The 67,566-nt window shown below is 39.2% G+C and overlaps 2 protein-coding genes across 7 annotated transcripts in view; both read left to right on the top strand.

Moving 5' to 3' along the window:
* Positions 1-16,323: 16,323 nt before the first annotated feature.
* On the top strand, positions 16,324-56,224 carry Lrrcc1 (leucine rich repeat and coiled-coil centrosomal protein 1). Of its 5 annotated transcripts, none has more exons than XM_052180818.1 (19): positions 16,324-16,535; positions 18,689-18,894; positions 19,159-19,224; positions 20,046-20,213; positions 21,962-22,137; positions 22,233-22,436; positions 24,641-24,837; positions 26,392-26,539; positions 27,268-27,416; positions 31,458-31,662; positions 32,598-32,737; positions 40,476-40,677; positions 43,071-43,256; positions 44,313-44,487; positions 45,284-45,447; positions 45,923-46,131; positions 46,223-46,360; positions 46,757-46,892; positions 55,990-56,224. In XM_052180818.1, the coding sequence occupies exons 1-19, from the start codon at positions 16,447-16,449 to the stop codon at positions 56,011-56,013; spliced, it is 2,982 nt and encodes a 993-aa protein (XP_052036778.1). In that variant the 5' UTR covers positions 16,324-16,446; the 3' UTR covers positions 56,014-56,224. The 5 variants fall into 5 exon arrangements, with proteins under 5 accessions (XP_052036778.1, XP_052036777.1, XP_052036776.1 ...); XM_052180817.1 differs by lacking the exon at positions 55,990-56,224 and adding an exon at positions 49,520-49,836 and having other exon boundaries at positions 22,233-22,388; XM_052180816.1 differs by lacking the exon at positions 55,990-56,224 and adding an exon at positions 49,520-49,836 and having other exon boundaries at positions 45,302-45,447.
* Positions 56,225-62,147: 5,923 nt separating this feature from the next.
* E2f5 (E2F transcription factor 5) overlaps positions 62,148-67,566 on the top strand; it is a 20,263-nt gene continuing 14,844 nt past the window's right edge. For both annotated transcript variants that reach the window (XM_052180813.1, XM_052180812.1), the window contains exon 1: positions 62,148-62,534. In XM_052180813.1, the coding sequence (XP_052036773.1) occupies positions 62,331-62,534 (204 nt within the window). In that variant the 5' untranslated portion in view covers positions 62,148-62,330. The remainder of the gene's footprint in view (positions 62,535-67,566) is intronic.

The raw sequence follows: 67,566 nt of genomic DNA, 5'->3' as shown, positions 1-67,566 counted from the left end.
TGATACAAAGTTCCCAATAAAATAGTAAAAAAGCCAAGGTGAAGGGAAGGGGATCCTACTACTCTTACTGAACCATACTGGGAGGCAGTAATTTATGTAGGAAATAAGTTTTGTTCAAGTCAGGTTTGGTGAAATGCATTACAGTCTACAAGCCTCAGAGTAAAGTATTTCCAATTTTTGTGGTTCCCACTACTCCCACAATTTTCTAGACAGATACCAAATACCAAAGTTAAATTAGAATCAGATAAACCATCTAAACAGTCCCATAACCCACCCTAGAAGTAGTCATTAAATGTCTCCCAACCTTAAAGAAACCCACCCTAGAAGGAGTCATTAAATGTCTCCCAACCAAAAAAGGACCAGGACCAGATGAGTTTGGTGCAGAATTCTATCAGACCGTTAAAGAAGACCTAATAACAATACTCTTCAAACTATTCCACGAAATAGAAACAGAAGGAACACTACCCAATTTATTCTATGAAGCCACAATTACACTTATGCAAAACCACACAAAGACCCTACAAAGAAAAAGGACTTCAGACCAATTTTCCGTATGAATGTCGATGCAAATATACTCAATAAAATTCTTGCAAACCTAACAAAAGGACACATCAAAAGGACACATCAAAATGATCATTCATCAGGATCAAGTAGGCTCCATCCCAGGGATGCAGAGATCACTCAATATATGGAAATCCACCAAAGTAACTCACTATATAAATAAACTTAAAACACACACACACACACACACACACACACACACACACACACGATCATCTCACTAAATAATGAGAAAGCATTTGACAAAATTCAACACCCCTTCATGGTAAAATCTTGGATAGATCAGGAATTCAAGAGTCATACCTAACCATAGCAAAAGCAATATACAGCAAACCAGTAGCCAACATCAAACTAAATGAAAAGAAACAAGAAACAAAGCAATCCCACTAAAATCAGAGACTAGAGAATATTGCCCACTCTCTCCCTACATATTCTATGTAGTATTCAAAGTCCTAGCCAGAGCAATTAGACAACAAAAGGATGTTAAAGGGATACAAATTGAAAAGGAAGAAGTCAAAATGTCACTATTCGCAGATGATAAGAGAACATACTTAAGTGACCCCAAAAATTCCACCAAAGAACTCCTAAACCTGGTAAACAACTTCAGCAAAGTGGCTGGATATAAAATTAAATAAATGAGTAGCTTTTGCATACTCTAAGGATAAACAGGCTTAGAAAGAAATAAGGGAAACAACACCCTTCACAATAGTCACAAATAATATAAAATAATTTGGTGTGACACTAACTGAGTATGTGAAAGATTTTACATGACAAGAACTTCAAGTATCAGAAGAGAGTAATTGAAGAAGATCTCATAAGATGGAAAGATCTCCCATGCTCATGGATTGGTAGGATTAATATAGTAAAAACAGTTATCTTGCTGCAAACAATCTACAGATCAAATGCAATCCTCATCAAAATTCCCATTCAGTGCTTCATAGAGTTAGAAAGAGCAATTTGCAAATTCATTTGTAATAACAAAAAAACCCAATAGGTCAAAAATTAGTCTCAACAACAAAAGAACTTCTGGGGAAATCAACATCCCTGATCTCAAGCTATATTACAGAGCAATAGTGATTTAAAAAAACAAGCAAAAATAAAAACAAACAAACAAAAAAACAGCAGGTATTGGTATAGCAGCAGGGCACATAGATCAATGATAATAGAATTAAAGGTCCAGAAATGAACTCACATTCATCTTTGGTCTTTGACAAAGGAGCTAAAATCATCCAGTGGAAAAAAAACAGCAATTTTAACAAATGGTGCTGGTTCAATGCAAATTGATACATTCTTATCTCTTTGTACAAAGCTCAAGTCATAGTGAATCAAGGACTTCCACTTAAAACCAGATACACTGGCACTAATAGAAGAGAAAGTGGGGAAGAGCCTTAAACACCTGGGTACAGGGGAAATTTTCCTGAACAAAACACTAATGGTTTATGCTCTAAGATCAACAATCAACAAATGGGACCTCATAAAATTGCAAAGCTCCTGTAAAGCAAAGGACACTGTCAATAGGACAAAATGGCAATCAACAGATTGGAAAAAGATCTTTACCAATCTTATATCCGTTAGAGGGTTAATATCCAGTATATAAAAAGAACTCAAGAGGTTAGACTCCAGAGAATCAAAGAACCCTATTAAATTGGGGTATAGTTGGGCAGTGGTGGCACATGTCTTTAATGCCAGCTCTTGGGAGGCAGAGGCAGGCAGATTTCTGAGTTCAAGGCCAGCTTGGTCTAAAGAGTGAGTTCCAGGACAACCAGGGCTATATAGAGAAACGCTGCCTTTAAAAAAAAGGGGGGGGAGGGCCGGGTAACAGACCTAAACAAAGAATTCTCAACTGAGGAATATTGAATGGCTGAGAAGCACCTAAAGAAATGTTCAACATCCTTAGTCACCAGGGAAATGCAAATCAAAACACTGAGATTCTGCCTCACACAAGTTAGAATGGCTAAGATCAAAAACCCAGGTGACAGCAGATGCTGGAGATGATGTGGAGAAAGACGAACAGTCCTCTCTTGTTCATGAGATTACAAGTGGATACAACCACTGTGGAAATCAGTCTGGTGGTTCCTCAGAAAATTGGACATAGTACCACTGAGGATCCAGCTATACCACTCCTGAGCATATACCCAAAAGATGCTCCAACATTATAACAAGGATACATGTTCCACTATGTTCATAGCAGCCTTTATTATAATAGCCAGAACCAGAAAAGAACCCAGATGTCCTTCAACTGAGGAATAGATACAGAAAATGTGGTACATTTATTTACACAGTGGAATACTGCTCAGCTACTAAAAACAATGAATTCATAAAACTCTTAGGCAAAAGGATGGAATTGAAAATATTATCCTTAGTGAGGTAACCTATCTACAAAAGAGCACACATGGTATGCACTCACTGTTAAGTAGATATTAGCCGAAAAGTTCTGAGTACCTGAGATAAAAGTCACAGACCATATGAAGCTCAAGAAGAAGAAAGACCAAAATGTGGGTGCTTCAGTTTTTCTTAAAAGGGGGAGCAAAATATTCACAATAGGTAGAGGTAGGGAAGGACTTGATAGGAGGAGAGGAGGGGGAGGGGGAAACAGGCAGGGTAGGATCAGAGATGGGGGTGGTACACAGAGGCTGAGACATTTGAACAGAGCTGTGTAGCAATGGCGGATGGGAAACTGGGGGTAGCCACCAGCAAATCCCAGATGCCAGGCAAACAGGAGGCTCCCAGGACCCAACAGGAATGAGGTTAGCTGAAATGGCCAATAAAGGGAAGGGAGAACCTGTTGAGACCTTCCTTACCCAGAGATTAAGCAATTCCCTGTATAGGGGATGAGGCAACCTCTCATCTCCAAATTCTTAACCCAGAATAGCTCCTGTCTACATGAAATACCAAGTGTGAAGCAGAGACTGAAGGAAAAGCCAATTGGAGACTGCCCCACCTGGAGATTCATCCCATATACAGACACAAAACCCAGACTCTATTGAGGATGCCAAGACTTGTGTGCTAACAGGAACCTGTTATATCTGTCTCCTGAGAGGCTCTGCGAGACCCTGACAAATACAGAGGTGATACTCACAGCCAGACATTGGACTGAGCATAAGGACCCAGATGGAGGAGTTAGGGAAAGGACTGAAGGAGCTGAAGGGGTTGCAACCCCATAGGAAGTATAACAATATCAACCAACCAGACTCCCCAGAGCTCCCAGGGATTCAATCACCAACCAAAGAGTACACACGGAGGGACCCATGGCTCCAGCTACATATGTAGCAGAGAGTAGCATTGTCTAGCATCAATAGAAGAAAAAGCCCTTGGTCCTGTGAAGGCTCGATTCCCCAATGTATGGGGATTCCAGGAAGGTGGAAGGGGGAGCACCCTCATAGACACAGGAGGTACGGGGGCTGGGGGGGGGGGGGGGTCCGGAGAGGAAACTGGGAAAGGGGATAACATTTGAAATGTATATGCATAAAATATCCAATAAAAAATTTTAACTTAATTTAAAAAAAGGTTATATTTTTGCTTACAGTTTAAAAGTACATAGTATATCATGTCAGGCAGTTTTCTGAAAAAAATTATGAGGTGTTTAATCACATAACATCGGTAGGCAGAAAGCCAACAGAAAATGGAAATGAAACGTAAAACCTTTGAATGAGATCCAAACTTTATATATAAATATTGATTTCATTTATATACATATATATAGTTAAAATTTATTGTTACAGTTATATTTATGTGTCATAATATTTTTGCATTACTGTTCAAATATTTTAATACTATTTCCATCACAAGTATTTATATATCTAGAAATTTATTCTGTATTTGAAAATTAAAAGTGTTAAGCTGTGCTTCTGTAGGTCATCTTAAATCTGAATATCAAAAACTTATTCAGAGATATCACTGCTTTCTAATTTTGAGTACAGTCTTGCTGTTATATTTAAAGATGTTACATTATTTTCAAGCTCTCCAGGATGAGATGGACATGTACTTGCATTCAGGAGGTAAGGAAGGTAAAATCAATCCAACTTGACTACAGTACAACCCTGTGAGACTGAGGGCTTCCAGGCGTCATGCTGGAGGCAGAAGTGTCTGCTCCACAAAGGGCCTGGAACATCCTCAGAGCCTGATATGCTTGTGTGCAAGAGAATTAAAAATTAATTACAGGCAAGAAGATGTGGATGTTTATGATCCTTTGTACCCAGACACACCTGATGCAATGATTTCCTGAAGTGTCAAAACTGCCAGGTAGGATATATTAAACAATAACTAAAACACAGCTGCAATACACAGATGAGAAATGAAAGATTTGAAAATTGTTTCAAGACCTTTTATTTCTCTTGCAAAAGACAAGTAAACTTATCAAAATTGAAATATTGGAAAATCTGTACTGCTCTTCTAGGAAAATAGAATTAAATAGTTTTCAGATGCTACACTTTTTTCACTTTCTTAAATTTATTCTGCTCTCTGGGAACACAAATTATGCTTGAGTACTGAATGATTTTCTATCATTCTATATGAATAAACCTAGATAACGTTTCAATATTTTCATATGCTAATTGTATCATGGAAGAAGACACATTTGATCATATAACCAAGGATTAGCCAGTACTGCAGTTAAGAGACTCTTCCCAATTCTAGAGATCTCTCTGAATATTGTATTTCTGTGATTTAGATGGATGCACTCAGGGCTCAGATCCTTCTGTCAGGCAAGAGTCTAAAATATACAGAGTGGTTCTTGGGAGTCTGTGATGTCTCTTCAGAACAATTTAGATATATGCAATCCGTTTTGTTCACAGATATCCAACCAAAAAAAATGTGAAGGCAAAATCTGAAGGATTAATTTCTCTCTATTCAGGGTCACCATAGTTAGTTGCAATGTCGAAATTTTGTATGGTTCATGGAGAATGCTGTAAGTAGCATTAATATGGTACTAATCCTGACAGCCAGATCCATTCTGTGTGATATCCTGGAGCATTATTACATGGGTTTTCTCCTCTTCTTTTCCCTTCCATTAATACACCATCAAGAGTGGCCTTCTCACGTGGCACCAGTCCTTACTTCTGTAACCCAAACCTAGCCATGCTGAGGACAGAATAGAGGTCTGCTTTCCCAGCCCTCACCACAGAATTCACCACCCACAGAACTATGCATGCTTTGCCCACACTTCTAAATATCTATAGTGAGAACCAGCCACATGACTGGAAGGTTTGTTCCTACGTTTAGAAACTTCACTTAGACCAAGAATAAATAGAAGACTCCTGGAACCTCATTATCATTTGAACCTGTGTTTATCAGGGACATAAGTCTGTAATTTTATTGTGTTTCCTTTTTATCTGGTTTTTCTATCAAGGTAAGAGTAGCTTCGTGAAGACTATGCAGGAGCTTTCCTTCCATTTCAATTTAACTCAGTAATTAGACAAGTATTGCTGTTAATGATTGCTTCAAGTTCTGGTAGAATTCCAAAATCAGTCCATCTTGTCCTTTGATTTTCTTTCCTTGGAGACTTTTTAATTAATGATTCATTCTCACTGTTTTTTAGGGATCTATTTAAATTCTTTATCTAATCTTGTTTATTTTAATATGTTGTCTGCATCTTGGAATTCATTCATTCCTTTAGGCTTGCCAGTTGCATGGAATATAGGTTTTAAAGGATGTCTTTATGGTTTTCAGAATTTCATTAGAATCTATTAGAATCTCCTTTTTTCTAATCATCTTAATTTATGTATTCTAGTTCTAAAGTTGGCTAACTTTGATAGATTTATTTCAAAGTACCAATTCTTCATTTGATGTTTGTAATTTTTGCTTTTATATATATATGGCTTTCAACATTAATTTGAGGGTTCAGGTTATACTAAGTTTGCCAAGTCCCTCAAAAGCATTAAGTTATTAATACAGGAACTCTCAAATTTTCTGAAGTAGGCACTTAGTGCTAGGGGCTTTCATTTTAAGGCTGCCTTCATTGTACACTACAGATTTTAAGATGTTTTATTTTAATTTTCAATCAATACTAGGAGTCTCATTATTTCCTTCTTTTTTTCTTTTTTTTATTACATATATTCTGTATTTACATTTCAAATGATTTCCCCTTTCCTGGTTGCCCCTTTCCTGGTTGCCCCCTCCCTGAAAGTCCCATAAGCCCTCTTCCTTCCCCCTGTTCCCCAATCAACCCCTTCCTGCTTCCCTGTCCTGGTATTTACCTACATTGCTGCATCAAGCCTTTCCAGAACCAGGGACCTCTCCTTCCTTCTTTCTGGGCACCATTTGAAATGTGAATTCTGTCCTGGTTATTCTGAGCTTCTGGGCTAATATCCACTTATCAGTGAGTGCATACCATGAGTGTTCTTTTGTGATTGGGTTACCTTATTTAGGATGATATTTTCCAGTTCCACCCATTTGCCTAAGAATTTCGTGAATTCATTGGTTTTTTGTTTGTTTGTTTTGTTTTGTTTTTTGTTTTTTGTTTGTTGTTGTTGTTGTTGTTGTTGTTTGGCTATTTCGAGACAGGGTTTCTCTGTATAGCCCTGGCTGTCCTGGAACTCACTCTGTAGACCAGGCTGGCCCCCAACTCAGAAATCCACCTGCCTCTGCCTCCCAAGTGCTGGGATGAAAGGTGTGCACCACCACCGCCCCCGGCGAATTCATTGTTTTTAATAGCTGAATAGTATTCCATATTGTATATATATCACTTTTTTTTTTTAATCCATTCCTCTGTTGAGGGACATCTGGGTTCTTTTCAGCTTCTGGCTACAATAAATAGGGCTGCTATGAACATAGTGGAACATGTGTCCTTATTACATGCTGGGAAATTCTCTGGGTATATGCCCAGGAGTGGTATAACAGGGTCTTCTGGTAGCATGATGCCCAATTTTCTGAGGAACCGCCAGATTGATTTCCAGAGTGGTTGTACCAGCTTGCAATCCCACCAGCAGTGGAGGAGTGTTCCTCTTTCTCCACATCCTTGCCAGTACCTGCTGTCTCCTGAGGCTTTGATCTTAGCTATTCTGACTGGTGTGAAGTGAAATCTCAGGGTTGTTCTGATTTGCATTTCCCTGATGACTAAGAATGTTGAATATTTCTTTAGGTGCTTCTTAGCCATTCAATATTCCTCAGCTGAAAATTCTTTGTTTAGTTCTGGAAGCCATTTTTACTTGGTTATTTGGCTCTCTCGAGTCTAACTTCTTGAGTTCTTTGTTTTTTGTTTTTATTTATTTATTTCTTATTCGATATATTTGTTATTTACATTTCAAATGATTTCCCCTTTCCTGGCTCCTCACTCCCCAAAAGTCCCATAAGCCCTCTTCCCTCCCCCTGTTCCCCCATCCCTTCCCACTTCTCTGTTCTGGTATTGCCCTATACTGCTGTACTGAGCCTTTCCAGAACCAGGGGCCACTCCTCCGTTCTTCTTGGACATCATTTGATATGTGGATTATGACTTGGGTATTCCAATTTTCTAGGCTAATATACACTTATTAGTGAGTACATACCATGACTGATCTTTTGAGACTGGGTTACCTCACTTAGTATGATGTTCTCCAGCTCCATCCATTTGTCTAAGACTTTCATGAATTCATTTTTTCTAATGACTGAATAGTACTCCATTGTGTATATATACAACATTTTTTGTATTCATTCGTCCATTGAGGGACACCTGGGTTCTTTCCAGCTTCTCGCTATTATAAATAGGGCTGCTATGCACATAGTGGAGCATGTATCCTTATTACATGCTGGGGAATCCTCTGGGTATATGCCCAGGAGTGGTATGGCAGGATCCTAAGGAAGTGATGTGCCCAGTTTTCTGAGGAACCGCCAGACTGATTTCCAGAGTGGTTGTACCAATTTGCAACCCCACCAGCAGTGAAGGAGTGTTCCTCTTTCTCCACATCCTTGCCAGCACCTGTTTTCTCCTGAGTTTTTGATCTTGGCCATTCTGACTGGTGTAAGGTGTTTTGCACTGGTGTAAGGTGGTCTCAGGTTGTTTTGCATTTCCGTAATGACTAATGATGCTGAACATTTTTTAAGATGCTTCTCAGCCATCCGAAGTTCTTCAGGTGAAAATTTTTTGTTTAGCTCTGTACCCCATTTTTAATAGGGTTTTTTGGATTTCTGGGGTCTAACTTCTTGAGTTCTTTGTGTATATTGGATATTAGCCTCTGTTGGATGTAGGGTTGGTAAAGATCTTTTCCAAATTTTTTTGGTTGCTGTTTTGACCTATTGACAGTGTCCTTTACCTTACAGAAACATTGTAATTTTTTGAGGTCCCATTTGACAATTCTTGATCTTAGAGCATAAGCTATTGGTGTTCTGTTCAGGAAAATTTCCCCTGTGTCCGTGTGCTCAAGGCTTGTCCCCAGTTTATTGTCTATTAGTTTCAGTGTGTCTGGTTTTATGTGGAGGTCCTTGATCCACTTGGACTTGAGCTTAGTACAAGGAGATAAGGTCGATTTGCATTCTTCTACATGCTAGCTGCCATTTGAGCTAGCACCACTTTTTGAAAAGGCTATCTTTTTTTTCCACTGGATGGTTTTATCTCCTTTGTCAAAGATCAAGTGACCTTAGGTGTCTGGGTTCATTTCTGGGTCTTCAACCCTATTCCATTGGTCCACTTGCCTGTCATTGTACCAGTACCATGCAGTTTTTAACACTGTTGTTCTGTATTACTGCTTGAGGTCCGGGATACTGATTACCCCAGAAGTTCTTTTACTGTTGAGAATAGTTTTAGCTAGCCTGGGTTTTTTGTTATTCTAGATGAATTTGAGAATTGCTCTCTCTAACTCTATGAAGAATTGAGTTGGGATTTTGATGGGAATTTCATTGAATCTGTATATTGCTTTTGGCAAGATATCCATTTTAACTTTATTAATCCTGTCAATCCACGAGCATGGAAGATCTTTCCATCTTCTGAGGTCTTCTTCAATTTCTTTCTTCAGAGACTTGAAGTTCTTGTCATATAGATCTTTCACTTGTTTGGTTAGAGTCACACCAAGATACTTTATATTGTTTGTGGCTATTGTGAAGGGTATCATTTCCCTTATTTCTTTCTCAGCCTGTTTTTCCTTTGAGTATAGGAAGTCTACTGATTTGCTTTAGTTAGTTTTATGTTGGGATACTTTGCTGAAGTTTATCAGCTGTAGAAGTTCCCTGGTGGAGTTTTTTGGGTCACTTAAGTATACTATCGTATCATCTGCAAATAGTGATAATTTAACTTCTTTCTTTCCAATTTGTATCCCTTTGACCTCCTTTTGTTGTCTAATTGCTCTAGCTAGAATTTCAGGTACTATATTGAATAAATACGGAGAGAGATAGCAGCTTTGTCTAGACTCTGATTTTAGAAGGATTGCTTCAAGTTTCTCTCCATTTAGTTTGATGTTGGCTACTGCTTTGCTGTATATTGTCTTAACTATGTTTAGGTATGGGCCTTGAATTCCCAGACTTTTAACATGAAAGGATGCTGAATTTTGTCAAATGCTTTTTCAGCATCTAATGAAATGACCGTGTGGGTTTTTTATCTTTGAGTTTGTTTATGTAGTGGACTGCATTGATGGATTTTTATACAGGGATGGTATATTGAACCATCTGCACTAAAATTCTGCACTAAAACCATCTGGTCTTGCTGGTCTTGTGCTTTTTTTTGGGGGGGGGGGTTGAGAGACTGTCAATGACCACTTCTGTTTCTTTAGGGGTTTGTTATGGGACCTTTTAGGTAGTCTGTCTGATCCTGATTTGGTATCTGTTTAGGAAGTTGTCCATTTCATCCAGATTTTTAGGCTCTTGTAGTAGGATCTGATGATTTTTTTTAATTGCCTCAGTTTCTGTTGTTCTATCTCACTTTTCATTTCTGATTTTGTTAATTTGGATACTCTCTCTACACCCTCTGGTTAGTCTGGCTAAAGGATTTTCTATCTTGCTGACTTTCTCAAAGATCCAGCTCCTGGTTTTATTGTTACTATAAATGGATATTAGCCATAAAGTACAGGATAATCATGCTACAATTCACAGACCCAGAGAAGCTAAATAACAAAGATGACCCAAGAGAGGATGCTTGAATATCACTTAAAAGTGGAAATAAGAGAGACCGTGGAAGTGGAGGGAACTGATGGAAAGAAGAGTGGGGAGGGGAATCTGAGTGGGGATCAGGTATGGGAAGGGTAGGGGTAGAGGGGACTGGGAGAGAGATTTGAAATCTGTGGAGGGAGCATCTCTGCCACAAGTTGAGGACATGGAATGGAGAGGGTGCTTCCTGGAAGTCTATGGTGGTGACCCCAGCTAAAATTCCTAATATCAGGGTATATGAACCTTGAAGTGACCACCTCCTGTAACTAGGTAGGACTTCAAGTAGAAAGAGGGAGACCCCAACCCACCCACAAAACCTTCAACCCAAAACTTGTCCTGCCTACAAGATGAGCTGGGATAAATACAGAGCATCAATTGTGGGAATGGCCAACAAATGACTGGTCCAACTTGAAACCCACAACATGGGAGAAAGCAAACCCCTGACACTATTAATGATACTATACAATGCTTACAACCCAGAGCCTAGCATTACTATCTTCTAAGTGGCTTCCTCCAGCAGCTAATGGAAACAGAAGCAGAGACCCATAGCCAAATATTAGATGGTGCTTGGAGAGATTTGTGGAAAAGTGTGGAGAAGGATTGGAAGAGCCTGAGGGTTCAAAGATACCACAAGACGGCCTACAGAGTCAACTAATCTGAACCCATGGGGCTCACAGAGTTTAAACTACTAACCAAAGAACACGCATGGGCTGCACCTAACTCCCCTACACAATAGTGGTAATGTACAGCTTAGTTTCCCGTGGATCCTATAATAATTAGAATGAGGGCTATCTCTGACTCTGTTTGCTGACTTTGAATCTATTTCTTCAAGCTGGGCTACCTTGTCTGCCTCAGTAGGAGAGGATGTACTTAGGCCCACTGTGACTTGATGTGCTAGGGTGCATTGGTACCCATGGGGGTAGGAGGCTTCCTTTTTCTGGGGAGAAAAGATGTCTCTGGGGAGATGGTATGAGGTTGGGACTGGGATGAAGGAAATCTGTGATCAGGATGTAAAGTGAATAAATATGAAAAAGAAACTTGTTCTGTGTCCTAATAAACAGTCACTTTAGGATAAAGTTTATAGGATTTGGACAAAAAAATGTTAATTCTTTTCAGTTTAGATACAGTTTTCTACAGATGAATCTTAGGTGCATTTTGCTGTCAGTTAACTTTGTAAATGAGTGTTTAATATTTGATCACATGACTGGCCCAATGGTGATAGTAGGGTAGATTGGCAGTCACTTACCCTCACTCTGTTGGGATTTTCACTCTGAAAAATCACTAATCTGTGATTTTTTTCCATGCAGTATTATTTTTTAAGTGATTTTTATTTGATACATATATGTGAGAAACATAATAGCCTGTTGGTGTATTGTTCCTTGTTTAAATGATAAATGATATCCCTAATCTCTTTTTACATTTTTGAAGTCTGTTTTGTCAGATGTTAGAATAGATATGCTCACTTGTTCTCTACATTTATCTCCTTAACACATCTTTTCTCGCCCATTAACCCTAGGAATCAATGAAGTCAGGAATGCCTGCTGGTCTTTGGGCCTGGAATAGCATGAGTAGGGAGAAAGTTTGTAGGGACAGTCTAAGTGATCTGCCGGAGACAGGAACAGGGAGAAGGAGGAGGCCACATCTGATTTATGGGTGAGATGCAGGGGGGTTGGGAAAGAGTAAGGAACAGTGACAAACTGCAATTAGGCTACCTGCTTACCTGTTGGGGTGTCCTGTGGGTCCCAGGGAATGCCTGCTGGAGCTGATGACTCACATAAAGCTAGGAGTAGATGGAAGCAAATTTGGAAGGGAAGATCTGTGTGTTTCACTGAATCTGTGTGAGGAATGGGAAATAAGGAAATATTAAAAACAACCTGCCAACTCCCATGCCCTGCTGGGCCACAGTCCCTCCCTAGTACTGACACTGGTGGGCCACAACACTGCGTCCCAGCAGGCAGGGTCTGGCTCATGTGACCCCAGCTCTCAGGCTGCCCTGCCAGCCTGCCAACTCTCTAGCCCCTGCTGGCCATCTCCCAGGCGGGGGTCCTGAATACCTCTTGATTCCACACAATGCCCTACACACCATGATCTGCCACCTCAACACCAAGTTACCTGGAAGAATCAACACTCTTAAGGCTTAATTAACCAATCAGATTTGTGTATCAATAAAATCACAATTTATTTTTTTATTTTTATTTTTTAATATTTTTATTTTCTATATTCTTTGTTTACTTTCCAAATGATTTCCCCTTTCCCGGATCCCCCCTCCCCATATGTCCCATAAACCTTCTTCTCTCCATCCATTCTCCAATCACCTCCCTCCTTTTTTTTCTCTGTCCTTATATTCTGCTCCAATGCTAGATCAATCCTTTCCAGGATCAGGAACTTCTCCATACTTCTTCATGGGAGTCATTTGTTATGTGATTTGTGCCTTGGGTATTCAGGGCTTCTGGGCTAATTAATATCCACTTAGCAGAGATTGCATTCCATGTGTATTCTTTTGTGACTGGGTTACCTCACTTAGGATGATATTTTCCAGATCAAACCATTTGCCTTAAAATTTTGTGAATTCATTGTTTCTAATTGCTGAATAGTATTCCATTGTGTAAATATACCACATTTTCTGTATCCATTCCTCCTTTGAGGGGCATCTGGGTTCTGTCCAGCTTCTGGCTATTATAAATAAGGCTACTATAAACATAATGGAGCATGTGTCTCAAACTTACAAAGTTTCTGTAAGGCAAAGGACACTGTTAAAAGGACAAAATGGCAACCATCAAATTGGGAAAGGATATTCACCAACCCTACATCCGATAGAAGGCTAATATCCAATATATACAAAGAACTCAAGAAGTTAGACCCCAGGGAACCAAATAACCCTATTAAAAATGGGGTACAGATCTAAACAAAGAATTTTCTTCTGAAGAAATTCGGATGGCCGAGAGGCACCTTAAGAAGTGCTCAACATCATTAGTCATTAGGGAAATGCAGATCAAAACAACCCTGAGATTTCACCTCACACCAGTCAGAATGGCTAAGGTCAAAAACTCAGGAGACAGCAGGTGTTGGCGAGGATGTGGAGAAAGAGGAACACTCCTCCACTGCTAGTGGGGCTGTGAGATGGTACAACCACTTTGGAAATCAGTCTGGCGGTTCCTCAGAAAACTGGACATGACACTTCCGGAGGACCCTGCTATACCTCTCCTGGGCATATACCCAAAGGATTCCCCGGCATGCAATAAAACCACAGTTTATAAGATGCCAATACAGTAATTTAAGAGCCCATTGATAATGATAAAAGCTTTATCCCAACATTTCTAACCTTGTGAAAACTTGTGTATTTGTGGCTGGTAAATGCCATGCAGGTACACACCTGAAGCCGGCTTGGCTCTTCCTTCTTACCCTCTGGCACACCCCCTCACTCTGCCACTCTTAGCTTCACCCTCCTTTTCCATGTCCAATCACAGACCTCCTTTGCGCTAATATAATTGGACAGGGAAAATCCTACAGCAGGGTTCAGAGCTGGGAATGAGACTGGGAAGGGAAATAGGGGTGAAGCTCTGCTGTTAGCCTATCTGCTTCCCCAGCCACACGAGGTCATTGCCATTTCAAATGTATCACTGGCCCTTTCAGTTATGTAAGCGGGGCTGAGTGAGGCAAAGTCTTACAAGCAGCTGAAGTAGTGTTCTTTCCTGCTCGTCACAGTCTGCCAATCTTCTGCAGAACTTTACCTCAGCTGTCAATATAAAGCCTTACTAAAAGTTTCTTTCTCTGTGTGTCCGTATGCGTGTTTATACAAATATGAGCTTGATGCATGTGTGTGGTATATGCATAGCCATATGTAGATATGTTCACAAGTATGATCCTGAGATCAGAGGAGGACTTTGGGTGTCCCACTCCACCACTGTTTGAACCGTGTCCTTGAGAAAGTATCTCTCCCTCGAGCTGGGTTAGTAGTCATCATTTTCCTAGAGACTCCTCTGTCTCAGATAGTGCTGCGGTTACAGCCATGCCTAACCATGACTCAATTTTTATGTGTTCTGGGTTCTTAATTCGGATTCAATTGCTTCCATGGTAAATATTCTCAACCACTTTGCCATCTCCATAGCATCAAAACTTGTTTTAAAACTAACAAAATATTTTAAGGAATAATCTGCCATGAGATCAATCACAGGAACTTAAACAGTCTCAAAAGGAGCTGTTGTCTGGGTCTAGCCTCAACACAGGATCAGAAGTTCTCAGCTGAAGCAGGGACATCTGGAAGGCGCATAATAAACAGACTCTGACTACTTTTTGGGTACAAATTGACAGGCAAATTTTCAAGGCTCAAAATTACCCTTCTCTCTCTCTCTTGCTCTCTCTCTCTCTCTCTTGCTCTCTCTCTCTCTCTCTCTCTCTCTTCTCTTCTCTTTTTCACTCCAGAAACTACTCTTAAATGTAGTGTAAAACATATTTCATAACTTCAATAGTTTTTTTTTTCCTTTCTTGCAGTCCCAATATTGGTTCTAATTCATTTTCTAATAATTTCTTCACTTTCTTTGCAAGTTAAGCATTAATCTAGAAATACCACTATGCACTTATTGCATTGTTTCTAAGATGAGAACATATAGCATGCAGCTGTATCCTGCCCCTATGCGTCAATTATTAATTGTTTAAGAACCAAGGAACATTTAATTTCACAGAATTCACCAGAGCAGAAAGAGAAAGAAGTAGGAAAGTCAGAAATAATAGAATAATTATGTGCATCAAGGCCAACTGAGAAGCAGTCACACACAAATGAAATCTATACAGCCATTGTTTAGGGCTAAGGTTAGGAGAAATGGGAACAACTGGTTTTTTTTTTTTTTACAAAGAGCTGCAGAGGGCTACTGAAATGTCTCCCTTCTGGCCTACTGCTAGCAACCCCTGTCATGGTATGCTGTCCCCAACAAGTTATGTGTATGTGGTAGCCGGGAAGGCTGCCTTTTGTTGGCTGTCTCCTTATCTTTGCAATGCCTTTGTGTGGCTACACATCCTTGAGGCTGGAAATAGGTTGTCCCCACTGTATAAAAAATCTAAAGCATCAGGAAATTTTCCTACACGTGTGCACTAACAAAGGTATACAGACGCTTTGGCTTCATTAGAGTATCTTTTCAACATAGTCTAAACATCTCCTACCATGTTGTGAGGTTTTTCTGAAGAAATGTGGAAATAAGGTGATCAGTCCATGAGTTGGGAGGGAAAGGGGTTCAATTTATTTCATGACTGTCATCACCTACTAATTTTTTTTTTTTTTTTTAATCCTCAATGGAAAAAATCATTGAATTGCCAACTCTATCTTGGAACAGCCCGGTGAAGTATCTTTGGAGTGTCCGCTTTTGCAGAGGCACGGAGTGTCTCTTGAGCGAACTCAGTAAAAAGCTGAACATTTTTTTGTCCTCACAGGGAGACCATCATACATAAAGGCACTGCACAAATACTTAATGGCCTAACAGGAGTTCAGTGACCAAAAGGGAACCGAGATCAAGTCAGGAAGTACAAAACCAACCAAACTATCTGGGAAAACGCCTTCATATGGCAGTAGGCTATAAATAACGTCCATATGCACGGACCTAGGGTAGGCCCAGTCCAGACAGACAGACCGACAGACAGACCTGCTTTAAAGGCGGGTGCAGTAAAAGCCCAGCCCGCTGGAGGGCGGCCGTCCTGCTTTGCGGCCGCGCAGGGCGGGAAAGTGCGGCGGGCGGTTAGAGTCCTCGCCCCGCCCCTTGCTCACGCCCCGCTCCCGCACTTGGAGGCGTGAGCAAGCTGGACCCAGCGCTGGGCGCCGGTTAACACCCACTCCCCGTCGCGGGTACCATGGAGGCGGCGGTGTGTACCGAAATCGAACCGGAGGATGGCGACAGCAGCTGCGGCGATGTGTGTTTCATGGACAAAGGCCTGCACAGGTAGCTGCCGCCGCCCGCTTGGACCTCGGGTTGGCTGGCTTCGGGAGGAGCTGGGGGAGCGGGGTCCTCCCTCTGCACCCAGCACGGCCCGGGGCTCCTCCCGGTCCCCCAGCTTGGCCCGGGATTCCTCTCCGTCCTCCCAGTACGGCCCGGGGCTCCTCTCTGTCCCCCAGCTTGGCCCGGGATTCCTCTCCGTCCTCCCAGCAAGGCTCGGAGCTCCTCCCTGTCCCCCAGCTTAGCCCGGGATTCCTCTCCGTCCTCCCAGCACGGCCCGGGGCTCCTCCCTGTCCCCCAGCTTGGCCCGGGATTCCTCTCCGTCCTCCCAGCTTGGCCCGGGATTCCTCCCTGTCCTCCCAGCACGGCTCGTAGTTCCTCCACGCGGTCCTCCCAGCACGGCCCGGGGCTCCTCTTCCTCCTCCCTGCACTGTCCTGGCTTCGTCCCTGCCAAGCCTCGAATCCCACCAGGCCCCTCTCCGCAGACCCTGGGGTTCCCTTCTCTCCCCACACAGCGCAGCCCGCCCTTCTTTCCTACCCGCCTGCCACGCCCAGGCTTCGCCCCTCCCCTCTTCTCAGCCCCACTTTCGCTGTTGCTCTCCCTGGCCTCTTTTCCTGAGCCTGAGAAGTGGCCCTAGGGCTCGCATCACATCCCGGGCCCCGCAGTACACCAAGCCTTCTCTAGTCCCTGCTTACACCTCCTGCCTCAGTTCTCATCCTGTTTTTAAGTTCTGTTGCATAAGACACAATCTGAAACATCTCCATAAACATGTTGAAGGTACCAGATGTAACTCTTACTCACCCTGTTTTGTGTTGCCCAGACCCTTCAGTGTTTGTTTTTTCTGGCCCCTCGATTTTCCCTACCCTGTGAGCCTGGTTTACCAGTTCAACCGCAACCCTTTCTTGAGTTTCACTGGGCAGCTAGCTATTTCGGAGATCCAGGCATTTCCATTACAACAGTCTCTGTGTCTTTGCTGATGTGTCTGCACTACTCCATCCGAACCATGGTATTTATAATAGAAGAAAAACAGCTTTGTCTTGATCTAAGGTTTGCCAACGAAGAGACTTTTCAAAAGAATGCTTACATTTATATTTAATAATAGCTATCACTCTGAGGATGGTGTCTATGTGAATGTTATATGCGTTATTACTAATCACAGCAATTATGCAAGGTCGTTTTGTTTTAGTAAGCAATGAATCTGAGAATTTATATTTAAGGTACATTATATAATTTGACAGTGCAACTAGTGAGCAATTAAATTCAACAGTATTGATTTCTCATATGTCAGAAAACATATTGCTACTAAGAGTATTCAGTAATAGCACAAAATCTGTCCCTAAATATTTCTGTAAATGATAGAAGCTAGATAACCGGCAAATACTTCAGACACCTTTAGAAATTGGTGTTTTGAGGTTTGCAGATGTATCCTTGCTGGCAGCTAGTAGGTTTCCTGAAACTTTATACTAGCCAGCACAGAAATCTACCGCAGATGCCCTTGACGTTGTGCGTGGAAATAACATTCTACTCGGCAAGTTCAATTTATAAGTGCTAATTGAGAGGGTAAAGGGATGATTTCTATTTAGAGGAAATGCATTCCAACTTGCAGTTAGAGAAGACCTGAGCTTTTCCACTGGGAAGAGCCATCATTAGTAGGCTTTTTTTTTTTTTTTTTTTTTTTTTTTTTTAAGAAACCACATTTTGGACTAACTAGTTACCATCGACAGTAAAGAAAATAAAGTTTTAAACTCATGCATAAGATCTGGATTCATGTGAGGTCACTCTTGGTCTCTTTAATTGTTATAACCATACACCAACTGCTTAAGAGTTTGAAAATTAAGAAAATAGCTTTAAAGCTTGCAGTTGCTCATTTTTAGCTACCAGGAGAGGGTCAGTTTTCTCTAAGAATGTTCCCCTCGATAAGTCTACCATACTCTTGTAGAAGGCTGCACTTCCAAGGATTTTTGGGCAGCACTCATTGGTCTTGATTATGAAAACAATCCAACCAAAGAGGACACAAGTCCGGAAGGAAAGGAAGAGGGTCTAGGACAGATTATTTTTTTCTAGAGTAGAACAAATATTCATTATAGTCATTTTACTTCATTAATTGTAACTGTTTGCTTATGCTTTTTAAATATGTTTTTGCAACATTTTCTTATAGTATATCGGAGTTATCTTTAGATTCATCCCTTCATGCCATCAATTTGCATTGTAATAACATCTCCAAGATCTCATCCATTGACCACATTTGGAACCTACGACATTTAGATCTGTCGTCTAATCAAATAAGTCAAATTGAAGGCCTGAACACACTGACAAAGCTATGCACGTTAAACTTGTCCTGCAATTTGATCACAAGAGTGGAAGGTTTGTAAACAATTACATGTAGTATTTTCTTAGAAAAAAATGAAAAATAAAATTATGTCTGTATTTTCTTTCAATGAGTAGAATTAATAGAATCATGAACTTTTGAAAATTGACGCTAAAACTATGTAGTTTTTTTCCATAAAAATATTTTTCAAATAGTCAAATAACTCCAAAAATTGCAGTTGATTCACTATCAGTGTGAAGCAATGCTGTTTGTTTATTTAAACCTTATAAAGACTGTGTTACTCCCCTCCCTCCTTTTAGGACTTGAAGCACTGGTTAATCTGACAAGACTGAATTTGTCTTATAATCATATAAGTGATCTTAGTGGTAAGTAGATTCGTTTGTATTTCTGTAATGCGGAAGCTTTGCAGGCTATGAGGATTTAGTTCACTGTTGGAAAACTTCAAAGAATAATGATGTTTTGACCAATGTTTTTTATCTAAGTGATATACTTCTATTAAAACTTTTGTTGGGTGGTGGTGGTGGTGGTGGTGGTGGTGGTGGTGGTGCACGCCTTTAATCCCAGCACTTGGGAGGCAGAGACGGGCGGATTTCTAAGTTCGAGGCCAGCCTGGTATACAAAGTGAGTTCCAGGACAGCCAGGGCTACACAGAGAAACCCTGTATCGGGAAAAAAAAAAAATTCCAAAACAAAACTTTTGTTGCTGCCAAAATAATACCTAAGTAAAACATATAAATGAAGACAAGTATGATCATTAACAGAAAACCTACTTTAGGAGGGCTCTGCTTAATCTTCAGTGATTACACACTGTACTCACATAGAAAGGGGCAGCTCCAGTAAAATGTCAGATGTGATGGAAACCAGTAGCCAGATGTGACTATTGACTTAAAGTTGATGTGGTACTAGATATTTAATTAAATATTAATTTAAATATAAATGCCAACTAGTGACTAATACATTGTACAGTATAGATATGAATAATTCCAGGGACTTGTATCTTAAAAGTTAACATTAGTTTTTCATGTGTTCTACATGTCTAAGAAGATTTTGAAATTATTACCTGTTTTTTTATTAAAGTAATATAACGGATTTACAATTTTTAGAATTACTTGTTAGAAGTAACAAAATTTCATTAATTACCCTCATATGCTGTTTCTTTGCCTTAAAACATTTTTTTCTTGTTGCAGGGTTGATGCCCCTTCATGGACTAAAATATAAACTTAGATATATTGATCTACATAGTAATTATATAGATAGCATCCATCACTTACTTCAGTGTACAGTAGGATTGCACTTCCTAACCAATCTTATTTTAGAGAAAGATGGAGAAGGTAATCCTGTCTGTCTTATACCAGGTATGAAACTGTTAAATACATTTCTAATACTTAAATGTGGAAACATTTATTTCCTGAAGTTATGACCCCTTCATTTTACTCTAGCTTTCCATGTATATACACATACATACATGTGTGTGTGTATGTGTTTAGGAAAACATAATTATAAAGAATTTATCAAAAAACACTAAATTGCTTCTATGTTTAAAGTATATAGGATTCCCTCCCGCTTCCTTCCTTTCTTCCTTCCTCCTTCCTTCCTTCCTTCCCTCCTTCCCTCCTTCCTTCCTTCCCTCCTTCCCTGAGACAGTATCGCTTATGGCCTAGGTTGGGTTCAGATTTGATGTATAGTACAGGATAAGCATGAACCTCCCTCGTCTCGAGTGCTGGGATCATAGTCGTGTGCCTCTATGCCCAATTAAGTAGTGCTCTGAATTGAACCCAAGGTACCATGGGAATTGAAGCTAGGTATCATGCACCAGGGCAAACATTCTACTATGTGAGCTGCATCCGCAGCAGGGTAAATAGATCGGTGGTGTTACTTAGATAGTTTATATATTTGATAGTGAATATTTCAAATTTTTATGACTATGGTTTTGTCTTGCTTGGGGTTTTACTGCTGTGAAGAGATACCATGACCATGGCAACATTTCTTTGCTTCCCTTTCTCTTCATATAGCCAAGGATCAAGGGACTGCATTTAGCTGGGGCTGGCTCACAGTTCAGAGGTTCAGTCCATTATACTCATAGCAGAAAGAATGGTGGCTCACAGGCAGACATGGTGCAGGAGAAGTAGCTGAGAGTTCCACATCTGGATCCACAGCAGCAGGAAGAGACTGAGCCACACAGGGTAGAGCCCAGCTCCTAGTGACACACTTCTTCCAACAAAGCCCACAGACCACACCTCTTAACAATGCCAATCCCTATGAACATGTATGTGGTGGCTCGTGGGAATTTTATCTTTATCCAAATCACCACAGTTATATTCTAGTACTGTAATTTTATGTCACCATGAAAAGAGAAAGAGTATTTCTATCCACTAATGGCCCTTTATCCCCAGCTATACTAAGAGAAACAAAAGCAAGTATTATTTATGTAAAAAGTGACACCACCCATTATATTTCATATATTTGTAAATATAGTATTCCTATATATTCATATATATGACATCTAGAAGATCACACAGTAACTCCTGATAACAAGACTTCACACACATTAAAAATGGAAGGAATTGGTTGAGGGGTTAGTGAGTACATCTTCCAAAGAGTCTGGATCTTTGATTGCGTACCATTGTAATATTAACTTGACAGATTTCTCATTTAATTGTTCTTAAGAAAAGAGAATATATTTTCTTCAATACATGATATATTGCATATCCTAATATTGGTGGTGTGTAAATAAGAAAAAGTGAGATATTTCATTAATGTCTCACTATGGGGAATTCTGCCACTCTAATTAAAATTTTAATTCATTTTATAATTGTCATATTAAACTAAGCAAAAGCCCTGTTTATACTTCCTTCTTAGAGTAGAATGCGTTTATAATGTTGAGGCAATTTTTCACACTGTATGGTTCAGTGACCTGACTAAGGAAAGGTGCTTGGGATGGGGCAGGGTTGCTTGGCCTCGAATGGACTTAGTGACTGAATGTTGAAGGTGTTGAGTTCATAATGCTTACTCCTATTCAGGCAGTATACCTAGTAGCTTGGTTGTCTTTAGACATAATCTCTTAAAGTATTTATGCTTTGATTTTGACTTCTTTGTTTCCAAGGGTACCGAGCAATCATTCTCCAGACTTTACCACAACTGAGAATCTTAGATTGCAAGAATATATTTGGTGAGCCAGTAAGTTTAGAAGAAATAAACTCATCACACCTACAATGCTTAGAAGGTCTTTTGGATAACTTAGTTTCTTCTGATTCCCCACTGAATATAAGTGAAGATGAGGTAAAGTATTGATGCTTTTTCTAAGAGAAATAATAAGCATCAAGAGTTAATGTATCAGAATATGAACTTTAAAGGACTTTGTTTCTGTGTAATAGGTCATTGATAATATGTCAGCACCACCAATGGATGTGTTGCCTCCTTTGAAGGAATTTCCAAGTACACCAGAAGAAACAGTTTTGGCCTCACTTTTATCTGTGTGTCCATCTTCTGAACCAGAAAAAATTAATCATGAAAACGATTTTCAGAATGAGGTGAAACTTCAGAAATTAGATGATCAAATCCTACAGCTTCTCAATGAAGTAATTTATTTTTATTTTACTGAAGAAAACTTAGTTAAGAAAGTATAAAGTAGAAATTTCCTGCTGTTACTTCTCTTGAGTGTATTTGCTTCCTTTTGTTCTAAAGCTTTCAGATATGCTGTCAATCTGCTAGTGTATGCTCTCTCCAGCTTCTTTTTGGAGGCACTCAGAGCTATGAGTTTTCCTCTTAGCACTGCTTTCATTGTTTCCCATAAGTTTCGGTATGTTATGCCTTCATTTTCATTAAATTCTAAAAATTCTTTGATTCTTTATTTATTCCTTGACCAAGTTATCTTGAGTAGAGCATTGTTCAGCTTCCATGTGTATGTGGGCTTTCTATTGTTTTTGTTGTTATTGAAGACCAGCCTTAGGCCATGGTAATCTAATAGGATGCATGGTATTATTTCAATCTTTTTGTATTTGTTGAGGATTGTTTTGTGACCAGTTTTATGGGTGATTTTCAAGGTTGCATGGGGTGCTAAGAAGAAGGTATATTCTTTTGTTTTAGGGTGAAATGTTCTGTAGATATCTGTTAAATTCATTTGGTTCATAACCTCTATTATTTTTCACTGTGTCTCTGTTTAGTTTCTGTGTCAATGACTTGCCCACTAGTGAGAGTGGGGTGTTGAAGTCTCCCATTATTGTGTGAGGTGCAATGTGTGCTTTGAGCTTTAGTAAAGTTTCTTTTATGAATGTGGGTGCCCTTGCATTTTGAGCATAGATGTTCAGAATTGAGAGTTCATCATGGTGGATTTTTCCTTTGCTGAGTATGAAGTGTCCTTCCTTCTCTCTTTTGATAACTCCAGCTTGTTTCTTGGGACCATTTGCTTGGAATTTTTTTCCAGCCTTTTACTCTGAGGTAGTGTCTCTCTTTGTCCCTGAGTTTGTTACCTTTATCCAGCAAAATGTCACCTGATCTCTCTTCTAGGTTTTCTATCTCCAGGGTTGTCTCCCTTTGTGATTTCTTTATTGTTTCTATTTCTATTTTTAGATCCTGGATGATTTTGTTCAATTCCTTCACATGTTTGGTTCTGTTTTCCTATAATTCTTTAAGAGATTTCTGTTTCCTCTTAAAAGGTTTCTAACTTTTTACCTGTGTTCTCCTGTATTTCTTTAAGAGAGTTACTTATGTTTTTCTTAAAGTTATCTATCAACATCATGAGATGTGATTGTAAATCCGAATCTTGCTTTTCCTGTGTGTTGGGTTATCCAAGACTTGCTGTGGTGGGAGAACTGGGTTCTGATGATACCAAGTAGCCTTGGAGTCTGTTGCTTAGGTTCTTGCCCTTGCCTCTAGCCATCTAGTTACCTCTGTTGTTTGTTAGTCTTGCTGTCTTTGACTGGAGTTTGTCCCTCCTGTGGGCCTGTGAGCCTGTGATCTTAGGTATGTCATCACTCCTTGGAGAGCAGCTCTCTCCTGTGCAGGATTTGAGTGTGGAGAGCTCTGGGACAGCCTTAGCTCTGGGGTGCAAATGGAAACGGCAAGGATCCTGTTCCCAGCTGCTCTGTTGTTCCTGTGCCCTGCGTGCTCCTGGCAGGTACCTCTTTGGAGAGTTATTGGAAAGAAAGTCATGATCCCACCTCTGGGCTTAGGAGTGAGACAGCTCCTGGGAAACCAGCTCTCTCCTGTGGGATGGTGCAGAGGGTTCTGAGACACCCTTAGCTCCAGGGCGCAGATAAAGGCTGGAAAGGGCTGTTAGGGTTCTAAAGTGTTGGCATTCTATTATTTAGCATTAATTTGATTTGACTTAAACTCTAATTTGTCTGCTAAGTTCATATTTCATTTGCTTTTAGAAAGTACCTTTTATTGCCTCTGGTATTCAGCCCAGTCTTAACCTTGTATTCCTGGAAGTCACAATTTCTCTGTAATAAACTGATAGTTTCAGATTGAAGCATGGTCTCAGTCTGGTCCATTTTGCTAGTCTTACCTTTTATTTCTACTTCTAAGGTCTTTAAATACTTTTATCTTTTACTGTTTTTGTTTTCTTTTTCATTTTCCCAGATTTGAGTTAATAAAAGCTGCCCACCTCCCCCCCCCCAGCCTTCTGTGCCAAAGCTGGATTTCTTGTTTTCAGTTTCAAAGATACATAATTTATAAATCTTTAATCTTATAAACCATATCAATATTTTAAAATGCATAAATATTTAATTAGTTATGCTGAGCAGAACTTTTAACAGACTTTCTTTCTTTTTTTATATTCTAGACTAATAATTCCTTAATAGATAATGTTCCTGAGAAAGACCTCAGACCAAAAAGAGACACAGATGTAACTTCTGAAAGTGACTATGGAAACAGAAAAGAGTGCAGCAGAAAAGTTCCCAGAAGAACTAAAATCCCATATTATGCCAGAACCATTCAAACGATTAAGCACCACAATAAAAACAATGGTGCTTTTGTAAGGTACTTGCTTTGGCCTTGTAGTCCAGATAAGGCACACAGTCAGCAGTAAGTGAGGGCATCCACCTTGCTATTTCACGATGATAAACTGTTCACTTTCCTGGCATCGAAGATGTTTACCTTTTTAGCCTGGGAGCTCAGATTTGGTCAGCTATTGGGCCCTCATATCCTCCATTTCTGCATCCATGGATTCAGCCAACCACTGATCAAATAAAATCAAAGAATTATATCTTTACTAATATGAACTGTTTACTAGGTTTAAAATTATTGCTTCTGATTCAATATTCACAGATATTTTTCTTGTCATTATCTCTTAAATAAAAGTATAATAAATTATCTTTATTAAATATTATGACAGATATTATATTGGGTATTAAAATGTGTCTAGACAGTTTAATATATACTCAAATGTGTTATATATAAAAATGCTATGTATGCCATTTTATGTAATAAAGTGAGCACTTAGAGATTTTGGTGTTTACAGGTGATTCTGCACCTAATCCCTATAAAACTTGAGGATATCATACTCATAAAAGATTGCTTTCTCTTTGAGAAATTAATGTATAACACCAAACAAAAGGCCACTATGTTCCGTGCAGTGAGTGAGAAGTAATGCTGATGCACTTGTGTTTATGTGACTAATTTCTGCTCTGTCTGTTGGCAGATTTAGCCGGGAGGCCAAGGCCTGGCTAAACAATACAGCTAAGCTAGGATCAGAGGCAGACATAATAATTATTTTTTGACATGCAGATGTAGAATCTAATGTCTGTATTTTCATAGCTGGGGTATCAACCATGATAGCTGTTAAGAAAAGCATATACTTCAAAGTAGATACAATCCACTTTTTGGTTACATAATTCTTTTTTAAATGTACTTATTGGTTATTTCAATTCTTCATAGTGATCCATGCATAAAATTTCATGTATTTTTAAAAAAAAAAAACATTCAGTCCTTTTTATATAGGATATGCCCAATAATTCATTTTTACTCTGACTACTGATAGAATCTGTTTACTCTGGTATATTGTGCCAATTTTAAACTTTTAAGTGCCATAGGGTAATTAAATCATTTTTTTCAATTTTTTCTATTATGTGATCATAGTGTATTTCATCTTGAGTATGTTGAACACTACACATATAAAATCATTATCTTTTTTAAAACTCTTGAGACTCTAAATTGCATCCCTTATAAAATTCATGAATTACCTCTCCAAGTTAACTATTACCTTACTTAATACATATTTTTGTTAAAATAATTATTTATTGTATTGGTATTGGTGTTTCACCTGCATATATGTCTGCACCATGTCTTGGTGCCTGCTAATAACAGAAGAGAACATTAGATCTGCTGGGACTGGGCTATAGATGGTTATGAGCTGCCATGTGAGTGCTGGGAATTGAACCCAGTTTCTTTGGAAGAGTAGCCAGTACTTTTTACCACTGAGCCATCTCTCCAGCCCTCAATTAATATTTTTTTATATACTAGATATGTTGCTACAGGTGTTTGTATTGGAAAACATAAACTGTATTTTTATTTTCTGCCTTTTATTCTTTGCAGTTGTAATCGTAAAATGAGACAGCCTTACTTTAGAGATTTATACGTAAGATCATCTTTAGTAAACTGTAATAACTTAAGAGATTTAGATGAGCAGAAGACTGGCATAATTAAAGTAGACAAAAGTGTCTCGGACGACAGCACTTACCGGGTATGGTTTAGAAAATTAAGAGATTTTGTATAATAGTACTGCTTTTACATTTGCTAGATCAGTTGAAATGACATTACATTAGGAAAATTCCAGTTCTTGTTACTCAACTGGAACCCTTCAAATAACAAAATAAATCAATGTGTTTTTTTCAAAGAAGTATTTTTATACTATCTTGTTAGTTGTTCTGAAACCAAGTTTTGGTGAAAGGATTCAGAGATGTTGAAATTATTTTAAAAATTCAAGACTCACTGAATATATTAGTTAGCTTGTCCTCATTTAACATGTTAAAGTACTGGTTATTATATTCTACTATAACAAATATAGGCTGGGCGGTGGTGGCACATGCCTGTAATCCCAGCACTCTGGGAGGCAGAGGCAGGCGGATTTCTACGTTCAAGGCCAGCCTGGTCTACAGAGTGAGTTCCAGGACAGCCAGGACTATACAGAGAAACCCTGTCTCAAAAAAACCAAATACAAAAAACAAAACAAACAAACTATATATATAAAATCCAATAATGGGATTGCCTTCTCTAATAGTCATGACAGTACCAAGTAATACTCATTTGAAATGAACCCAGCAATATGTACTCTTCTGTGCACATGATGGTTACTATAATTCTCATTGTGACTTTTTACAATAAGTTACTGTAAAATAAATGAAACAGCTAGGTCGGTGAGGAGGTTGCTGACCTTTTCCGAGTTTATGAAGCATTGCTGTTTTCTCTTAGTCCCTCGTGGAACAATTAGACCAGGAGAGAGAGATGAGGTGGAAAGCTGAGCAAACGGAAAAGAAACTTATGGATTATATTGATGAGCTACATAAGCAAGCAGATGAGAAGAAAGATGTTCACAGCCAGGCTCTCATTACCACAGACAGGTAAGGCAAAAATATGACGTTAAACCCTGCAGAAGAGGGGAGGGAAGGACCTTGACCAGAGGAGCCAAGGACACCACAAGAACACTCACAGGGCCAACTAACTTGGGCTCATAGCGGGGGTCACAGAGGCTGCACTCTAACCCGCGGCCTATGAGTCTGAGCTAGGCCTCAGCGAATGTAGTGTGGGGTGTGATTCCTCCTCCTGAGCTGCCTTGTCCAGCCTTGACGTAAGGGAGACTGCTAGTCTTTCTGGAACTTGGTATGCTCTGTTTGGTTGATAGACCCCTGGGAGGCCTGCCCTTTTCAGAAGAGTGCATGGGGAGGGTACTGGGTGGAGAGGAAGGAGGGTAAACAGGGCCCTGGATAGAATATATGAGAGAATGAATTAAGAAAAAATAAGGAAAACTATGAACCTAAAGATGTCTCTCAGAGCATGAAGATTACTGGGCTTGGGAAAGGAACGCCTTGGTTTAAAATAGTAATAGTTAGCAAAATGCATTTATGTGACTTTCATTTGATTTGAAGATTCAGTGCTTTGGTGGGGGTAACATGCTTTGTAGAGTGCCATATTTATAAAAAGGGCTAGCACTGGCAAACTTCTCTTTAAGGTTTATGAATCCTAGTCTCTTTTTACATATTCATTTCCTCTGTTAGCTTTGGTACTACATAGGCCAAGTTCATTAATTCTTATTTTTTCTTGTCTATTCAGTCTCCTATTTGCCTAAGGAGTTTTTCACTCCAGTACATTCTCACTCAGTTGTGTGAAGATACATTGTATTAACCCTCAGCCTTTTGATTTCTATAGCTAATAGTTAAGTTATCCCTTTCTTCAAATAGTTACTGTTTTTTTCAGAGTTACTGTTTTTTCTTATCTTTAAGGGAACACTAGGTCTCCAGACTTGGTATTGGCCATAAGTAGGATCTGGAAGTTTTAGTTCAATTATGTGTCTATAGAGTTGATAGCTCCTCTTTCAAGATCTCATGTGAATATTTAATTGAGGTAAACAGTTTCCAACAGGATCCCTCATTTATTTATATTGGTTGTACAATACTGATGCGTAAAGAAAACAGAAAAATGCCTCTCATACCTGCTTTCACATGTTGCACCTGTGTGCTAAGAGACAAAGAAGCCATGCTACCTAAATATGTTCACTATGAAAATCACTGTAACTGCATATTTTGATGCACTCTGCTCTTAGGTGAGTCCATCTGTGGTGGATTGAATTGGTATGCCCCTTATCTTGTGTGTGAATGTGAGGCCCATGGGGAGTGGCACTTTTAGGAGTGGGCTTGTTGGGGGAAATGTGTAGGGGCAGTCCATGAGGTGGTCTGAGCTCAAGTTATACCCAGTGTGGCACACAGTCTCCTTCTGCTGCACATGGATGAAGATGTAGAACTCTAAGCTCCTCCAGCACCATATTGGCCTGTATGCTGCTGTGCTTCCTGACACGATAATGGATGAAAACTTTGAAAATGTGAGACAGCCCCAATTAAATAGTGTTCCTTATAAGAATCACCTTGGTCATAGTGACTCTTCACAGCCATAAAGCCCTAAGACACAACCTTTATTTGTGTTTGAGGCATCACTGTTTCTGAATGGACAGAGAAAAATCCTGGTCAAGAAATGAGAGAACGGCAAGAGAAAGGGAATAGTGCTCAAACTTCCTCAGAATAGCCCCCATTACATGACAACCTTATAGAAACCGCAGGATGCATCACAAGGAGACTGTAGAAGACAGGATTCTTCTTCAGAATGAAGCAAAGCTTGTTCTAGGAATTTTTATTAAATGGTATTTCCCTTTGCATTATAATTGAAACTCCTTTTAGAGTTGGCATACTTTTTCTTTTGTTATGTTGAATTTTTGAGGCAGTGTCTCACTATGTAGCTCTGGCTGGCCTAGAACTCTGCCTCTGCCTTCCAGGTATGTGAAATTACAGGTGTGCATCACCATCCCAGTTTGACATTCTTGATCTTTTGGTTTTGGCTATATGCAAATAGTTTTTGCTTTATTTCATAGTATAGGTATTTATTAAGTGTGGCATATTAGAAAAAATACCATAACTGCTTACCAGATTGAATTAGGAGGTTTGGAGCATACCTCTATACTCCTCACTGTCCTGAATGGTGGGTCTTGGCTGTTCTGACTTCCTAGCCACACCCATATGTGTTTGGATGTACATTCTTGAGACTAGTGCCTCCCAGCTCTTGCTGTTCTTGTGTGTGTCGTGAATCCTTTGCCCTGAATAGCAAGTCTTTAACAGTTAGATGCCACCCTCAGTAATGTTATGTCAGAAAGTGAATCTCATTTAGTATGTTTATTGTTTCAACCTCCTTGGACTTTATTGATCTAATCATTTACCAAAAGTGACTTTCCAATATTTCTCGTAAGTGTTTTCTGGTTAGCCCATCCTAAGGAAGAAGCATCTTGTGTCTTTTCTGCATTCTTTGCCTTAGTAACTGGCGTGCCATGAATTATCTGTCTGCTACTAAAACTAGAAATAATTGTTCACCTCTTTCTTATATCTCAAAGCTAGCTGGTACTGATATCTTCTTGATTCTGTTTCTTAAAATACCTCTCTCCGCTGTACCCTAGAACTGTGCCCTTGGCTTGTGAATGACCACTTCAGTCATCATTGAGTCTCACATGTCTGCAGCCCTCACCTGTTATTTTCTCATGTCAACCTGGAGTTGACTGAATGAAGGAAGACTTTTGACAATTGCTCTCATTAAACACAAAAGGAAATAGAATAAGAATTGAAGAAACTACCACTATAGAGCAGTTGATGGATACATACATATATATCGTGTATGTGTATGTGTGTTTGTGTTTGTGTGTGTGTGTACATATATCCTAGAAATTACAGTTGGTAAATATTGAACTTCTTTAGCTCGGTAATTAATTCATGAGATTCTTCTACAAATTAGGCTTATATCAACCATTTACAAGCTGCTGCTTGTATTTAGATAAGGTTTGAACTAATAACCCAAACTAATACTATAATAACATGTCACAATGACTGGTTCAGGGGGTACACATGTAAACTAAAATAAACAAATCTGTGCCTCTTACGACTCTTCTAAGTTGAGTTAAGCAAAGATGGTTTCTGTTGTTAGAATGTAACCCAGGGCTTGCAGGAGGGCTTAGTGGGTAGAAGCACTTGCCGCACAAGCCTTAGAACCTGAATTCAATTCTAGACCCACAATGAAAGGAGAGAGCAGTGTATGAAAATTGTCCTCTGACTTCATGCATGCACACGTGTGCACACACATCAACAAACACAAATGATAAAAAGTTTAAAAGAATATGAGCCCAAGTGTGTTTGTGGCTTGCCCTTAACTGCTTGTCACACTACAAATATAAAGACACTAGGAAAAGCAGAAGCCAGTTCCTGAGAACTGACTGTGGTGTAGAATCCTGTGGGATTCAGTGCTTGGTTTCAGCAGTGTCTCAGAAGAGTGCCAGCCAGTCTGTCTAAGTTTGCCTATGTACACCAGTAAACTTTCCCTGTTTGTTTACGCAGGTTAAGTGTTCAGTTGCAAGCAAAATATTCTCACACATACTAAGCTGGGATCAATACTTTAGTCTGGGGGAAGAGGTAAGAAAGTCAGAATCGACTAGCTACTTATATAGCTGTACTTATATACGGCTTATAGCTTTTGAGATTCCAAGTCAATTTTCTCTGCTTGACATTGCACTCTTTGAGGGCAGTGACTATAGCTTACTTATACTTAGCGCATTCTAAAAATTCACATCTAGATCAAAACTGAAACATACTAGGGATAACCTGTTGCTGTGGAATAATAAAAGTTTATATAAACTTCTTTATTTTATAATGAATGTTTTTCCTAATGGGAAAATGTTATTTTCAGGGTTGGGACAAAAGCATATACTGCTTTGAAGCCTGATTTTTTTTTCTAAGTATAATTAGAGTTTGATAATACTTCAGATATTGATCACTGTTTTAAGCCTTAACACTGATTACAAATTTCATTATTTTTAAACATGTAACATTCTTATTATTACATAATTTATGCTCCAGACTAAAGGATGCTATTTTTAAGGAGAGACATTGCAAGGCTCAACTTGAAATTATAGTTCACAGACTTCAAAATGAAGTTAAAAAACTAACTATTGAATTAATGAAAGCGCGAGATCAACAGGAAGATCACATCAGACACCTGAGGACCCTGGAAAGGGCATTGGAAAAAATGGAGAAGCAGAAAGCGCAGCAGCAACAGGCACAGGTATCCCTGACGGGACCAGGGATGTGGGTGAATGGTTGATGACGCCCCCTAAAACTAATTACATGCCAAAGCAAGTTCAAAGGACGCCAGGCTGTATACAGAAATCAAGTCACTGTTGCTTTTAATGTCATAATCATGCAGCCTGCGGATTACATCTTTATTCTACCAACACCTATATAAAGAAATGTAACAGTTGATAGAAATATTACAGGGAGATAGGTTCATGTTTTTGAGAGACAGCTTTCAGATCTGTGGGGTACTTGAATGACTTTCAGTTTCATGCTATTGACTTGGAATTCCAATCAAAAAACTGTATGCAAATCAGCAGTAATTCACGCCAGTACAGTTGATGCTTCTACACTGGCAATGCCATTCTTAATTCAGTAAAGTTTGAAAACAGCTTAGTTGTTGATTTAATGGACATATAGAGGAGCTAGTATTAAAACAGAAGCAAGGACAGTTACTAGGGTGGCCATGAAGCTCTGAGGTGGGCCAGTCTTTCTGAGTAAGGGTTTTCCCATTTCCTTTCCTGTTTTTGTTTCCCCCTTCTTCTGTCAGATACTGGCCTGAGTCTGGGCATGCTGTCCCTAACACTCTCAGCTTCAGCTGCCGCCTGCCTGCCTGCCTGCCTGCCTGACCTCCAGGCCTAACTCTAAGACATAACTCCTTTAACTTTTTCTTTTCCTGTTCTCCATCTTCCTCTTCAGACAGCTGAAAGATCTCCAGCTTGCCTGCCCTGTGGCTTTCTTCTAAACTAATGAAACTGCCCTTGGCCTTTAAACAAAGCAGCCAAATAGAAACTAGAAGAAGGGGAATGGCTGTGTAAGAGCTGTAACCATGGATACTTCACGCAGATAAGGCTAGAAACTGGCTAAGATAAGAACTAGAAGCAGGGGCATGGTTGTATAAGCTCTGACCATGTGTACTTCACTCAGATAAGACTGATCCAAGAGGTGGAGCTCAAAGCCTCAGCTGCTGATCGCGAAATAAACTTACTTCGAACTTCTCTTCACCAAGAAAAGCAGCAAGTACAACAACTTCATGAACTTCTGGCATTGAAAGAAAAGGAACACAGGTGAGTGATCATGTGCCAAGACAATACTAACATTTAAAAGTATAAAAGGGACTTCCTGGCTCTTTCCTTGGTCTTCCCCACCCAGTGATTGGCCGTTGGTGAAATCTGGCAGAATCAACCCATGGAGGGCAGGCAGGATGGCTTAGCTAACCTTGCTAAGCTTGAAAGGTGTGGTTCCTGGGATCCACATGATGGGAAGAAAGCCAGCTCCCACACGTTGCCCTGTGCTTTTTTTTTTTTTTTTTTTTTTTTTTTTTTGTCTTTTTTTTTTTTTATTTGATATAATTTATTTACATTTCAAATGATTTCCCCTTTTCTAGCCCCCCCCCCACTCCCCGAAAGTCCCGTAAGCCCCCTTCTCTTCCCCTGTCCTCCCTCCCACCCCTTCCCAGTTCCCCGTTCTGGTTTTGCCAAATACTGTTTCACTGAGTCTTTCCAGAACCAGGGACCACTCCTGCTTTCTTCTTGTATCTCATTTGATGTGTGGATTATGTTTTGGGTATTCCAGTTTTCTAGGTTAATAACCACTTATTAGTGAGTGCATACCATGATTCACCTTTTGAGTCTGGGTTACCTCACTTAGTATGATGTTCTCTAGCTCCATCCATTTGCCTAAGAATTTCATGAATTCATTGTTTCTAATGGCTGAATAGTACTCCATTGTGTAGATATACCACATTTTTTGTATCCACTCTTCTGTTGAGGGATACCTGGGTTCTTTCCAGCATCTGGCAATTATAAATAGGGCTGCTATGAACATAGTAGAGCATGTATCCTTATTACATGGTGGGGAATCCTCTGGGTATATGCCCAGGAGTGGTATAGCAGGATCTTCTGGAAGTGAGGTGCCCAGTTTTCGTGGGAACAGCCAGACTGATATCCAGAGTGGTTGTACCAATTTGCAACCCCACCAGCAGTGGAGGAGTGTTCCTCTTTCTCCGCACCCTCTCCAACACATGCTGTCTCCTGAATTTTTAATCTTAGCCATTCTGACTGGTGTAAGATGAAATCTTAGGGTTGTTTTGATTTGCATTTCCCTAATGACTAATGAAGTTGAGCATTTTTTAAGATGCTTCTCCGCCATCCGAAGTTCTTCAGGTGAGAATTCTTTGTTTAACTCTGTACCCCATTTTTTAATAGGGTTGTTCGGTTTTCTGGAGTCTAACTTCTTGAGTTCTTTATATATATTGGATATTAGCCCTCTATCTGATGTAGGATTGGTGAAGATCTTTTCCCAATTTGTTGGTTGCCGATCTGTCCTCTTGATGGTGTCCTTTGCCTTACAGAAACTCTGTAACCTTATGAGGTCCCATTTGTCAATTCTTGCTCTTAGAGCATACGCTATTGGTGTTCTGTTCAGAAACTTTCTCCCTGTACCGATGTCCTCAAGGGTCTTCCCCAGTTTCTTTTCTATTAGCTTCAGAGTGTCTGGCTTTATGTGGAGGTCCTTGATCCATTTGGATTTGAGCTTAGTACAAGGAGACAAGGATGGATCAATTCGCATTCTTCTGCATGCTGACCTCCAGTTGAACCAGCACAATTTGTTGAAAAGGCTATCTTTTTTCCATTGGATGTTTTCAGCCTCTTTGTCGAGGATCAAGTGGCCATAGGTGTGTGGGTTCATTTCTGGATCTTCAATCCAGTTCCATTGATCCTCCTGCCTGTCACTGTACCAATACCATGCAGTTTTTAACACTATTGCTCTGTAGTATTGCTTGAGGTCAGGGATACTGATTCCCCCAGATTTTCTTTTGTTGCTGAGAATAGTTTTAGCTATCCTGGGTTTTTTGTTGTTCCAGATGAATTTGATAATTGCTCTTTCTAACTCTGTGAAGAATTGAGTTGGGATTTTGATGGGTATTGCATTGAATCTGTATAGTGCTTTAGGCAAAATGGCCATTTTAACTATATTGATTCTACTGATCCATGAGCATGGGAGGTTTTCCCATTTTTTGAGGTCTTCTTCCATTTCCTTCTTCAGAGTCTTGAAGTTCTTGCCATACAGATCTTTCGCATGTTTGGTAAGAGTCACCCCAAGATACTTTATACTGTTTGTGGCTATTGTGAAGGGGGTCATTTCCCTAATTTCTTTCTCAGCCTGCTTATCCTTTGAGTATAGGAAGGCCACTGATTTGCTTGAGTTGATTTTGTAACCTGCCACTTTGCTGAAGTTGTTTATCAGCTGTAGGAGCTCTCTAGTGGAGTTCTTTGGGTCACTTAGGTAGACGATCATGTCGTCTGCAAATAATGATAGTTTGACTTCCTCCTTTCCAATTTGTATCCCTTTGACCTCCTTATGTTGTCGAATTGCCCGAGCTAGTACCTCAAGTACAATATTGAAAAGATAAGGAGAAAGGGGGCAGCCTTGTCTGGTCCCTGATTTCAGTGGGATTGCTTCAAGTTTCTCTCCGTTTAGTTTGATGCTGGCTACCGGTTTGCTGTATATTGCTTTTACTATGTTTAGGTATGGGCCTTGAATTCCTGTTCTCTCCAAGACTTTAAGCATGAAAGGATGCTGAATTTTGTCAAATGCTTTTTCAGCATCCAATGAAATGACCATGTGGTTTTGTTCTTTGAGTTTGTTTATGTAGTGGATTGTATTGATGGATTTCCGTATATTGAACCAACCCTGCATTCCCGGGATAAAGCCTACTTGATCATGGTGGATGATCGTTTTGATGTGTTCTTGGATTCGGTTGGCAAGAATTTTGTTGAGTATTTTTGCATCGATGTTCATAAGGGAAATTGGTCTGAAGTTCTCTTTCTTTGTTGGATCTTTGTGTGGCTTTGGTATCAGCGTAATTGTGGCTTCGTAGAAGGAATTGGGTAGTGTTCCTTCTGTTTCTATTTTGTGGAATAGTTTGAAGAGTATTGGTGTTAACTCTTCTTTGAAGGTCTGGTAGAATTCTGCACTGAAACCATCTGGTCCTGTGCTTTTTTTGGTTGGAAGACTTTCTATGACTCCTTCTATTTCTTTAGGCTTTATGGGACTGTTTAGATGGTCTAGTTGGTCCTGATTTAATTTTGGTATTTGCTATCTGTCAAGGAAATTGTCCATTTCCTCCAGATTCTCCAGTTGTGTTGAGTACAGGCTCTTGTAGTAGGATCTGATGATTTTTTGGATTTCCTCAGTTTCCGTTGTTATGTCTCCCTTTTCATTTCTAAGTTTGTTAATTTGGATACTTTCTCTGTGCCCTTTGGTCAGTCTGGCTAAGGGTTTATCTATCTTGTTGATTTTCTCAAAGAACCAGCTCCTAGTTTTGTTGATTTTTTGTATGGTTCTCTTTGTTTCTACTTGATTGATTTCGGCCCTGAGTTTGATGATTTCCTGCCTTCTACTCCTCCTGGGTGAAATAGCTTCTTTTTGTTCTAGGGCTTTCAGGTGTGTCATTAAGTTGGTAATGTATGCTCTCTCCATTTTCTTTTTGGAGGCACTCAGGGCTATGAGTTTTCCTCTTAGCACTGCTTTCATTGTGTCCCATAGATTTGGGTATGTTGTGTTTTCATTTTCATTGTGTTCTAAAAAGTCTTTAATTTCTTTCTTTATTTCTTCCTTGACCAAGGTGTCATTGAGTAGAGTATTGTTCAATTTCCACGTGTATGTGGGTTTTCTGTTGTTTCTGTTGCTATTGAAGACCACTTTTATTCCATAGTGATCAGATAGGAGGCATGGGATTAGTTCTATCTTTTTATATTTGTTGAGGTCTGTCTTGTGACCAATTATATGGTCGATTTTGGAGAAGGTACCATGAGGTGCTGAAAAAAAGGTATATTCTTTTGTTTTAGGATAGAATGTTCTATATATATCAGTTAAATCTAATTGGTCCAAAGCTTCAATTAGTTTCATTGTGTCCTTGTTTAGTTTCTGTTTTCCTGATCGGTCCATTGAGGAAAGTGCAGTGTTGAAGTCACCCACAATTATTGTGTTAGGTGCAATGTGTGCTTTGAGTTTTAATAAAGTTTCTTTTATGAAAGAGGGTGCCCTTGCATTTGGAGCATAGATGTTCAGGATTGAGAGTTCTTCTTGTTGTATTTTTCCTTTGACCAGCAAGAAGTGTCCCTCAGAGTCTCTTTTGATGACTTTGGGTTGAAAGTCAATTTTATCTGATATTAAAATGGCTACTCCAGCTTGTTTCCTGAGACCATTTGCTTGTAAAATTGTCTTCCAGCCTTTTACTCTAAGGTAGTGTTTGTCTTTGACCCTGAGGTGTGTTTCCTGTAAGCAGCAAAATGTAGGGTCCTGTTTACGTATCCAGTCAGTTAGTCTGTGTCTTTTTATTGGGGCATTGAGTCCATTGATGTTAAGAGATATTAAGGAATAGTGATTGTTACTTCCTATCATTTTTGACGTTATTTTTTAAATTTGATTGCTTAACTTCTTTTGGGTTTGATGAAAGGTTACTATCTTGCTTTTTTCAGGGTGGAGTTTCCCTCCTTGTATTGGTGTTGTCCTCCTATTATCCTTTTTAGGGCTGGGTTTGTGGATAGATATTGGGTGAACTTGGTTTTGTCGTGAAATATCTTAGTTTCTCCATCTATGGTGATTGAGAGTTTTGCTGGATATAGTAGTTTTGGTTGGCATTTGTGTTCTCTTAGAGTCTGCATGAGATCTGCCCAGGACCTTCTAGCCTTCATAGTCTCAGGTGAAAAGTCTGCTGTGATTCTGATAGGTCTTCCTTTATATGTTACTTGGCCTTTTTCTCTTACTGCCTTTAGTATTCTTTCTTTGTTTAGAACATTTGGTGTTTTGATTATTATGTGACGGGAAGTATTTCTGTTCTGGTCCAGTCTGTTTGGAGTTCTGTAGGCTTCTTGTATATTCATGGGCATCTCTCTCTTTAGGTTAGGGAAGTTTTCTTCCATAATTTTATTGAAGATATTTGCTGGCCCTTTAAGTTGTAAATCTTCACTCTCATCTATGCCTATACTCCTTAGGTTTGGTCTTCTCATTGTGTCCTGGATTTCCTGGATATTTTGGGTTACAAGCTTTTTGCACTTTGCATTTTCTTTAACTGTTGAGTCCATGGTTTCTATGGAATCTTCAGCATCTGAGATTCTTTCTTCTATCTCTTGTATTCTGTTGTTGATATTTGCATCTCTGTCCCCTGATTTCTTCCCAAGGCTTTCTATCTCCAAAGTTGTCTCCCTTTGAGTTTTCTTAGTTGTTTCTACTTCTGATTTTAGATCCTGGATGGTTTTGCTTAGCTCCTTCACTTGCTTTCAATGCATGGCACACCCACAGGTAATCCTTCAATCAGTCTAGTGAGAGAAAGAGTAAAATCAAAATTAACTCCTGGAAAATACCATATTTGCATCTGTATTAGATTCAGTCTTATAGAAATAACTAGGAGCTAAAAGACAAATCTGTAACTTTAGTGTCATTGTGAAAGGGGCTAGTCATAATGCACCTTGTTTTCATATTTCTTCAGACATGACCAAAACTGGCTCATACTATAGAGAGGAAGCTATGCTAATTGACTTCCAAATAACTCTTTTGTACAATTAATAAGGATTTATTCTGCTACAGAAGACTATAAACATTCTTTGTCTACCTAAGTACCATTTCTGTGATTTAAAAGGAATTTGTTTTTCATTAACATTGTGTAATTCAAAATGTTAATAGCTATTTAAAGACTATTGAGGGTTATTTGTTTGTTTGTTTATGACTTTTAATGGTCTACTTTCCCACAGTTCCTCATCCCATTCCTCCTCCCAGCCTGTCTCTAAGAGGGTGTCTCCACCTCACCCCCGCCAGCCACCCAACTCCCTAGGGCTCAACTCAAGTGGGTTGGGCATATCTTCTCTCCCTTGGGCCAGACCTGGCAATCCTCTGCTGTATATGTGTCAGAGACCTCACACCAACTACTGTATGCTGCCTAGTTGGTGACTCAGTGTCAGAGATCGTAGGGGTCTGGGTTAGTTGAGGCTGCTGGCCTTCCTATGGGAACACCCTCCTCAGCTTCTTCCAGCCTTTCCTTAATTTAACCACTAGGGTCCCTGACTAAAGGCCATTGGGTGGGTATAAGTGTCTGCCTCAGTCTCAGGCAGCTGCTTGTTGGGTATCTCAGATGACAGCCAGGCTAGGGTCCTGTCTGTAAGCACACCAGTAATAGTGTCAGGTCTTGGAACCTCCCCATGAGATGGATCCCAAGTTGGGCCAGTCACTGGGCCTCCTTTCCCTTAGTGTCTTCTCTGTTTTTGTCCCTGCAGTTCTTTTAGACAGGAACAATTCTGGGTCAGAGGTTTTGACTGTAGGAAAGTAATCTCATCCCTTCACTTGATGCCCTGTCTTCCTGCTGGAGGAGGAGTCTACAAGTTCCCTCTCCCCACTGTGTGGCATTTCATCTAAGGTCCCTCCCTTTGGGTCCTGAGAGTCTCTCACCTCCCAGGTCTTTGGTACATTCTAGAGGGTTCCCCCACCCACCTTTCACCTCCCACTCCTGGGGTTGTATATTTCCATTCATTCTGTTGGCCCCCAGGGTTTCTCTCCTGCCTCCCCCCACCATACCTGATCATGTTCCCCTTTCTTCCTCCCCCTCCCCTCTCCCACCCAGTCCCTCTTTCCCTCCCTCTGCCTCCTATGATTGTTTTCTTCTCCCTCACAAGTGGGATTGAGGCATCCTCACTTGGGCCCTTCAGCTTGTTAACCTTCTTGAGTTCTGTGGATTGTATCCTGAGTAGTCTGTACTTTTTTGGATAATATCCACTTATTTGTGAGTACAAACCATGCATGTCTTTCTGGGTCTAAGTTACCTCACACAGAATGATATGTTCTAGTTCTATCCATTTGTCTGCAAAACTCATGATGTCCTTGTTCTTAATAGCTGAATAGTATTCCATTGTGTAAATAAACCACATTTTCTGTATCCATTCTTCCTTTGTGGGACATCTGGGTTGTTCACAGTTTCTGACTATCACAGATAAGGCCACTGTTACCATAGTAGAGCACATACCCCTGGGTAAGGTGGGACATCTTTTGGGTATATTTCTAACTTTCTAAGGTACCTCCAAATTGATTTCCAGAGTGATTGTACCAGTTTACAATCCTACCAGCAATGGAGGAGTATTCCTCTTTCTCCACGCCAACATCTGCTATGGCTTGAATTTTTTTATTTTAGACATTCTGATTGGTATAAGGTAGAATCTCTGGTTCATTTTGATTTGCATTTCCCTGATCACTAAAGACTTTGAACATTTCTTTAAGTGCTTTTTGACCATTCAAGATTTCTCTGTTGTGAATTTTCTGTTTAGCTCTATACCCCATTTTTTGATTAGGTTGTTTGGGTTTTTTGGATGTTAGTTCCTTGAGTTCTTTATATATTTTGGATATTAGCTCTCTATCGGATGTGTGGTTAGTAAAAATTTTTTTTCCCAATCTGTAGGTTACCGATTTGTCCTATTGGCTATGCCCTTTGCCTTCCAGAAACTTTCCAATTTCATGAAGTCCCATTTTTCAATTCTTGATCTTAGAGCCTGAGCCATTGGAGTTCTGTTTAGGAAATACCCCCACCCCCATGCCAGTGAGTTTAAGGTTCTTTCTCACTTTGTTTTCTATTAGATTCAGTGTATCTGTTTTTATGTTGAGGCCCTTGATCCACTTGGACTTGAGCTTTGTGCAAGGTGGTAAATATGGATCTATTTTCATTTTTGTACATACCGACTGCCAGTTAGACTAGCACCATTTAAGACCACTGAGTTTTTATTAATGTGAACCGCATTGCTTTGGTTTTCATTTCAGGCAAGAAATTGAAACTCGGGAGTTTTTCACTGATGCTGAGTTCCAGGATGCATTAGCTAAACAATTGTCCAAAGAAGAAAGAAAACATGAGCAAGAAGTAAAAGAATACCAAGAAAAAATTGATATATTAAACCAACAGTATTTGGATTTAGAAAATGAATTCCGTATTGCTTTAACTGTGGAAGCTAGAAGATTTAAAGATGTAAGGATTGATATCTAGCTCTCTACTGATAATTGAACCACATTTTAGAATCCCACCCAAAATGCGATGACTATATGATGTTTAATACAATGAATTCTTAGGGTTTTCATTTCATCTTATAACAGTAGCTATTTTTTATTGTTGTTGAGAAAACTAATTATGGTAATAAGTGGGGATCAAAAGTGAGAATCAGGATAGGAATACAAACCTGAATTTGTACAGCAGGGGACAGCAAAGCTGACAGTCCCCCATTCACTCCCTGGCCAAAGGTGGCCCACTGCCTAATTAGCATTTCTTTATTATTATTATTAACTTACTGTACATCTCAATCACAATTCCCCTTCCTCCCCTCCTTTCATTCCCCTCTCTCCCATTCCCCTTTCCTCATCCTTTCTTTCTCCTCCAAAATGGGGAGGCCTCCCATAATTTCAGCCCACCTTGACATCAGGTGGGAGTAAGACCAAGTGCTTCTTCTTCTATTGTGGCTAGACAAGGCAGCTCAATTAAGGGAAAGGGATCCAAAAACAGGCAACAGGGTCAGAGACAGCCCCTGCTCCTGGTGTTAGGAGTCCCGCATGAAGACCGAGCTGCAGAACTGTTTACATGTGTGCTGAGGGCCTGGGTACATCCCATGCATGCTCTCTGTTGGGCAGTTCAGTCTCTGAGCCTCAGTGGGCCCAGGTTAGTTGATTATGTGAGTTTTCTTGTAGTGTCCTTGTCCTCTTTTGGCTTCTGCAATCCTTCCTCTCCATCTTCCATAGGATTTCCCAAGTTCCACCTAATGTTTGGCTGTGGGTCTCTGCATCTGTTTCCATCAGCTGCTGGGTGAAGCCTGTCTGATGAGTTATGCTAGGCTCCTGTCTGCACTTATAGCAGAGTATCTTTAACAGTGTAAGGGGTCGGCTCCCTCTCTTGGCATGGGTCTCAAGCTGAATCAGTCTTTGGGTGGCCATTCCCTCAATTTCTATACTATCTTTTACCCCTGCACATCTTGTAAGTAGGACAAAGTATGGCTCTAAGGTTTTGTGGCTGGGTTGGTGTTCCAGTCCCTCCATTGGAAGTCTTTTCTGGTTATTGGAGACAGCTGCTTCAAATTCTGTATCTCCCACTGCTAGGAGTCTTAGCTAGGGGCACCCTCATAGATTCCTGGGAGTTTCAATTGTTCTTGGTTTCTAGCTTGTCCTTGTTTCAAGTTGGACTCCCAGTATTCTCTCCCTCTGTTCTCTACTACCCAGTTCCATGTCTTGTTCTGTTTCTACTCCTTAGTGAGATTCAAGTACCCATCTTGGGCACTCGTTGTTACTTAGCTTTTTTGGGTCTGTGGATTGTTGTGTGGTTATCCTCTACCTTATCCACTTATAAGTGGATACATACCATACTTGTCTTTCTGCTTCTGGGTTACCTCACTCAGAATGATCTTTTCTAGGTCATCCATTTGCCTGCAAATTTCAGGATGTCATTGTTTTTAATAGGTGGGTATAAATCTTTTGCTTTTTACTAGATAGAATTTCTGTTGAACTGAAATTCCTCTACATTTACTTTAGTCTTTCCATCTCTATTAATGCTATTCCCAGGCTTCTAAGTGCCTGGGTGAAAAACCAATGCCCTTCTTTTTCTGATTCTCATTGATGCTTCTTTTTCTGATATTCCATAACCTCAAGAGTTTCTTATAATTATATTTTTAAAATAGTCTTCTTTCTTACCACCTTTGTGTTAGAATGTGTAAGTTCGCTGTTAGGCCATTCCTCAGATACCTCTGTTCAGAATGATAATTACAACTCTGTATTCTGTCTGATGGCGTGCTCTGTCATCTCTCCACTCACGCCCCTTTCACGTCACCAAGTCTTGTACTGGGACTTGAAGCACCTTCCTTCCGGGAACACCTACAGCCTTACAGCCTTTTACTCCCTGTTAACCTCTTGATAATGTTTGCTAAAATGAAACATTCCCCTTTCAAATACCGTGCATCCCTCTAAGCTTTTCTTTCGGCACAGACATGTGTTCTCTTTAGACTCTCATGGTGCATAGTTGGTTCCCATTGCTCTGCTGTTAGTCCCTACTAGAAGACAGATCAGTCTGTTGTCCACTGGTCACTGTAGTACCAGACAGTGGCTGACACAGAGCAGTTACTCAGTGAATATGTGTCATACAAATGAATCCTGGTTCTTGCATTCAGTAGTCAATCCCTGAGTAACCGGACAAGGGAGTAGCCAGCCCCCTAGGTCTGCATTTTATCTGCATAATATCTGGATATTAAGTACATTGAAACCCGGGACCTCTGAGTTATGTTTTAATAAAACTTAAATGTTTTAAAATGAAAAATGTAAACTATTTCTAGAAGCAAATATTTTCTCTTTGGGAAAGCATGTTTATGATATGATTCTGAAATACAGGTTCAAGATGGCTTTGAAGACGTTGCAACTGAGTTAGCGAAGAGTAAGCATGCTCTGATCTGGGCTCAACGGAAAGAAAACGAATCTTCCTCTTTAATTAAAGATCTGACCTGTATGGTGAAGGAACAGAAGACAAAGCTCTCAGAAGTCTGCAAACTGAAGCAGGAAGCAGCAGCAAATTTACAGGCAGGGATCTGCAGGGTGCTTTCCCTTGGGGCTTTCACCTCATCTCCCACCAGAGCAGGACTTAGGAAGGACTCTGAGATTGTGGTATTCACACAGTTGGTGTTCATAATGAAAGGATACCTAAAGAGAGTCATGATTTCATAGGTGTGATACTGCTTTCATCCAAATATCTTATGAGTGCTAGGTATGATGGCACCCCTCAGCCCAGGTATGGTGGTACCCCTCAGCCCAGGTATGGTAGCACCCCTCAGCCCAGGTATGGTGGTACCTCTCAGCCCAGGTATGGTGGTACCCCTCAGCCCAGGTATGGTAGCACCCCTCAGCCCAGGTATGGTGGTACCCCTCAGCCCAGGTATGGTGGTACCCCTCAGCCCAGGTATGGTGGTACCCCTCAGCCCAGGTATGGCGGCACCCCTCAGCCCAGGTATGGTGGCACCCCTCAGCCCCAGCTCTTGGGAGGCAGAGGCAGGCACATGGATCTGTGCATTCGAATCCATTGTAGGCTACATTTCAAATTCAATAGTGAGACCCTGTCTCAAAAAAAATGTGTGAATAAATGACTTAGTAAATTTATTCTATATAGTTGTCACCAGTTGCACAATGTTATGACAGAGATTGGGAAAGTGATACTAAAAGGGTACTAAGCTTTAAGAAACACTACTTGAATTACTAGTATTAATTGGATGGTGGCAATGGTATTTTCAGATACACTTAACCACAATAGCTTTTCAATTATCTCTTAATATTTGTGCTATTTCACCTAAGAACTCAACTTCTGGAAAACAAATTATAGATAGTTTATTTAAGTAGTTCATTAGAAATTTTGACAACTACAGATTCAGATTCAGTTTTTTTCTTACAAATATGGAGTAAAACTCAATGTTAAAAAGTAGGCCTTTCAAATGTTTGCATTTTATTTTATAGTTTATATCTTAAAACTTTTGGTGTAAAATTTGGTAGTCTTTAGTTTTTAATTGAATAAAGCGCATTTTTTCATAAGATACAAAAAAAAGAAAGAACTAAATTAATAATCTATTTGTGTTTGGGGGTATACAGAATCAAATCAACACTCTGGAAATTTTGATTGAAGATGACAAGCAGAAGAGCATTCAAATAGAACTTCTCAAACATGAAAAAAACCAGCTTATTTCTGAGCTGGCAGCCAAAGAGTCACTGATTTATGGCTTACGGACTGAGAGAAAAGTATGGGGTCATGAACTGGCATGTCAGAGTAAGAGTCTCAAGTTTTTCAATGGAAAATGGGCATTATTACAAAGCAATGCATGTGGGTATGGGAGAAAAGGATGTTTCACTGCCTCCCAGTGCTAAGTGAGAAGGAGTGTGTTGTCTAGCAGGATAGGTAGGCATTTACCAGCCAAACAGGAGCACCGGCCTCTCGGGAAGTAAGGCGTTTCAGTAAGCAGGGTGTTAAAGTGGCCAGGCATAGAGACACATGCCGAGAGCTGCAGCTGCTGCTCTAGAGGCTGAGAGAAGTCAGTCCAGAGCAGCTTTTCCAATAATAGCATAAAAAACATTAAAGTTGAATATTTCATGGGCTTCTGTGGTAATACTGTTCTTTATATTAATACTAAAAGCATCTAAAATGAGTATTCATATTTGTAACATTTTCCATATTTCACATGGATAGAAGTAAAATTGTATGTAAATGAAAATCACTGTAGATTTCAGGTAAACCCTTAGTCTTCTTTCTGACTGCTATATAGCAAAAAGGAATAAATACTATGTCTTGACATTAACAGATAGATTATAAATAGTTAGTTAGTGGTCAAAAGAAAGCATTTATCTTATAGTAATTTCTACTGTGATTGCGTTTGCTTCATTTTACCTAAACAGATTTTAATAGCTCAAATGTTTAAAGGACTTTTCCTGTTGATTTGCATTATTGTATACTTTGGGTTTTAAACCAGTTTTTTTGGTTTGTTTGATTTTCACCTTATTAGGTGGCATTTTATAAGTACAAAAATTCCCAAGGTGTACTAAGTTTCTAAGTGGTAATCATTTCTTAGGCTCATCTCTATCCCAAGGTCGTGGGAAATTAGAAGCCCAAATTGAAAGTTTATGCAGAGAAAATGAATCTCTGAGAAAAACCCATGAAAGTGACTGTGATGCCTTGAGAATAAAGTGCAAGATCATCGAGGACCAAACGGAAACCATTCGGAAACTGAAAGACGTAAGCCTAACAGGTTCCCCTGGGAGAAGAGCTGGTAGCAGGTTTGGAAAGTAATAATTTACCTTTGTTATCCTCGACTGTTGGAGATTTGAAAGACAAAAAGAATATCATGTTTCCTCTCATAGTTTCTCAGCCTTTCTCTTAAAAGCAGTATCTGATGCTGATGAACTTGAGTTTTACTTTTGCCTTTATGGTTTGTTACTGGTTTTTGAGACAGGGTCTACATATTCCTGGCTGGGCTAGGAACCAAACAAGCCTCACTCAGAGAGCTCTGCTTGCCACAGCCTCAAGTGCTGAGACGAAAGGCGCGTGGCACCGAGCCTGCCTTATATTATTCCTGGGAAATAACAAAATATGAGTCATCAGTAAAAGATTAGAAATCACAAGAAAATTTAATATTTTTATGGTTCATTTCCTTTTACATCTTAACTCATACTAATATGCAACATCTAAAATAAATTACTGTTTTTTTAAGGGTTTACAAGAAAAAGATGGGCAAATCAAATCGCTACAAGAACAGATCACTCTCATAGAAAAATGTTCTCAAGAGCAACTTAATGAAAAGTCTTCACAACTAGATTCTATAGTTGAGAAACTGGAGAGACACAATGAAAGAAAGGAAAAACTAAAGCAACAGTTAAAAGCAAAGGAATTAGAACTTGAAGAAATCAGAAAAGCTTACAGGTATTATATAGTACTTGCCAGTGAGAAAAGGATTTAGGAGAATGATTTCATGTTCCTTGCTTAATTCTAAAGTTATTTCTTGTCTTCTCAGCACACTAAATAAGAAATGGCATGACAAAGGAGAACTCCTCTCTCATCTTGAAACACAAGTAAAAGAAGTAAAAGAAAAATTTGAAAACAAGGAAAGGAAACTGAAAGCAGAGAGAGACAAAAGTCTTGAGCTACAAAAGTAAGCATTAAGTTATGGAGGTTGTGGGTCCCTTTAAACACACACACTACACTGGAATGGGTGAAATACATGTAAAGAAAGAAGAAGATGCCAAAGATATGGACAGCATAATTCACTAAAAAAGTCATTCCCATTCACCTCTAAAATAAGAAAGTTATAAATTCCCCTGTAATAATTAGATATGAATATATATGATTTCTTCTTATAGAATAGTACCTGAAACACTGAATTCCCATGAAAAATCGGTAATACAGTTTAATTAACTAGTTTTTTTTTTATTTTAAGATGCAGAGTATTATTACTAATAACTTGCAGACAGCTTCTCACTAGAAAGCCCTCTTAATCTCTGCAACCCATATGCATAGGGGTTATTTCTCCTTTCTTTTTTTTTTTAAGGGATGCAATGGAAAAGCTTCAGAACATGGATGATGCCTTTAGAAAACAAGTTGATGCAATTGTTGAAGCTCATCAGGCTGAAATAGTACAGCTAGCAAACGAGAAACAGAAATATATTGAGTGTGCAAATTTAAAGGTACAGTGAGCTAAGATTTATTTTAATAATGTAAATTATTATGGTTAAACAAATTAGATTTTTGGAAAGAGGAAAGGCTGAACATTTTGATGACATAACCTTTAAAGAGCATATTGCCAAAGTTATCATGAATCTAGGCAACATATCAGTCATTAACAGGTAATAACTCCAGGGAACTGAGTAGTAAGTTAAATCCCTGCGTTCACCATTCTATGATCTTAGCAGTCTCTCATGAACATCCCTTTGGTCATTGGCAAGGGGAAAATGGAAGTGCTATCTACCACTGCCTTGAGAAAGTTCTCAGTGATCATTTACCTGCTCATTAGGACTTAAGCCAATCAGGTTTGTCATCTTGATAATAGTGAATTTCTGGTGCTTCTGAGACAAACATCATGGGCTTTAACCTCATGAAGATGATGGGTCAGATCAAGGTCTTTTCACAATCACACAAATATTCTGCTATCATCACTTTTTTGAGATCCATTAGATTCAAAGATGCTTAAGAACGGTTCATCAATGTTCAAGTGGTAATGAAAAAGCAAACTAAAAGAACTAAGGTATGTAAGATTCAAAACTAAGCAACCAAAAAGCATTCAAGAACGGAGATCACATAATGCAAGCTTATTCTGTAATCTCAGAACTCAGGGCGAGTGAGGCAGGAAGATCAACTATGTACACCAGACTGGTCTAGACAGAAAAAACTTCCTCCAAAAAAAACGAGAAGGGGGGATTGAAAAGATGACTCAGCTGTCAAAGAGCCCAAGAGCACTGAGCTCTTAATGCAGCCCAGAGTTTAGATCCTAGCACCCATTAACAAGCCAGGTCGCTGCACTCTGTAAATGCCTGTAACTAGGTCTGAGGGATCCAGTGCTATATTCTGGACTCCACCCATTCACAAACATGCAGACAGAGTACTAACACATAAGAACGTTTAGATACAGAGGAAAAGTCATTTTCAGAATGCGCTTAAGGTAGACTTACACTTAGGACTCTGCAAGAAAAGAGGACAGTCTTATTTAATCAGTTGTTAGGAGCTTAATGACCATGTTATTTCACTTGTAGTCAGTGGTGACTTCAGGTATTTTTATTTAACATGATACAAAGGTACTGTGGGCAATACCAAATAAGACATGAATAGGGCTTTCAGCTGAAAGTACTGAGCATAATGTTGGACCCACTACCAGTATGCTTTAGGAAAGAGTTAAAGAAATGCTTTCTTATGTTGTTTTTGACAGACAGGAAACTTAGTAGAGTCTTACTACTTGAGGTTTATCACACGTTCAAGTTTGTGTTAAATTAGAAGTTACAAGCCTTTCTTTTCAGGATGACCCTGAGAGACTCCCTGGTGCTGCACAAGTCTGTTTCATGATGTAATAAATTCTTGAGAATTCTTAAGTCCAAAGGCCTTGCTCCTGATTGTCCTGAAGATCGAAAGCAGTTGCTGTTCCCAAGCCTCAGAGATGAACAAAAAGGACATGGATGCTAAATTCTACCTGATTCTGATAGAGCCGGATTCACCGATTGGCTCCTTATTATAAGCTTAAGTGGGTCGTTCATCCAACTGGACATATGAGTCTTCCTCAGCCTCTGCTCTGATGGCATAAATTTGCCTTGTATACTAAAACAATAAAATCACTTTAAATTTTTAAAAAAGTTAGAAAACTAGAACCAGAGCTTAAAAATAATAATAATCAGGCATAGGAAGTATACAGAACTTGAGGCATTACAGGTAACAATTTAAAGTAGGAGAAGTTGGGGCTGGAGAGTTAGATCAGCCTTTAAGAGCACTCTTGAAGAGGACCCAAGTTCTATCACAGCACCCACATGGTAGATCACAACCATCTGTAACTCTAGTCCCAAGAGATCCAATGCCCTATTCTGACCTCCATGGGTCCTGAGCATGCTTTTGGAAAACATGCATATATGCAGGCAAAACACTCTTACACATAAAATAATAAAATCTAAAAAAATAAATTAGGAAAAGTCATTTTCTAAGGGAAAAGAAATTAGGAGAGCTGCGTTAAGGGACTGTAGTAGCAGAAAAAGATTGTCACAGCAGCTGTATCTGTCAGACATGTTGAGCTAAATAGAAAGTTTCAAGCAACGGTCTGTAGTAGGCAGTACACAGATCTTGGGGGAATCTCGGCTGAGAATGAATGGTAAAATCATATCTCAGAGAAAACCCCACCAGAACTTTCAGAATGCTGGAGGGACCACATTGAAAAGACTACTTTGGGAGGAAGTTGTGTGAGTTCCAAGTCTTTAAGGCATGGGTATTTTAAGTTAAACACGCCATTGACCCGCTGCTCAGGACAATGGGATGATGGAATCAGAAAACTAGGTTGCTATTCTCTGTAAAATAGGAATCTCACATTTTTAAACTCAAAATGCAGTTAAAATACATTACTTTATCCTTTGCAGGAGAATCTTACAAGGACTAAATAGGTAATACACACGAAAGTTCTTTATATAGCTTTCCAGTTTATCATTTGAAAAAAGTTGCATCTTACTAACTTCATTTAATGAATCACAACTTATAGAGTACATAAAATACATCGTTGACTTTTCAAAATGCACTTAAAAATATTTTTAGAAAATTAAAATGTAAAATGTATACATTGGTTTAGGTTCAACAAGTTGAAGACGAAATGCGAGAACTTCTGGAAGAAACATGCAAGAACAAAAAAATGATGGAAGGAAAAATTAAGCAACTTGCTTGTGCTATAAGTGAAATACAGAAAGAAATGTGATGTTGGTGGGAACAAGTTTAGTTGAAACGGACCAACAGACCTATTGTAAAAATGATTAAATATTGTAACAGTAGTAACTGCTATGACTTTGAAATGTCTCTTTCTACACATTTCATTATGAATATATTTTAAGAGACTTGATGAAATATTGTATATGTGGGGTTTTTATAATAAAGTATTATTAATTATGTTTATTAGATGGACCTATCATAATAACTAGACTTAAAGCATGTTTCTTGTCTCTGGGCTGTACCTTGTGGATAATTACACACTTACTTGCAGACTTGTAAAGGAATGTTACAATTTGACTATTAGGAAAGATACAAAAATAATCATTATTGAACTTGTGCTAATGCAGAACTAGTTGTATTTACAGGTTATCTATGAGTTGATGCAACTCCCTCCTTTAACGTGTCTATAAGATGTAGTGGAAAAAGTCTATAGAGTAAAGAAAAATGTGTTCTCATTCAGAAAGATTTAGCTATCGCCACATGACTCAGTTTCCTCTCTTCTGGTGCATTTGTTCACTAAAGGTGAAGTTTGTAGTTTTATAAATAGTGTCTGGTCTAGAAGAGCACAGCAGTCCCACCCTCATCTATATCCTCATCCACTCATTACATGAGGAGACTTCTGACTCTGCAAGGGGAGACAATTATTTCACTTCCCCTCTAGTCCTCACCACTAATGTTGGTAAACATGTCCTTACCCCTGTGCTGTTTCTGAGAGGACGAATATTTAACACATTAGAAAACTAATATCATTAATAACCTAAATTTTAAAAACTAAATAGAATCCAAATAATCTTTAACTATTCCTAAAGAGAAGGCCTTAAAGTGTTGTTATAGCTGAGCTACATGCTTCATTCAAATGGAGGCTGACCATCTAATTCTTACCTGAACCAGTCAGTGCCTGACACTTCCAGTTTTATGCATCCATAAGATTTTTGGGTTTTGTCCAGTGGTTGGAACAGATTTGTGAACACAGATGCTGTAATACAGAGGAAGTTTCGGAAGGCTGTGGAACCTTCGGTGTTCTCTATAGAGGTGAACAGTCCGTAAACCTTGCTTAATTATTACATGTGCATTCCCGAGTACTCCGTTCTGCATGTTGACAGAGTACTGGGCTCCTCTATCTGTGAGATGGAGGAATAGGATGCCATAGGAGAACAGATTATGGTATGGTTGGGTTGGACTGTGGCGTGTGTGTGTGTGTGTGTGTGTGTGTGTGTGTGTGTGTGTAGTTTTTTGTTGTTTTGTGGTTTTGTTTTTATCAGGGGCAGGAGGAATCAGATAATCCATACATTCACTGAAATACCAGTTTTAGAAATCATTCAGTTTTCTGAATCTAGGGGATTCTCCAAGAATTCTCTATCCAGCAACTGACCTTCAGATCTAAATTCTTGACTTAAAAGCACTTCAACTTAATGATCTTTGAACTTACATACTATGACATGAACGTGGGTTCTAATACATACTTACATCCCAACTTGGAAGTTATTCATACAACTAACCAAATTGCCAAGGCCATGATCCCGCTCTAAGACCATTGAACATTTCCTGAATGTTAGATGCAGAAGGCTAGTTGAGTACTTTGAGTAGTAACTAGAAAATATAACTTACCTACTGTTATCCATTGGAATCCCAGTGTGCCTGGGACAGGATCCTGAATATTTTTCAAGGATAGCAGATTAACGCTTCACTTCCTTGTCAAGGTGTCTGGGAATACAGAGCAGTGCTCCCAACTCCAGTAGTTTTATATATCACTCGGGTGGCTAATGACAAATATCTGTATGTTAGTATTATTACAAGCCATTTAAACATTCTTGTGGCAAATAATAGAGAAATGTACATATAGTAGGGTCAAAGTAAAGTTGCCAAAACTGGTAATGGTTCAGTTGCCAGATTGATAACTCTGGATGACTCATCTGGCTTACCATTTATGGGCATGGTGTGCTAGAAGCAGATGTGGAAGAGTGGGAATGATAGGGTATCCTAATTATCTCTTGTTCCTCCTGATGGGAATTTCCCCCTGCTCTCCATTAGTCATATTGTTAGGGACAAGAGGTGTGTTTCAATGGTATCAGTTTCAGTAAGGGACCACAATCTGGTTTTCCATTTTATTACAAGAATAGACTTTTGGACTGCTGGATTTTAAGTGGAAGTTTCCAGTATATTCTTTTATATATTATTATCTTAATTTCTGTATATGAATGTTTAGCCTGCATCTATATCTGTGCACCATATGTGTGCCTGGTACCCATGGAGAATAGAAAATGGAATAGGGTGCCCTAGACTCAGAATTGCAGATAGTTGTGAGCTGCCATGTGGGTAGTAGAAACTGAACCCAGGGAGTCTAGAAGAGCAGCTAGTGTTCTTACCTCCATCTCTCCAGCCCCTTCATTATATTTTTGTTGGAATTTGTTTTGTTATATCAAACTTACATTTCTTATATTTCATTATTTATCATTTCTATGCATGAATATGATTTCAGGGTACATTTATCAAATTATAAGTACTAAGAGTGAATGTGAAGAGTAATATTCTCATTGATGAAATAGGTCAGCTAGTAAAGGCACTTGCTGCTAAACTTGAGTACCTGAGTTTGAACCCTGGATTCACATGGTAGAAGAAAATTAACTCCCATAAATTGTCCCCTGACCTCACATGTGTGTGAACAAACAAGTATAATACAATTTTTAAACTATCACTGCCACAATAAAGAACAAAAGGAAGGGAGACAGAAAGAATGAAAGAAGAAGTGACCCATGAGAGGGACAGAAAAAGGAAATGAAGGAAAGAAAGAAAACAGGTCACCCAGGAGTGAACCATTAAAAATTAAGATATAAAAGAAAGAATTGAAAACACAAGAAGAGCAAAAGATTTCAAGGATTGGAAGAACGAATACTATGAAAATGAATACTATCAAAAGCAGTATATAAATTCAATACAACCCCCATCAAAATCCCAGTGACATTCTTTACAGAACTAGAAACAGTTCTAAAATTTATATGGCAGCACAAAAGGCTCTGAATAGTTAAAGCAGTAATTTACATAATAAAGTGTAGTAACAAAACACCATAATGTTGACATAAAAATAAACATGTAGACCTAAGGAATAGGCCAGAGGACTCAGAAGTAAATTCACAGAGCTAGAGTCACCTAACATTTGATAAAACTCTTGAAAATAAACATTAGAGAAGCAACAGCCCCTTTAACAAATGCTCGTAAGGAAATTGGGTTTATAAATGTAGATGAAAGCAGGTCAATATCAACTACCTTACACAAACTAATGCAAAAATGGATCAAGACCTTAATGTAAGATCTGCAACATTGAAACTTGAAGAAGAAAATATAGCTAATTCATCCCAAAATATAAATATATGCATTTTCTGAAAAACTCCAATAGCACAAGAAATAACTTTAAGATTTATTAAAAATATGATTACATGAAATTAAGTTTCTGCACAGTCAAAGAAATAACTGAGAGAGTGAGAAGATCAGAAACTTTGCCAACTACATATTAAGCAGGTGATTAAATTGAAAGGTAGATAAAGAACAATGAAAGTTTAGCATGAAAAAGTTCAAGACATTTGACAAGTAAGTAGGTTAAATGGTCAATATATTCCTGAAAATGTGTTCAACATCCTTCACCATTAAGGAAATGCAAATTAAAACTGCTAGTCAGTCCCACAGCAGTCAGAATGCTATCCTCAATAAAATAAATGGTGGCTGGGCAGTGGTGGTCTACACCTTTAATTCCAACAGAGGCAAGCAGATCTCTGAACTTGAGGCTAGCCTGATCTACAAAGCAACAGCCAGGAGTACACAGAGAAACCTTGTCTCAAAAAAAAAAAAAAAGAAAAAAAAAACAGAAAAGCTAAACAAGCAAAAAACAAAACAAAAATGGGGGGAAATGAAAGAAAAAACATTGAAGGAATGAAGAGAAAGAATGAGAACTAAAAAGAAAAACTGCTGGTAAGGATGTGGAGAAAAATGTTGGGAAGAGGAGTCTTTATTGATAATTGGGAGTGTCACTTCATGCAAGCACTTTGGAAATCAAGCATGGAGGAGCCTGCCATAAAACACAGATGTCCACTCCTGGATATATACTCAAAGGACTCTAAGTGGACATACTGTACAGGTGATTATCAGCATTAGTAACTACAGCTATGAAATGGATCAGTAGATGAAGAGATAAAGAAAATGTAGTATATAGACACAGTGGAATTTTATGTAGCCATAAAGAAAGAAAAATCACAGGCTGGAGAGATGGCTCAGCAGTTAAGAGCACTGAGTGTTCTTCCAAAGGTCCTGAGTTCAAATCCCAGCAACCACATGGTGGCTCACAATCATTCGTAACAAGGTCTGACTCCCTCTTCTGGAGTGTATGAAGATAGCTACAGTGTATTTACATATAATAAATAAATGCATCTTTTAAAAAAAACACTCATATCTGTAGGAATTAGAATCATTGCTAAACAAAATAAGCAGATTTTGAAGAAAAATACATTGCTTCTCATGTGCAGAACTTAAATTTAAAGCTGTGCATATGTGCATATATGTGATGCAGGTACATTTGTAAGTCATAAGATGAGGGTAATGAAGAAGAGACCTTAAGGGGTCAGGAAACAGAGGAATGGAATGCATGAAATAGGAAAGCAGACAGACTAAGGGGGGAAACCCGCTATAGAAGGGAAGGGCACAAGGAGAACAAGTGCAGAGGATAACAAATGAAAACAGAATAGTGACAAGTACCTATGAGGATATCTTGATAAAAACCATTGCTATGAATGCTACTTTTTAAATAGTTAATGTCAGAATGGAAAAATATTCTCAGTTCCACTCTTCCAGAGCAAAAAAATAAAATGTAATTATACACTATGTATGCTCTTTTTGTAAGTAGCTTTGAAAAACAGAAGAGTATAAGACTGAAAATCATTCCACTGCACATTGTATGTTTAAATACAGTCTGCACTTCCTGTTTGTAATTACTGGATATAGACTTTCAAAAGGCCTTTGCAGCATCTGTCAGATTGCTGTGCCATGAGTGCTATGAGCAGGAGCATTTATCATAAGAGGATTAACTATTGAAACATCTTTTAACCTAGAAAATGCAGAAGGTAAGTGTTGTATGCTGTAAGCATTTGAAGGAAAAGTAACCAGATTTGAATTTAGAAATGTGATAACAAAGAGTTATTATATAGAAGCTTTTGCTCAAGGAAGACCTAACAGTTGAATGTTGATTTTATCTATGATCACTGAATAAGATTATCTATTTAAAACTCACCCAGTTATGCTTGAGGACATAACTCAGTGTTAGGGCGCTTATTTAGCATTCACAGGGTTCTAGGTGCAATCCACAGTACTTCTTCCCCTGCAGATGAGGGTTTGGCAAGGAGAAGTAGGAAGAGGAAGACAAAGAAGGGTTAGTAGAAGAAGAATAAGGAAGAAGAAGGAAGAAGGAAGAAGAAAGAAGGAAGAAGGAAGAAGAAGAAGAAGAAGAAGAAGAAGAAGAAGAAGAAGAAGAAGAAGAAGAAGAAGAAGAAACAGTGTATTGCCATCATCAAATAAAAACTTATTGTCTTAACTATTTACTGTATTATAACACAGTACAGACTTTTAATTTATCCGGTGTATATACGAATGGTGTATGTGATGTTTCACAAATGTCACATACTGTAAATGCAATAAGCTGTGAACTAATATTCTCTTTATTACAAAATACTTGCAACTCATCCCTCAACCCAGTCCGGAATTAGTCATTTTCTAAAATATATGAAAAATTATTAAGTAATATTACAACATTTCACAGTATTTGTCCAAACAAAGCTTTGTGATTAACCTAAATTTATTAGAAGATTTCTGGCATGGAAATATAATGCTACAGGTCAATGAAACACAGGTTAGTTCCATTGTACTAGCAAGTATACAAGCATCTGACTTGGAGCTTGTCAACTGGTTTGAACACTAACTTGAGGTAAAGATCTCTGAGGCTTTTCTCCAAAAAGGCATACCTAAGTTGATTCTTTTTTGAGAACTGTCTCCTTTATAGCCAAAAATAAAAAAATAAAAATAAAAAAATAATCACGGAAATAAAAGTCGGACTGAAACTAAAAGCATGATGTTTTTAGCCACTTAATATTTGTTAAGTGAACAGTATGCAATAGTAACCAGTAGTAGCATCTTAAAGGTTTTTTGTATTCTGGTTTCTAAATATTGCATTATGAGCAGAAATTTCAAAAAGGTCCAGCAGTATTAGAAAGATTTTTCACCATCAATCTCATTTTCAGCAATGTTTGGGGAAAAAGAAACATCATTATTTTTCACTGTGCTGTTCATTATTCACAGGGTGACTATGCACGTGAGGACTGAGACTGAAAAACACCACCTCCAGGTCATGTTCTCACCTCAGTTGCGGACGTGCTTCTGAGAGCTTGGACCTAAGCACCGACATTTATGGTTCTGTGTTTGGCTATGCTGATGACAGTTGCACAGCTCCATATATCACAGCCCACAAAGACTGAATTGTATTGTGTACAAATTTTACATCTATGAAATGTTTTTACAACAAATAAAAGAATAAAGGCAAAAGTCTACATTTATAACAGTTTTCTCTCTGAAATTAGGGAAACAATAGTGTAATTTTTATTTTCAATATCAGGCAACAAAACAGAAGATTTTGATAGCTAATTGAAATGTTTGCTAATTTGTTAATGCATTTATACTTGAGACCCAGAAAATTTAAACAAATGAATATTCTATTCTGAAAACAATTACCAATCAAAAATTTAGATTGATAGTCATATTTCTCTTTTTAAAATATCTAAACTATTATATTAAAATGTGTTTATAAAATTACCCAGAAAATTGTAGAAAAAGGTAAAATTGTATGGTTGCTTCCCCAAAACTAATATTTTGAAACTTTAATGCACCCCCCAACCTCCAGCCCCGTCTCCTCCCTTTTGATACTTTGAGAGGCTTTATGAGATCACTACCATTAGATGTCATCCTGAAAGTGAAGTTTCCATGGGGCAGTAGTGCCTTTGTAGGAAGAGAAGACCACAGCTGTCCACTAGCCACTCAAAGACAAAGTGCAAAAATCTGCCTGCCATTCACAAACGGCCAAAGATTCATAACCAGAACTCAGCAAGTTCTATTCCTTAATCTTAGACTTGCAGCTTCCTGAACTGTGAGAATATTTTCAGGTTAAATAACCAGTTTCCAGGGTAGTATGGGAACATGACCTAAATAAGACACACAAAAATTGTCTTAGAAATAGTAATTTTATTTCACATCAATTTCTGACCTAGTATATATAGCACTATGTTCCTTAATTAAAATCTCAAGAAATAAAACATATACAAACACAAAACCACCAACAATCTTTGGTCATGACATCTTTCAATAACAATGGGCTCAATTCCCCAATAAAATAGACACAAAATAACAGGATGCAAAAACAAAATCCATCCTGCATACAAGAAACTCACCTCTACATCAAAGATAGACATTACCTTAGAGTAAAAGGTTAGAAAAAAATGTTTTCCAAGCAAATGGAAATGAGGTGGTGTAGCTGTTCTATCTATCAAAATAGACTTCAGACCAAGTTAATCAAAAGAGATGCAGAAAGACACTTCATACCCATCAAAGTAAAAAATCTACCAAGAGGCCATCTATGTCCCAAATGCAAGAGCACCTACATTAGTAAAAGAAACATTACTAAAGCTTAAATCACACATCAATCCTATCACATTGATAGTGGGAGACCTTAATTCCTCACTCTCACCAATAGATAGGTAATGCATGTATAAACTAAACAGAGAAATAATAGAGCTAACATGTTGTTAACCAAGTCTACTTAACAGATATGTACAGAATATTTCACCCAAACAATATACCTTTTCAGCACCTCATGGAATGTTCTCCAACACTGAGCACACACAACTTGGTCACAAAGCAATTGTCAACAGATAAAAGAAAATTGAAATAACCTCCTGCATGCCATCAGAACAGGTTAAGGCTAGATTTCATCAATGACAGACATAACAGAAAGCCTAAAAACTCAAGGAAACTGAACTCTATACTGAATGACCGCTAGCTTGCTAAGATTCAATAAAAATGAATTCACAACTACCCAAACTTGTGGGATATAATGAAAGTTATGCTAAGAGGAAAGTTCATAGCACTACTTGCCTTGTAAAGAAATTAGAGATTTCTTATACTAACAACAGCACACCTGAAAGCTCTAGAACAAAAAGAAACAAATACACCCAAGAGGAGTAGAAGGCAGGAAATAATAAAACTGGGCTGAAATCAATAAAATAGAAACAAAGAGAACGTTATGAAGACTCAATGAAACAAAGAATTGGTTCTTTAAGAAAATCAACAAAACAAACCCTTATCATAACTAAAGGCAGAGAAGGAATACCCAAATTAAAATCAGAAACAGAAAGGGGGACATAACAGCAGACAGCAAAGTAATCCAAAGAACCATTAGGTCCAAATTCAAAAATCTGTATTCCACAAAATTGGAAAATCTCAAAGAAATGGACAGTTTTCTCAATGGATACCACTTACCAAAGTTAAATCAAGAGCAGATAAACAACTTAAATAGACTTATAACCCCCAAGGAAATAGAAGCAGGCATTATAATTTCCCAACCAAAAAGAGGCCCAGAGCCAGAACATTTTTGCCCAGAATTCTATCACGGTTCCAAAGAAAAGCTAACACCAATACTCCTAAAATTATCTCACAAAATAAAAATAGAAGAAACATTGCTGAATTAATTTTATGAGGCCATAGTCACCCTGACACCTAATCCACACAAGGACTCAACAAAGATGATTATACAACCATTTTTCTCATGAACACTGATGTGAAAATACTCAAAAAAAAAAAAAAAAAAAAAAAAATCCAGGGCTGAAGAGATGGCTCAGTGGTTAAGAGCACCGACTGCTTTTCCAGAGGTCCTGACTTTAATTCCCAACAACCCCAGGGTGGCTCACAACCATCTGTAATGGGGTCTGATGCCCTCTTCTGGTATGTCTGAAGACAGCAACAGCATATACATGCACATAAAATAAATAAATCTTAAAAACAAAAACTAAAACTAAAATCCAAGCTGATCATGGTAGTGCACGCCTTTGGCAGAGGCAGGAGATCTCTGAGAGTGCAAGGCTAGCCTGTTCTACAAAGAGAAACCAGGAGAGCCAGGGCTCTGTTTTACAGAAAAACTTTATCTTAAAAAAAAAAAAATCCATGAACACATAAAAAAGATCATCCATTATGATTGAGTAGACTTCATCGCAGACACAGAGGAAACATTCAACACATGAAAATCTGTCAACATAATCTACCATATAAGCAAACTGAAAGAAAAACATATGATCATCTCATTAGACACTGAAAAAAAAATGACAAATTCAACACCCCTTCATGATAAAAGTCTCGGAGAGGTCAGGGATATAAAGGACAAACCTAAGCATAGTAAAGGCAGTTTACAGCAAGTCTATAGACAACATGGAATTAAATGGAGAGAACCTCAAAGCAATCCATAGTCAGGGACAAGACAAGGCTGCCTATTCTCAATGTCTATTCAATATTGTAACTGAAGGTCTAGAGAGAGCAGTAAGAAAACTAAAGGAGATCAATGGGGATTCAAATTGGAAAGGAAGAAGTATTGCTATTCACATACGATATGTTATACATAAGAGATCTCCAAACATTTTACCAGACAATTCCTTCAGCTGATAAATACCTTCAGCAAAGTGGGTGGATACAAAATTGACTTTAAAAAATCAAAAACACCAAAAAAAGCCAACAAATTAAACAGACAAGGCACATGACAAAAGGGACTGAGACAGAAATCAAGGAAATAAGACCCTTCACATTAGCCACAAATACTACACAATTCCTTGGATAACTCCAACCAAACAAGTACAAGGCCCACATGATAATAACTTCAAGTCTTTGATGAAGGGAATTAAGGAAGATTTCAAAGGATGGGAAGATCCGCCATGTTCATGAATCAGCAGAGTGAACATAATGAAGATGCCCATCCTGACAAAGCTGTCTACGGATTCAGCACAGGCTCCACTAAACCCCAACATAGCTCCTTACAGACCTTGAAAGAACAATGTTCGACTTCATGTGGGGGGGAACAAAAGAACCCAGGATAACTAAACCAATCCTGTATAGTAATAATAATAAAAAGCATCTAGAGGTTCACCATCACTGATGTCAAGCAGTATTACAGAAAAAATATTAATAAAAATTGTATGGTCTAGGCATAAAAATAAACACACCGATTAATGGAATTGAAGACCCAGAAGTAAATCAATACACCTATGTAATCTGATTTTTAACAAAGAAGCCAGAAATATGCAATGGAAAAAAAAGAAAGCATTTTCAACAGCTGGTGCTGGTCTACCTGGATGTCTATGTGTAGAAGAATAAAAGTAGATTCACACCTATTAGCCTGAGCAAAAATCAAGTTCAAGTGGATCAAAGACCGCAACGTGAAGCCAGACGCACTGTATCTAATAGATGAGAAAGTGGGGAATAATCTTGAAAGCACCGGCACAGAAGACAACTTCCTGACTAGAACGCTAATAGCACTAAAATCAACAATGATAAATGAGACCTCAGGAAACTGAAAAGTTTCTATAAGGCAAAGGACACCATTAATAGGAAAACAAACAAATAAAAATCCTACAAAATGGGAAAAGTTCTCCACATCTGACAGAGGGCTAATATCCAAAATACATAAAGGACTCCAGAAATCAGACATCAACAAATTAAATAATCCTATTAAAATGGGGTAAAGACTTAAACAGAAATTTTTCAGCAAGGGAATTTCAAATGGCCAAGAAACACTTAAAGAAATGGTCAACATTCTTAGCTATCAGGAAAAATACAAATAAAAACCACTTTGAAATTCCATCTTACAACTGTTAAATGGCTAAGATCAAAAATGCAGATGACAGCTCCTACTGGTGGAGTGGGGTGTGGAGCAACAAAGCACTCCTCATTGCTGGTTGGGAGGGCAAACTTGTTTGTACAGGTTCTTTGGAAATCAATATAGTGGTTTTTCAAAAGACTGGGAATCAAACTACCTCAAGACCCAGCTATACCACTCCTGGGCATATACCCAAAGGATGCTACATCATATCACAAGGACATTTGTTCACCTATGTTTACAGCAGCTTTATTCATAATAGCCAGAAACTGGAAACAACCTACATTTCTCTCAACTGAACAATGGATTTAAAAATAAAATAAGTGGTACATTTTTCACAATGGAGTATTACTCAATTGTTTAAAAAAAGACATCATGAAATTTGCTGGTAAATTGATGTAACTCAAAAACATCCCGAGGTAACCCAAACTCGGAAAGATAAACATGGTACATACTCACTTATAAGTGGATATTAGCTGTAAAGTAAAAGATCATGCTACAATCCAAAGACCCAGAAAGACTAAGTAACAAGAAGGGATAAAGGGGGAAATAAAAGGATCTCTCTGGGAAGGGTCAGTGGAATACAATTTGCAGGTGGACTGGGAGCAGGTGGGGATTTTAAGTGTTGCAGCTCTGAAAGAAAATGCTTCCCTACAGAAGCTTTGCTCCAGCCAACTGGAAATTTTTTTGTTTAAAATGGTTTTCAGCATTTACTAGTTAATGCTATCAGTTTCCCCTCTCGTTCTGGTGTTTTTCCCCCCTCTACTGTTAATTTAGGCATTCTTGCATCAATTCCTGCCAAATGATGTTTTTAGTTACCTACTATTTGTTAACGGTGAACGATATTCAACAGGTGCAAATACCAAGTTGTTTAAGGTTTTTTAAAATTGGTTTATTTATTTACATTGCAGATGCTGTCCCCCTTCCAGGTACCCCCTTCCCTTAGTCTCTGAGAGTGTGCTGAGACTACCCCCTCTCCCTACCCTACCTCCACCCATCTCGCCCACCCAAGTTGTTGAAGTTTTTAATCCTGATTCTCAGGTTTGCAAGTAAAAAATGTGGGAACACATTTCTTCCTCTTATCGGTGATATTACCATCAATCCGTAGTTTCCGATATCACTAAATCACAAGATGCTACGATTGTCCCAATCATACAATTATTGGGGAACAAAAACAATATAATTTTGTAAAGAAGGCTATTTAAAAGCAGGTAAGGCAAGAGTTGGGGGCCTTCACCTTCAAGGCTCCTTCTGTTTGTGCAGAAAAGGTTTTGGAAAGAACTGAAGATCAGAGTCCAAAAACTTTCCGGGACGCCGCGTCTACCTATTCAAGCGAAGAAGAGCCCTAATACTTGCACCTGATTTGCATGCAAAAGAGACACCAGGGAAGCAAGAGCTGCAAGCCAGATTGCAGGCTCTGCCTTAAGGCGGGACTGTAGACAGTCCCGGGCCGGGCTCCCAGGAGGGAATCCGACCGCCCCGCCCCTCCGCGGTGAGTGCGTTACTAGGCAACGCCGCGCGGCGTCACTTCCTGCCATTTAAACTCTGGCCCACCCTCGCGGCGCCGGCCACTCGAGTGAGTCCGCGCGCTCTGAGGTGCGGCGCGCGAGCTTCGCAAACCCCGGGGACTGGTGGACGCGAGGGGTGCCGCGGGCCGGGAGCGGAGTCCGCGCACCTCGTCTGCCGCCGGCCGAGCGGCTGCCTGCCAGCGGACGGCAGGGCCGCGGCGGTGATGGCGGCGGCGGAGCCCGCGAGCTCTGCTCAGCCCACTCCGCAGGCCCAGGCCCAGCCGCCGCCGCATGGGGCGCCATCCTCGCAGCCGTCCGCGGCGCTCGCCGGGGGCAGCAGCCGGCACGAGAAGAGCCTGGGGTTGCTCACCACCAAGTTCGTGTCGTTGCTGCAAGAGGCGCAGGACGGCGTCTTGGATCTCAAAGCGGTGAGCGGGGCTGGGGAGGGCGAGGCCTGAGGGAGCCGGGTCCTCCGCCCACACTCGGCCGAGACTCGGACCCGGAGTTGCCTGGGGCGCGGAGGCGCGGGGATGGATGCGGGGCCCCACCGACCGGCGCCGCGCGGCCCTGGCCACAAAGAAGCGCCCCGAGCGCCCAGGAATTCGCGCTCCGCTTGCTCTGGGCTCACTTGGGGTCGATTTGCTGTTGGAAACTGATGTCTGTAGTGGACCGCTCTGCAGAACTTCGTCCCTGTTTTGAAGAACTTTAATGCCAGTTCTTCGAAATGAAAGAGGAAAAGAGAAAACTTTTCTCACCGATGCTTGGGAAGTAAGATTGGATTTGTTGACTTAATTTGGAATCTTTCTACTTTCTAGACTGAGATTTGCGGTCACACGGAGAGGGGTCATTTTGTGACTTTCAGACTAAGCGGTGGAATTACTTAGTAAACTTTATCCGGTTTTATAAGGATGTTTGCTTCGTTCTTTGCTATGGTTCGGATTTTTTTTTCCAGACAACGTACATTTAAAGCTGTTCAGTCATAGTGATTTAACCGTTCCTGGCAAGACTTGGAAGGATTCCACTGCGCAGGGAGGGGGAAACGGTATGGGATCGTGCGAATTAAAATTCAGCCAATACACGGAGGTTCAGAAGGAGCCAATACTTTGAAAATAAACAAAATTGCTAGTTTGCAGTCACAGCGGATAGAGACTGAGTATCATACCTAACCTTCCTCACTTGAAGTTATTAGCATCCTCAAGACCGTGGCCAAGCCATTAGAAATAAGAGTCTGAACTGGAGAAGCCTACCTTCCAGAACTCTCTGCTGAGTGTCCTGTTGGTGGCCCAGTGGGAGCTCTGGCTTGTTAGCACTTGGGATTCCCCCCACTTTCCTGGGTGTTGGTGTCCGTTCTTATTTGGAGATGGTATTCCTAGGACTTTTTTCCTCCTTTGAAAATTCCTTGTATTCCCTCCACCCCACCCCCGACCTTTTCTTTCCCTCCTTAAAAGGGCTTTAATGGGCGTCTAAAGTACTCAAATCGTAATGAATTCGATTGGTACGGTTTCCAGTTTCACTGGCGTTAATGAGGTCAGCGAGAAACACCTGATGTTACAAAACACCCATTGAAATCTGCTGTTCAGAGTTAAATTCAGCTGTAGTGGATGACTGCATAAAACAGAGAATTTCTGGGCTTTCGGGGTTAAAAGTGGAGTTTGATGGTTTGTCCTGAAACATGCTCAAACCTCAGAAAATGATGACCCTTCTAGATTTGGTTGTTTGGCTTACTTCACAGGTATGGCAGAAGGTTCTGGCGCTGAATAGCAGAAGTCTGATATATTCAAGAGTCTTTTGTTTCTGTTAGCTGGATCTGCCCTAAGGATTCAAAGACTTCTGTAGTAATAAATAATTACTTAAAATAATAAGTAATGATGTACAGAGACCCGTATAGCATTCTTTTTGCTAGGTAGAAAAACATTTTACTTATACATACTTTTTATGTATATAAATACATATAAAACCGTATGTATAAAAATGACTTACACTGAGGTATTTATTCCTAGTGATGCTTCTTATAGTACATCATTGTGAGATAGTAAGATATTCTAAATAATACGTGTTAAAGATAGTCCTATACTTATAATAAATTTCTAAGTGGAAGTTTTAAAACATGCTCTTTATTTTTTTTAATAGAATCTTTAATTTTTGTGAAAATCACAATATAGAAATATATTAATTTTTTTCATTAGATACCCTGAGTGGCCATTAAATATTCAAAACTATAGATGGTAAGCCTAATATCCCCACCCAAATGTGTGCCTGATACACTAAATTAGGTAAGTTCTGGGTGAGATTGAACGTTTGAACTGGACTGTTACTTTCTATGCTGTATTGCCTTTAAGAACTAGTAAGTCCTTGAAAATAAATGTAAGTTTCTGTGTATCTCTGTTCTTTATGGATTCCTTTTTTGTAAAGAAAAATGCGAAATTGTAAACTTAAGCTAGCATGTTAGGTGACGGGCCTCTGTCTGCAAGGAGAGCACTGATGGCAGACTCTAGAGAAAGAGATTAAACTAGTTTTTATTTTTCTGTAGCTTAATCACTGAACTGTTAAGGAGTATGAGTGTCTGTTGCTCTGAAAATTCCTGTTCTGTTCACTTTACAGGTGAGTTTCTATGTTTCATTGGCCATTTTAATGCCATCTTGAACTGTGCACGGACAGTCTGGATTGTGTATGTTGTGTTGTTGTTATTATTTAAGTTACAGATTACCTGAATGACACCTAAGTATTCTCTCTCCGATCCAGACACATACATAACAAATGACCTAATTGATAAACACCTAGAATAGACATAATTCAGCCTCAGGCTTTTAGTAGGTAACAAGGTTTTTGAGGTAATTGTCATAAAGAGAGCTGTATGGAGCACAGCAAGCCTTCGTTGCTTGCTTTAGGATTCTCAGGCCAGCCCGGCTCCTGGGTATATACCTGTGGAATTGAGAGTGGGTTCCTGAACAGGTATTTGTGTAATCTATGCTCATGCCAGTGTTATTGAAATAGTCAGAAGTTGGGCAACTCAGATGCCTTTCAGTGGGTAATCAAATGAAGTTCAATGAGTGACTGTTCTGGGTTTTAGAAAGAAAAATTCTGACATGTCCAGCAGAAATGACCCTGAGCATGTTATACTGAATAAACAGACAAATGCTGTAGGATTCTTTCTTAAACTTTTCGTGTATGGGTGTATGTCTGTGCTACATATGTCTGTGGAGGATGCCCTTGATTGGAGTTACAGGTGGTTGAGAGCCACCATGTGTATACTGGGAATTGAATCTAGGTCCTCTGGAAGAGTAGCCAGTACTCTTAAACTGCTGATCCACCTCTTCATCCTTACTGTATGATTCTTATTTGAAGTATTTAAGACTACTCAGCTTCTTAGAGACAAACCAGGAGAGTGTCTACCAGAAAATATGGGCCATGTAGAATGAAAGTTGATTAATTGGGTTATGGGCAGATTTGTGCTCACTTCCTGTTGCTATCCCGACCCCCGTTCATTAAAATGGAATTGCCTTTGAAGGAAGATCCTTAAAAAGAAGTCTGAGTTAAATGGCAGTATCAGGATGTGCCTGACAACATCTGATTGGTGTCCCTATGACAGCAAACTAGGATCTACAGAGACAGCACAGGATTTCACACACAGAGCATGTGAGACGCTACAAGGGGGGAAAAGATGGGAGATGGGGGATTGCAGTGTCAGAGAAGATAAGGGGGGTGTCAAATAAGAAGAGATTAAATATGGCAGATGTCACAGTGAAACTTTTCTTTATATGTCAGCCAAAATAATTATATAAAGGAATTTCAAACTATGCAGTTGTGGATATAGGTGAACAGTCTATAGAGATTTCAGTTGTAGGTTTCAGAGGATTACTGTGATTTTCCTAATTAAATAAACACTATCAGATATCATTTTCTCTCTTTTGATTATTCATTGGTACCCTGGAAGGTCAGAGCCAAGGTGTGCTGCAAAGGAACCACACCGAGCAAGAGATCTCACGTGAGGCGTCGACTGGGGGAGTAGGGTATGCAGAAGCTGCCTGTGAACAAGGGCGGAGGGGAAAGAGCAGGAGAAGGCGGCCCTGACTTTTTCTAAGGGGATATAGCATATGTGCATAGGGAGAACCTCCAGCTCATGGCAACAGTGAATGTGTTGCATTTTGGTGGCTGACAACATGCCACTGTCACTTGGTTACTAAAAGTAAATTCAGGAGTGGCGCTTTCTAACAGATAATGTCTGTAGAGCCCTGTTACAGTTACCTATTGCCACAGGATAAAATAAAATATTTTATGTATTAATTATGAGTAGAGTTTGAAATTAGGCAATAGTTAAAACTAAGGAAATGGATGAATATAAAATCCCATGTGCCATGTCTGAAGTGTTAAAGTTTTTATTAAAATATTTTTTAGCCTGTGTTGGTGTGTCACTTGAGATCCTTTTGCCTTAATACTTTGAGATTTATTTATTTTCTTCCTTTTTTGTCTGTGTTTAAGTGTCTGTGCCTGTGGAGGTCAGCACAGGGCATTGTGAGCTGTCCCACATAGGTGCTAGAAATCCAGAAGACCAGCAAGCACTCTTTAAGTACAGAGCCATTACTTCAGCCCTCCTCATACTTTTTTGGTGAAATTTCTTTGATTTTTATATAGCATTGCTGTTAGAATACTTTGATTTTGAATTCTGGCTCCTATCTTAATATACATTTCTAAATCTCAACCATGTATTGAATGCACATTTGTTAACTATTGTGACACAAGAGAATAAAGACTTTTGTAGGTAGAGAATCTGAAGTATAGGAAGTTGTCTGAACTCTTTTCAGTGGAACATTGTGGTACTTAGATCCTGCCATGTTGGTCCTAGTGTATTGTTTATTTCGCCTGCCAACCTGGTAACAGCTTTCCAAGTTTGAATATTATTCTGTCTGTAGACATTATTTGCCTCACATCTGTGAGAAGGTCTTAAAAAACAACTAATATTTAAAGGGGAGATGGTTTTCTTCCAAAGGATTGTCTTAGGGTTTGTTTATTTTTACTCTAAACTGAGTTGTGTGATAGATGCAACTTTTGTGGCTTTCTTCATAGTTGACTCTTTTGGCTATCAAGTTCCACCATAAAAAGTGTAATCTTTTTATGATAAGCCTGATGCCCTGTTTACTAGCCACGGTATAGAGAGTTGGTATGAGGGTGGTGATTCTGATTCCATGCCCACGTCTTTAGTATATACCCGAGCAGTTTGAGGGCTGGAGAAAGATTCAGTGATGCCACATGTAGCGATTTGAATGAGAATGACCCCTATAAGCTTAAATGTTTAACACTTGAGCCCCAGTTGGTGGCACTGATTGGGAAGTGGCCTTGCTGGAGGGCGTCCATTACTGCAGCACTCTCAAGGAAAAAGCTTTCTGCTCTGGCCACTGTGCCTGCCTGCTGCCATGCCTCCCTGCCATGATGGACTCTTATTATCCATAAGCCAAAAATGAA

This window comes from Apodemus sylvaticus, chromosome 4 (genome assembly GCF_947179515.1).
Source record: "Apodemus sylvaticus chromosome 4, mApoSyl1.1, whole genome shotgun sequence".
Classification (NCBI taxonomy): domain Eukaryota; kingdom Metazoa; phylum Chordata; class Mammalia; order Rodentia; family Muridae; genus Apodemus; species Apodemus sylvaticus.
Note: the sequence above shows the minus strand (reverse complement) of the source record. Positions and strands in the feature narration are given on the sequence as shown.

Excerpts from the sequence above, each read along its gene's own strand:
- Lrrcc1 (XM_052180815.1), top strand. The coding sequence starts at position 16,447 with ATGGAGGCGGCGGTGTGTACCGAAATCGAACCGGAGGATGGCGACAGC. Across the intron at positions 31,663-32,597 it reads CGCAGCAGCAACAGGCACAG|ATAAGACTGATCCAAGAGGT; the intron begins GTATCCCTGACG and ends TACTTCACTCAG. Across the intron at positions 46,893-49,519 it reads TTGAGTGTGCAAATTTAAAG|GTTCAACAAGTTGAAGACGA; the intron begins GTACAGTGAGCT and ends ACATTGGTTTAG.